The 64,630-nt window shown below is 45.4% G+C and overlaps 1 protein-coding gene across 1 annotated transcript; it reads left to right on the top strand.

Annotated features, from left to right (window-relative positions):
* Positions 1-4,124: 4,124 nt before the first annotated feature.
* Positions 4,125-52,977, top strand: LOC137504860 (calpain-8-like). The gene is made up of 12 exons (XM_068233452.1): positions 4,125-4,875; positions 9,538-9,607; positions 11,898-12,016; positions 15,047-15,180; positions 17,261-17,429; positions 19,062-19,145; positions 26,411-26,496; positions 31,466-31,540; positions 33,721-33,881; positions 37,639-37,814; positions 43,138-43,149; positions 52,774-52,977. The coding sequence occupies exons 1-12, from the start codon at positions 4,672-4,674 to the stop codon at positions 52,975-52,977; spliced, it is 1,494 nt and encodes a 497-aa protein (XP_068089553.1). The 5' UTR covers positions 4,125-4,671.
* Positions 52,978-64,630: the final 11,653 nt, after the last annotated feature.

The raw sequence follows: 64,630 nt of genomic DNA, 5'->3' as shown, positions 1-64,630 counted from the left end.
ATTACCACTATTCAAAGTATCTATAGAAGTGATTATTATGAGCACAGGACCAAAAGAGAGCTAATACTGTGGTTGAGGGAGGGCCCCTCTGACCCAAGGGCCCCGATGCGGTCGCAACCTCTGCAACCCCTATTGCTATGCCCCTGATCATGATCTTCACACCTATAACAAGTGTGGAGTCTAATACTTTGTTATAGCTAAGTAATCTTTTAATCTGTTATAGCTATTAAAGAGAACCCGAGGTGTGTTTAAACAATGTTATCTGCATACAGAGGCTGGATCTGCCTATACAGCCCAGCCTCTGTTGCTATCCCAAACTCCACTAAAGTCCCCCTGCACTCTGCAATCCCTCATAAATCACAGCCATGCTGTGAGGCTGTGTTTACATCTGTAGTGTCAGTCTCAGCTGCTCCCCCGCCTCCTGAATAGCTCCAGTCCCTGCCCCCGTCCCTTCCCTCCAATCAGCAGGAAGGGAAGGGATGCAGGCAGAGACTGGAGTTCTGCAGGAGGCGGGGAGAGCAGCAGACTGACACTATAGAGATAAACACAGCCAGCTCTGACAAGCTGTTTGTCAGCAGCGTGGCTGTGATTTATGAGGTATTGCAGAGTGCAGGGGGACCTTAGGGGGGTTTGGGATAGCAACAGAGGCTGGACTTAGAGATGAGCGTAATGGAGTAATTACGATTTCGCGAAATTTCGCGTAATTAGTGTAATTGCGTTTATGGCCGTAAGTACACAATCGTAATGAAGAAGGATTTCGCGAAATTTCGCGTAAGCGTAATTTTCGCGTAATTTTCGCATTGCAACGGGTATTACGAAATTAATGCGTATGTCATGCTCCCGAAGCGGAAAAGTTGACGCATGTATCAATGTTAGGTAGCCGCCGACTTTAAGGGTTAATAGCAAAGCACCCCTTAAATGCTAAGAGCCTCAAATTTGGAGAATATATTAAGGAGATCAGGAGGAATAAGAGGAAAAAATTTTTTTTTCAAAAAGACCTTATCGTTTTTGAGAAAATCGATGTTAAAGTTTCAAAGGAAAAATGTAAACATTTAAAAACCCACCGACTTTAACGGTTAATAGCAAAGCCTGCTTAAAGTTTAGGAACACCAAATTCCCAGGGTATATTAAGGGGATCAGTGGGAATAAGAGGAAAAAATTTTTTTTCAAAAAGACCTTATAGTTTTTGAGAAAATCGATTTTTAAGTTTCAAGGGCGAAAATGTCTTTTAAATGCAGAAAATGTCAGTTTTTTTTGCACAGGTAACAATAGTGTATTATTTTCATAGATTCCCCCAAGTGGGAAGAGTTTTACTTACTTCATTCTGAGTGTGGGAAATATTTAAAAAAAAAACGACGTGGGGTCCCCCCTCCCAGACCTCTTTAACCCCTTGTCCCCCATGCAGGCTGGGATAGCCAGAATGCGGAGCACCGGCCGCGTGGGGCTCCGCACCCTGACTATACCAGCCCGCATGGTCCATGGATTGGGGGGTCTCGGAAGGGGAGGGGCAGCCAAGCTTTCCCCTCCCCCTCCGAGCCCTTGTCCAATCCAAGGACAAGGGGCTCTTCTCCACCTCTGATGGGCGGTGGAGGTGGAGGCCACGATTTCCTGGGGGGGAGGTTCATGGTGGAATCTGGGAGTCCCCTTTAAAAAGGGGTCCCCCAGATGCCCACCCCCCCTCCCAGGAGAAATGAGTATAGAGGTACTTGTACCCCTTACCCATTTCCTTTAAGAGTTAAAAGTAAATAAACACACAAACACTTAGAAAAAGTATTTTAATTGAACAAAAAACATAACCACGAAAAAAGTCCTTTAATATTCTTAATTAACCATTAATACTTACCTCTCCCTTTAAATAAATGATCCCTCGAAATAGCCTCGGAAATGTTCTATCAGTTACAATGTAACAAAGTTATTACAATGTAACAACTTTGTTACATTGTAACTACGACGCACCCGACGTCACTCGCCGCCGCCGCATACGCGTCTGCGCTGCACACATTCCCGACAGAGCTCTGAGCTATATAGCTCAGAGCTCTGAGAAGCATCTTTGTATTTTGGCTCCAAGGAGCACCATTGGTCCTTAGCAGACCAATGGGGTTCCTTCAAATCAAAAGGAACCCCATTGGTCTGCTAAGGACCAATGGGGCTCCTTGGAGCCCAAATACAAAGATGCTTCTCAGAGCTCTGAGCTATATAGCTCAGAGCTCTGTCGGGTCCGTGCAGGACGCTAAGTCCCCGCTGGCTCCCGCTGTCCACCCCATCCACATCTGTCACCCACATGTCACCCACATGTGGGTGACATGTGGGTGACATGTGGGAGAGGCGGTGAGGGCAGCGGGAGCTGCGGGGACTTAGCGTCCTGCACGGACCCGACAGAGCTCTGAGCTATATAGCTCAGAGCTCTGAGAAGCATCTTTGTATTTGGGCTCCAAGGAGCCCCATTGGTCCTTAGCAGACCAATGGGGTTCCTTTTGATTTGAAGGAACCCCATTGGTCTGCTAAGGACCAATGGGGCTCCTTGGAGCCAAAATACAAAGATGCTTCTCAGAGCTCTGAGCTATATAGCTCAGAGCTCTGTCGGGAATGTGTGCAGCGCAGACGCGTATGCGGCGGCGGCGAGTGACGTCGGGTGCGGCGTAGTTACAATGTAACAAAGTTGTTACATTGTAATAACTTTGTTACATTGTAACTGATAGAACATTTCCGAGGCTATTTCGAGGGATCATTTATTTAAAGGGACAGGTAAGTATTAATGGTTAATTAAGAATATTAAAGGACTTTTTTCGTGGTTATGTTTTTTGTTCAATTAAAATACTTTTTCTAAGTGTTTGTGTGTTTATTTACTTTTAACTCTTAAAGGAAATGGGTAAGGGGTACAAGTACCTCTATACTCATTTCTCCTGGGAGGGGGGGTGGGCATCTGGGGGACCCCTTTTTAAAGGGGACTCCCAGATTCCACCATGAACCTCCCCCCCAGGAAATCGCGGCCTCCACCTCCACCGCCCATCGGAGGAGGAGAAGAGCCCCTTGTCCTTGGATTGGACAAGGGCTCGGAGGGGGAGGGGAAAGCTTGGCTGCCCCTCCCCTTCCGAGACCCCCCAATCCATGGACCATGCGGGCTGGTATAGTCAGGGTGCGGAGCCCCACGCAGCCGGTGCTCCGCATTCTGGCTATCCCAGCCTGCATGAGGGACAAGGGGTTAAAGAGGTCTGGGAGGGGGGACCCCACGTCGTTTTTTTTAATATTTCCCACACTCAGAACGAAGTAAGTAAAACTCTTCCCACTTGGGGGAATCTATGAAAATAATACACTATTGTTACCTGTGCAAAAAAAAACTGACATTTTCTGCATTTAAAAGACATTTTCGCCCTTGAAACTTAAAAATCGATTTTCTCAAAAACTATAAGGTCTTTTTGAAAAATTTTTTTCCTCTTATTCCCACTGATCCCCTTAATATAACCTGGGAATTTGGTGTTCCTAAACTTTAAGCAGGCTTTGCTATTAACCGGTAAAGTCGGCGGGTTTTTAAATGTTTACATTTTTCCTTTGAAACTTTAACATCGATTTTCTCAAAAACTATAAGGTCTTTTTGAAAAAAAAATTTTTCCTCTTATTCCTCCTGATCTCCTTAATATATTCTCCAAATTTGAGGCTCTTAGCATTTAAGGGGGCTTTGCTATTAACCCTTAAAGTCGGCGGCTTTTTTATATTATACGGAGCGTTACGGTTTAACGCGAAATTACGGTAGCGTTTAATGCGAAATTACGGCATGAACGAAACGCGAAATTACGCGTTGAAAATTACGCTTACGGTATTTTCAATTACGATTTTAATGGCAATTACGCTACTGTAATTTCGCATCGTAATCGCAAATTTCACATGCGTAATTTTAGTAATGCGAAATTACGAAAATTTCAGCTCAACTCTAGCTGGGCTGTATAGGCAGATCCAGCCTCTGTATGCAGTTAATATTCTTCAAACCCACCTCGAGTTCTCTTTAAGTAATCTTTTAACTGCCGTCCGAGTTATCTTGTTTTAGATAACTTTCAAGCAGGGCTTCTACTGTCACCTAGTGGTGCTGAAATGTCAACATCCTCCTCTGGGTACCGATCACATGATATGACATGTGATCGGCACCCGAAGGTGGTGGTAGTAGGAGCAGATACTGCAAGGGGATACTGCAAGGGGAAAAGTGAATCCTGCTTCTGGATCAAGTAAATATGAAGTGCTCCCTGCCGCTCTGCATTACTCCGGGGGAGGCAACGAAAATACCGCTTCAGCGCACGTATTAAAAAAAAAAAATGACACGGAAAATGTTAATTAAATTATACTTTTGCAATTAAAGGCATTTATCCTGGCTTTCACCCTTTTCTTCGTTTTCTGAAAGAAAATTAAGGAGTGATTACTGTCTGGCTTTGAATGGCGCTCCCACCTGCGCTGCAGATCCATCCGGACATAGGTAGCTTTCCCTAGAGCACATATTTACATTAATGTGATTCATTGCTCAGATTCCAACTCCACCCAGTACGTCTCCAGCAACGAGTTCCACCTGGCTTTTTAGTTATACCTCTCTCTTGTATGTGAAGAGCAGTCAGTCTACTCAGAAAACCTCCACGTCTCTGAGCTACAGCCGTGATATCTGCAACTGCTGCCAAACTAGCCAAGGACATGGCTTCAGCTGAAGGTTTGGGCACCCACAAGAACCCGGTGATATTCCTGGACCAGAACTATGAGGAGCTGCGGGCTCAGTGCCTGGCATCCAACACTCTCTTCAAAGATGACCGGTTCCCAGCTGACGCTTCTGCTCTGGGCTACAGGGACCTTGGACCAAACTCTATGAGAACGAAAGGCATCCTGTGGAAGAGGCCAACAGTAATAAGAGCATGCTTATATTTTTATTTGTTAATTTACAAGCTTCTTTTTCTTATTATTATTATTATGCATCTATCTACCAAACTGTATGCTAGTGATAATCACAATCAGCTAATTACGATTACGCAAAACTTAGCGTACATTTTCGCAATCACACCAAAAAATAATTACGATTTGTAAATTTAATTGATTTTATATAGTCATTGGTAATTTCGCTTAAACTTTCGTGTAAATTCATGTCGGCTTTGGCAGTAAATAGACCTTGTAGTTTTTAAGAAAATCGATTTTAAAACAGCAAAGAAAAAAAGGCTTTTAAACTCAGAAATATAACATTTTAAAACCATTATTCTTTGCATTTTTAAAATTGATTTCTCAAAAACTGCAAGGCCTTTTTGAAAAATTTGACTTTTTTGACTTCTACCCACTATTCTCTATAACATATGTAGGAATTTTGGTAGCAGAGCATGTATGGGGGCTATGCTTTAACTGCCAAAGTCGGCAGAAAATTGCACATAATAACATGAAAATTACGCAACATTATAAAATTATTACTTTTACATATGAAATGAATTACCATTTTCTCTAAAATTTCACAAAACAATTCCGATGAGTAATTGCAAATTTCGATGCGAAATTTCGGCTTACCACTGATGCCGACATCAAATTAACATTGACTCCGGTAATATCTTTAATGACTAACTATCACCGGCGTAACAATAGGGGGTGCAACCCCTGCCCCCGCGGGGGGGCCCGGGGCCCCCCTAGGGCCTGCTCAGGGACCTTTTGGGGGGCAGGAAGGGTTGCAACATAAGAGGAGAGCGTAGCCGCAGATCGGTGGAGAGGGGGGACATTCCCCCCCTCCCTCATCTTGGGCTCTCCTCTCAGCGTGCCCCCTCTTGGAATGAATAGGGGCAGTGGGCAGGCGGCGGCAGACTGGACACATACCTCCTTAGCGTCAGAGGTCTCCGATCTCTAAGAGCTTCATGTTACATCCTGTTTACACAGGAAGTAGCATAAAGCACTTACTGATGGGAGACCTCCCTTCGCTAAGGAGGTATGTGTCCAGTCTGCCGCCGCCTGCCCACTGCCCCTAATAATTGCAGGAGGGGAGCGCTGAGAGGAGAGCCCGAGGTGAGGGAGGGGGGAGAATGTCCCCCCTCCCCACCGATCCGCGGCTACGTTTTCCTCCTATGTTGCGACCCCTCCTGCTCCCCAAAAAGTCCCTGAGCGGGACCGGGGGGGGTGGTGGATTTTTTTTGCAGGGGGGCCCGGGGATTTCTAGTTACGCCCCTGCTAACTATACATGGTTTCTTGCAAGCTTTTGAAACGTTACGTTTCTTTTTCAGGCATTATACAGAACTGGATCAGCATGGTATATGCCTGAAGAAGAAACTTCATGCTTTGAAAGTTTACAATAAACCATTAGTCATGAAAGGATACACGAGAAATGAGACATGATGAGATAGATGTGTATACACGTTCCCAAGCACACAGATAACTATTCTGTGTTCCTTCTTTTCTTTCTCTGTCTGAAAGAGTTAACAATCAGGTTGGTATGCAAGTGATAGCCCTCTTCAGGGTCCAGGTCACACTACTGCGTAACCCTCATTGATAGGAAGTACAACCATAAAACACTTTCCTGGCAGAAAATGGCTCCAGCAGGAAAGAGATAAAATAGGTTAATAGTTTATAGATGTTAGTTCTGGCATAATTCTATGCATGTGTCATTGAGCAGAGACAATGAAACAGTAAAAACTTAAAAAGTAGATTTAAAAATAAAATAAAACTATGGGATATTTTAAAAAGTCATTTTTAGGAGGAGGAGGATAGATACAATTGTTTATCTCATCAGTTTCTTTTCACCTCGTGTTTCCTTTTAAGATATCACATGAATCAACATTTCTTGGTTTGATGTCAGCATATCTGCTCCACAACTAAAAGTGGCTATATATCTAGTCATTTGGTTGTACGACTGACCAGGGATGCTCACCTGGATTCCGGATACTCAAATTACCTGGATAGCGGAACGTTTTTCTGGCATCCGAACACGGATACGGAATCCGGATAGCTGGATAAATCCAAATGCACAATTCAAGTGAACTCGAATTTGCATTTGGTATTTGAGGTATTCGGCTGGATACCGTTTTTAAAACACCCTGAAATCACTTGTGCAATAAATCCTTATGGGATAGTTCATATCAGCGTGTTGCATCCGCTTTCCATTCAGCAAAGCGCTGCATGTACCATTTTCGGGGCAATTTTGCTACAATGAAAGGTATAGGAAATGCGCAAGACATGAACAAATCGCTTTTTCCGGCGATTTATCCGGCAATTGCGTTCACGCTGTTATGAATAAATACATTGTATTTATTCATTTCCGGGTGAAAGAGTTAACTTCCTGAATGATTTCAGAAAATGAAAAAACGGATTTGCTCTGCAAAAAACGCTTACAAAGCACTTTGTACAAAATCATAGCGCACAGTGGAGCGCCGGGAGGTGCAAAGAAAAAAAAATAATAGTGATGAAAAACGCAAAATGTGGCCATCAGCGATTTCGATTTTAGATGTAAACAAAGCCTCGGATTTCTTGCACAACACACTGCAACAGACAAATGTGAACAGGTTCATAGGAAGGTATTGGCTCATTCTATCTCTATGTCTGCTGTGGTAAAATGTAAGGCCAGGCTGTAGTCAGACAGTACATTTTTTATTGATCTCTGTGTATCTCATGCTGGGAATATACGGGTCAATTCAGACGCTCGATTCTGTGCCCGATCGTTTAGTCGCACGATTCTTTCATCTTCTGCTCGTTTTCTTATCTTTTTTCAATTCACTTCAATGAGCAATCAAGCGGCAAAACGATTGAACGGTGATCAGACATGTCGGAAATTATCTATCGAGCCATCTTATCAGCTCAGAATCGAGCCGTGTATTCCCAGCATAACACATAGGGACAGTTGTGGAACAAAGACAAATTTAAAAGGGACAGTTTTGGTCTTTTTTTTTTTTTTTTTACATTTCTGTTCACTGAAACGTAAGCTGATTTGGTAGACAGATATTAGACTTCTTGTTTTTAGGCGGTTTTACTTTTTATGCAAGAATCTTCTTATCAGTGAAACTTGTTAGTTGTTAGTAATGGAATGAATGTTTCAGGAGAGAATACAAAGAATTTGATGTCTCAGTGGAATTGCTGAGGTTGGGGTGAAACTTGCAAGTTGGAACAAGAGATAAATTCAGACCATTGAACTGTGCGAAGGAATAGTCCGAAGTCTGACTGCTGAATTCATCTTCTAGTCAGACTGGATGACAGTTTAAAGAGGCCCTGTAGCGACATGTAGTAGAATGCAGTAAATTATTCAGGATGCCCACTTTTACAGTAATTTTCCTGATTTTGGCATCAGACACACTTCCTATATTAAAGGATACCCGAGATGACATGTGACATGATGAGATAGACATGTGTATGTACAGCAGGGATGGTCGTAGTCACCCAACTACGCTTCGCAATCTATGGCTATGTAATCAGAAACTTCACTACGTTTGCATTTCGTAGACTACGTGTTAAATTACGCAAGCTTCGCGTCGTGCGAAGCGTAGTTGATGCGACCGCTTATGCCCTTATGCGGAAAAATTTCCACAATAATCTTCAACCTATTTGCAAATATAAACTAATATAAGCGTACATTCCACCTTCCAATGCAGAATTGTATGCGTATAAAAGGGCAATAATATTTCTGCGCATGCGCAATGATCCATATAGATGCAGTTACCGCACTCGTAGTTGACTTCGCAATACATACGTCAACTACGCGTAGCGGGCGAAGCTTCGCATAGCAGGACTACGACTACGCGGAAATGCGTACGTGTAGTTCTTACACTTTGTCTACTAACTACGATGCGTAGTTGCGTACTACGACGCGTAGATTCGCGCTGGTGTAGTTTACGAGCAACCCTGATGTACACTGCCTAGCACACAAATAACTATGCTGTGTTTCTTTTTTTTCTTTCTCTGCCTGAAAGAGTTAAATATCAGGTATGTAAGTGGCTAACTAAGTCCTGACTCAGACAGGAAGTGACTACAGAGTGACCCTCCCTCACTGATATGAAATTCCCCTTTTTATCTCTTTCCTGCTCTCAGAAGCCATTTTCTACTAGGAAAATGTTTTATAGTTGGAATTTCTTATCAGTGAGGGTCACACTGTAGTCACTTCCTGTCTGAGTCAGGACTGAGTCAGCCACTTACATACCTGATATATAACTTTCACTAGTCTCTGGTACTGAAGACCTTGATAGTGATAAGAAGCCATTTAGCCCCCCCACTATCCACCCAGTAATAATAATAATCCCAGTATTTGCATAGCCTTTTTCTCCCGTCAGACTCAAAGTGTTTGAAGGCTGCAGTCACTAAGGGAGTCTTGCTCAAGGGAGTCTTGCCCAAAGACTCCTTACTAAATAGGTACTGCCTTGCTAAATAGGAAAAGCTGAGATTCAAACCCTGGTCTCCTATGTTAGAGGCGGTGCCTAAAACCAGTACACTATCCAGCCAGTAGAGGCACAGCCGTGGTTATCATCATCTCTTGGAGTCACCCAGAAATAGCTTCCTGTCCATCTTTCTTTCATTTTGAGCTATAAAATAATGCCTTGTTTTGTGATGTTCTTGCAGGAAATCTGTGCCAACCCTCAGTTCATTTTGGATGGAGCCACCCGAGGGGACATCTGTCAGGGGACTCTGAGTGAGTTATAACAAGGGCTAGATTTAAGCCATGGTCGCATAGGCCATGGCCTAGGGCACCACAGGATCAAGGGCGGATGGGCAACAGGCTATATTAGGGAGAAGGGGAGTGGGAGGGTTATCTGGCTACCTATACTGGAGGCAGTGGAGGTAAAGGGAAGGGTCATCTGGCTGCCTATACTAGAGGGCTGCCGACAGTGGCTTTGGGCGGAAAAGAGTACAAATCCAGTCCTGGTAATAATTGGGAGGTATAAGTGATGTCTACTCCACCTGTAACTGTTCAAGAGTGGTATAACCTTTTTAAACAAAAACAAGATATGGCCGCTTTTAATAATCACATAAACTTTGGCTTCCACTATAGTTTACATGCAAAGTATAATATACTGGACACTTGCACCACGGTGAGGTAGACCTCCGGACAAGTGGCCTAACCTAAATTAAAAACAACATATGTATAACCTTGGGAGCAGCTAAGCAAAAATGTGTAACTTACATTTTAATGGACAGCGAGGAGAGGGCCAGCGCATACCACAAAGGCTACATCTGAAATGACCAACAGCTCACATGTGCAGCACCTCTAATAAGCTGTGCTATCTGCACACTTCGCATTCAATTCAGATGCAAATCATATGCATAACTACTATTACTTGCCATGCAAACGGGAAACTCAGGAATACGGGCTGGGAGCAGCTAACCTGGCAGTTACATACTAGCAAAATTATGAAAAAGGGGGGGTTGCCCTGCGTCCAAAATAAATGCTACATTTATTTGCATGGTAAGTAATAGTAGTTATGCATATGATTTGCATCTGAATTGAATGCGAAGTGCGCAGTCTGCATCTTTGGGGGGCCACCAGGTGGAGGGGGCCACCATGCTGGAGGGGGTATCAGGCAGGAAGGGGGGCAGCAGGCACAGCGACCGGGAGGGGGTTGACCCCCCACCTGGGTTCCCTCTTCCCCACTTCCCCTCCAGCTAGTTTCTTTTAAAAATCAATTTAAAGTCAATGTATAAGCAAGCGGCGAGTGGGGATTGGGGAATTTACTTACTTGCGTTCCACCGCTCGCCGTCACTTCCTGCAATGCTGCCCTCTGTACTTCATTGGGAGGCATTGCAGGAAGTGATGCAGCGAGCGGTGGAACGCAAGGAAGCAGTGGCGTAGCTAAGGAGCTGTGGGCCCTGATGCAAGTTTTACATGGGGCCCCCCAAGCACTTTATACATAACAATTGATACGGGGCACCAAAATCTGCCAATGGCAACTACAGTGCCAGAGGTAAAAGAAGGGGATGGGGAACAGTTTGTTAATGATTACCAATATTCAAAGTATCTATAGAAGTGATTATGATGAGCACAGGACCAATAGAGAGCTAATACTGCAGTTGAGGGAGGGCCCTTCGGGGCCCCTCTGGCCCAAGGGCCCCGATGCGGTCGCAACCTCTGCAACCCCTATTGCTACGCCCCTGCAAGGAAGTGAGTAAGCTCGCCACTTGCTTATGCATTGATTTTAGCATTATATTTAAATCAAACTAGCTGGAGGGGGAGCGGGAAAGGAGGGACCCAGGTGAGGAAGGGGGGGGCACCGCCCTCCCCGCCAATGTGCCTGCTGCCCCCCTTCCTGCCTGCTACCCCCTCCAGCATGCGGGCCCCCTCCCCACCCACTGACAGGGCTGGGACACAAAAAAGTGATCCGTTTCTGTGTCCAAAGATGCCTGTGTAGAGGGAGGTCCGTTTTTTGCATAGGTTTTCACTACCCCTCCGTATATCCGGGGTGCGTGAAAAACCTGCAAATCTGGACCGTCCGTTCAGTTTTTAAAAACAGATCCCCCGGAACGCACACGGATCCATTTTGAAAGTGAGTGAAGACTGCTGCTATTTTTAGTATCCGTGGCTCTGGTTTTGGTCTGGGCCCCAAAAGGCAGCCATGGATACGTATGAACCTACTCTTAGAGGCCTACAATTTATAGAATTTAAACTGTATCTGAGAATGCACTGCACATGTGCATGTTGGCGCGCAGCACAGTTACGTAGGACAGCAGGAGAAAAAAGGATTCTGCTGCGCATGCAGTAAACACGCTGACGTAGCATCAAAACGTTACATGTAGCAAAACCTGTCATTGCAGGGGAAAAAAACATCTAAAGTTATGTAATTCTTCCTTGACCCTCTAAACTGTAGCTTTAGCCGCAATTGGAATTGAAGTTTAAAAAAAAAAAAATTACTTTTGTAAAAAAAAAAAAAAAAAAAAGGTTTGAAAAAATATAAGGATGTATTTAAACCCCCTTTTCCGTCACACAGGTGACTGCTGGCTTCTGGTTGCCATCTCCTCTTTGACGCTGGAGGAGGATTTGCTGGCCTACGTGGTTCCGCAGAATCAGAGTTTCCAGAAGGATTATGCTGGAATCTTCCACTTCCGGGTAATAACATTGTGTTTTTCATGGTTTTTATTATAAGTTTAACCAGGTCTGGATTTACAACTCAGAGGCCTGTAAGTACAGGTGCTCTGGCACCTTAAAGAGAAACTCCGACCAAGAATTGAACTTTATCCCAATCAGTAGCTGATACCCACTTTTACATGAAAAATATAATGATTTTCACAAACAGACCATCAGGGGGCGCTGTATGACTGATTTTGTGCTGAAACCCCTCCCACAAGAGGCTCTGGTACCGTACGGTACTCTGGGCAAACTGCCACAATGTAACAATGACACACACAGGAAATGGCTGTTTATAGCTGTCTGTTAAAGCCAGAACAGCTACATAATCTGCCCACAGTAACAATGTCACCATGTAATACATGTCAGAATGTGAATCTGGGAGAGGAAAGATTTTACAATGAGCAAACTCTGACTAAATCATGTATACATAATTATTGTAAAAAATTAAGCACCTTTTTATATTAAATTATTTTCACTGGAGTTCCTCTTTAAACTCTGCCTTTCACCACAGGCCACACCCCCAATTAAAATATTCTGAACTCTAATCCCTGCCTTATGTCACTAACTGTCCTTAGAATCTTACACTCTAATCACTGTCTCATATCATCCTTAGTGACGTGAGACAAGGATTAGGGTGTAAGAGGTTAGTGATATAAGGCAGGTATTAGACTGTAAGCTCCTGAGGTCAGTGATCTGAGGAGGGGGGCACCTCTCCTACATAAGGTGTCTGTAGGCACATGCCTACAGTGCCTTATGAAAAATCCGGCCCTGAGTTTAACACATTCCAAACCATATTCAAAATGTGTTTGCCAGTGGCGTAGTTAAGGAGCTATGGGCCCCAGAGCAAGTTTTACATTGGCCCCCCCCCCAAACACTCTATACATAACAATTGATACAGCACTCAAAACCTGCCAAAGTCAACCACCGTGTTAGAGGTGCAAGAAGGTGATGGGGAACCATTTGTTAATGATCACTATTCAAAGCATCTATTGAAGTGATTATTACAACACAGGACCAATATAGAGCTAATAATGTGGCTGAGGTTGGGCCCCCTGCCCAAAGTGCCCCAGTGAAGTCGCAATTTCTGCACCTCCTTGTGAGGAAACGCGGAAAAGCCGCCGCTAGTTCTCAGAGTAAGGCGGCTGATTCCGCGTTCAACATGGCAGCTGGCGCGCAGTCGGAGCGCAGAGAAACCGCCGAATGCCCAGACAACAGGGCGGCGGATTCCGCGTCCGACGCGGCAGGTTGCACGCATAGGCCTACTCCTATCAGTAATGCTCAATGCGGAGAAAACGCCGCACGCACAGACAGCGGTGCGGCGGATTCCGCATCCAACACAGCAGAAACATTACAACACATGTCTGGTGTGGCTGGGACTGATAGTCCACACTGGTTCAGGAGGACGCGCGCGCGTGCAGAGAGGCAGGGCCTTTATGACAGTCAGAAGGGGGTCAGCTCACAATTTCAGCAGCTTTCATTGGTCCAGCACTTAGGGGAGGCGCTGGAGAGCGCTGGTGTATATATACTGGGTGCTGGTCATTTCTCTGGTGTCTGGCGTTGCGATCACTACGTGGTAGCACTCAGACCTTGTCAGTATCTGTGTTTATTAGACCAGTTTCCTAGGTGTTGATGATCATGGAGCTCACACCTTAGTCTAGGAATTCTGTTATTATCTGTGTTATTATCTAGACCAGTTTCCAAGGTGTTGATGATCAAGGAACTCACACCTTAGTCTAGGAATTCTGTACCATCTGTATTATTATTATTATTATCTAGTCTAGTTCCAGGAGTGTTGAGAATCTAGGAGCTCACACTCAAGCCTAGGCATTGTTGATTATCTGTTATGACCTTCTGCTTTCCTGACCATTCTTCTGATCTCTGATTCTGTACCTTTGTCATTCTGATACTCTGTTGCCAAACTCTGCTGGTCTTAGGATTCTGCATCTGTATACTGTCTCTGTACTTTATCTGTCCGTGTGTTTACGACCTGGCCTGTCCGAGCTCGAGAACTCTCTCTCCTGTTAAGAGATAGTTCACAGATCCGTCAGTGACACTTGCTCATTGGTGTCACTCACGTTCTGTCCTTCCCACTCTCAGCATAGCTCCGCCCCTTGGGGAGCATCAGACCTGTGGGAGGAACCTGATCTCTAGCAGTATCTCTCACTACTTAGCACCTTTCCCACGGGTGCTTTCTTCAAAGTATTACTGTTGCACCAAACACTCTTATCACTCAGGTGTCCAGAGGTTAGAGATATATCTGATTATCGGTGATACTGCAGATCATCAATAATCGGGTATATATCTGCATTCTCGGTGATACTGCAGATCACCGGTAATCAGACCCTCTCTGTGTTACACCGACCGTTACACTCCTATTGCTATGCTACTGGTGTTTTCTCCCACCCCGCATGAGAGCTGGGAAGTCTTTTAAGCTCTGTACGTACGTTAGATGATGATATCTGGCTGAGGCAGACACAAAACCATCAAAACAATAACAAACATGAAAAAAAACAGACCAGAATAACTAACAAACAAACAAAAAAAAATCCCTCTCCACCTCAGCCCCACTGCACTTTTGCAAGACAATTTAATCTGTGTGCAGCTTCAAATTTGGCCAAACAGAATCCATAGGAAGTGCACTTTATTGGCCCAGTTACAATTCCAAACCACAATGCAATTTTTTAGAGATTGGTTTGGTACTGGGGGCGGTGCATAGGAAGACTAAGGTGCGTGCGAGGAAACTATGAGTAACTGCACTCTGAAAAACCAACCCCCGTGAGGCCACTGCACCATGACTTATAGAACAGAAGTGATTAAGGAAAAGTTTTGCTATCCAGTATCAGAGGATTAGAAGAACCCCATTGAGGTTTGCTGGATCATATATGCTCTCCACCCTTCCTAAATTAGGGTCTAAGTCCCTAGTCAGGCTCAGGCAGTTAACTCTGTGTCAAGAAACAGCTCCTCCCACAATCATACCACTATGCCAAATGTCTTCTCTCCCTCTCTCAGATCTGGCAGTATGGAGATTGGATGGACGTTGTAGTGGACGACCGTCTTCCTACTAAGAATGGAAACTTGGTTTTTGTACGCTCTGCAGAAGGGACTGAATTCTGGAGTGCGCTACTGGAAAAGGCCTATGCCAAGTAAGTGTTCCTCAATCCTGAGCAGGGACGGATCTAGGGGGAGGGCAGGCGGGTATCTTGCCCCAGGCGCAGTTTGTTGAATTCTTAAAAAGGCAGCAAAATGAATGGCAGTTTAGGCGCCAAAACCTGACCTTTAGGCGCCAAAACCTGACCTTTCCCCAGGCGCAACTTGGTCTTGATCCGTCCCTGATCCTGAGTTGTGTTTTTCCATCTCCTTGGTCAAGCCAGAAGGTAATGCGATCACTGCAGCATCTGGCATTTCATACAGTGATGCTCAGCAAGATTTCGGATATCCGAACTACCCAGATAATGCGAACTTTTTCCACTATTCGAACTTTAAATAGCAATTTGGATATTTTTTTAAATCTGAATTGACTATCCGAGCAAACTTGGATTTCCCATTTGAAATCCGAAATCCGGGCGGATAGTTAGTTCAGATATCCGAGCAGAAGTGTAACGATTGGTGTCAGCTAAACAGATTTTCTGATTATTGGTGATCTGCAGTATCACCAATAATACAGATGCTATACCTGATTATGTGGTGATCTGCAGAATCACCAATAATGCTAGTATAGCCAGACACAGGACTACCAATGTGAGATAGTGTTTGGTGCAACAGTAATGAGGAATATGAAGTCTCCCGAGGAGCGGGTGATTCAGACAATACTGCAGCCTCTGATCACCTGAGGAGCAGGCGAGTCAGGCTGTACTGCAGTCAGTGGACACCTGTGGAGCAGGTATCACCAACTGAGCTACAGAGAATGATCACCTGAGGAGCAGGTGATTAAGACTATACTGCAGCCAGTGGACACCTGAGGAGCAGGTGTGACAGACAGTGCTGCAAAGGATATTCACTTAAGGAGCAGGTGATTAAGACTACACTGCAGCCAAGGGACACCTGAGGAGCAGGTGTTTACAGACAGTACTGCAGTTGAACTTCACCTGAGGAGCAGGTGCTAAGCTACAGATCCCTCGCCAGTGGCTAGGCCCACTGGTGAGGCAAGAGAGGTCAGACAAGCAGAGTAGGCAACGTACGGACATATAAGGTACAAAGACAGAAGACTGATTCAGTGTTGGGTTCAGGCAGGGTAGGCAACATGAATCAGATGAGCAGAGGTACAAAGTCAGTAAGCAGGAGAATAGTCAACGGAAGCAGAAGGTCATAACAGATAATACAGTAAACTAGTACTTTAAGCTATCAACAGAATCTGGCTAAGTGTGGATCCCCAGCTCCGGCTGGTTCTAGCACACTTTGGGATCTGACTAGATCTGAGCGCTCACACGTTAGCATTCGCAATAGCAGACACGGGGCAACTGACAGACTACCACTATATATACATAGCAGCTCCGCAGCGCCGCCCCAGCCACTCACCCAACCTGAGATAGCGTTTGGAGTCAGCTGACCTGGCAGATCAGCTGACTCCCCTTCTATTCGCATAAAGGTCCTGTCGCCTGGCACGCGCGCGCGCGTAGCCCTCAATCTATGTGCAATAGAAGGACCAGGCAGAGCACCAGCATGTAACTGCGCAGCCGAAGCCGCCGGCTGATACGCGGAGATAGCCACCATGCCGCTTGTCTCCGTGGTGGCATCTCCGCTATCCATTACAAGAAGCAAAAATCACCTTCAATGGCAAAAATCCCTTTCGAAGGCATCCAGGCCGAGAGAGAGAGAGAGGGAGAGAGAGAGGTTTTTGCCATTTGAAGAGACTTTTGGAAGCATTTTAAGCCATTTTCACGTAACTTCCGGTTTACTATCCGAATATCCGTATCCGGCCGGATATCCAGGATATTGGGTTTGGATACCAAAAAGTTCGGATTCGGATATCCGATTCGGATCCGGATATCTGGGTATCCGAATCCGAATCAGTTCAGATTTTAAAAAACGGTATCCGAGCACCCCTGATTTCATGTGTTGGTGATAATTTATAGCCTGCAGGTGCCTTCATTGCCTTTGGAAAGCCTTATAGGACTTGCATGCTCAAGATGAGCTGAGTGACAAGTACCTCTAGTGGCAGAAAGTGAATTTTGAATTACAATACTGTGCTTTTTTGTTTCAATTTGTTTTTTGTTATACTGACAGGCTCAATGGATCGTATGAAGCTCTGACAGATGGGTCCACAATTGAGGGGTTTGAAGATTTCACAGGAGGCATATCGGAGGTGTATGAATTGAAAAAGGCACCTCGTGATCTTTTCCAGATCATCCAGAAGGCTGTGAAAGCAGAATCTCTCCTCGGTTGCTCTATCGATGTAAGACTTGATTTCTAAAAAATTTTGGGATAATTCACTAAAATCAGAGTTTTCTGCAATCAGTGGTCCTGAGCCAGTCTAGGCTCCCTAATAGTGCATGATTGTCCAAAACAGGTCTAGGTCAGACTAAGGGTGTAAGGGTTTCCAAACTGTACACGATTTTGCAGGCCGATCGACCTTCCAATCCAATGAGTTCATAGAATCAGAGGAGAATTGGTGCCGCAACATGGGCCTCCAATCGATCTTTCTATAGATTTCCGGCTGTAATGCTCAAAATGATCAGGAATGCTGGGAAATCTCAGTCACAAGGGCTTGATTGGGTGTGCAGTAGTAATGGCATTCGATATCATGATGGCCAACAGACTCCCGGCTGGTCCCTTGCCCCCATGCCTGCGTTGAGTGTTGAAGGCTTACCCATCATGCTGCTGCAAATCCTGGCCTTCCCCGGTGTCTGGCATCACTGTGGGCACTTGTACCACGTGACACCTGCGCATGTATCGACATAACTACACATGCACCTGGTGTCACATGGTACAGGTGCTCACTGCAACGTGGGGGAATGGAGGAGGCCAGGATCTATGCCTGTGTGTAACAGTCAGGCCTTCAACACTGCACATGGCCATGGGGGACACATCCGCATTCGGGGGGCTGCAGTAGAATGCTTTGCAATAGATTTCATGCTACCTCCTCCTTGCTCCCCAACATTAGAATGTCTAAAAGTTCCAGGGGTTACGTTTTACTAAGACTCAAATCCGGGTCTCCAGGTGATCTGGCATATCATTGCACTGGGAGAAACTTCTGGAAGGGGTTGTGGTGCTTGTTGGGTTACCTCCATGCACTGATGATTGGAGAGGAGGCATAGCTGATATCCCCCATCCATATATGAAACAGTGGTTGGCATAGATTTGGCCATGTGACATGTCTACGGTAATGGAACATTGTGTTGTGGGAACAAAGTAAGGATTAAAGGACCATTATTGCAACAAAAAAAATTTAACATTTAAAAAACATACATATAAAATCTACATTTCTTCCACTGTAAAATGCACTATAAATTAAATTTTTCAAATGTCCCTATCACTGATAGTAGGTAGTAGAAAGCTGGCAGATCTGACAGATTTTGAACTAGTTCAACTCCTCATGAGGATTCTCATTATTTTCTTTATAAAAGCATTTCCTGGAAATGATCTATACAAAGATACAGTCAGCCTCTCTACTCGATTCGATTGCACACTATTTTGGCAGTTGGACTGAGCAAATGCAGTTCAGTAAGTGCTTTTGTAAATAAAGAAAATCCTGAGAATCCCCCACGAGGAGATGAACTAGTCCAAAACCTGACAGATCAGTAACATATTCAGTACCTACTGTAAGTAAAAGCAACATAGGAAAAAAAGTAACATTTAGTTTATCTTACTTTGAGAGAAATGTACATATATATATTTAATTTTTTTGTGATAGTTGTATTTTAAAGTGATATGACATATGGAGAGGTGTCTTCTTGGCTATACAGCCATATTGTGGAGTCATGTGACCAAGTGACCATCCATGAAGTCAAAGACCCACGAGGTGAGTATGAAAGAGTTTGAAGTATGAAGGAGTCTTTGCTTTGCTGAATTATTATTTTCCAAACAGATTAGAAATGCTTATGAATTTGAAGGCGTCACAAGCCGGAAGCTGGTGAAGGGACACGGATATTCGGTGACCGGCGCAGAGGAGGTATGGCAGAGATTCATATGTTACATTAAAAACCTTCATTAATAAAACTTGAAATCAAGCTCTTCTTTCACTAAAAATTAGCTATAAAGTAAGTACCAGTTGTTTTGCATTTCTCATCTACTTCAATTTGCAGCCAGTTATCAATTTACAATTGACACCCAAAGCATCTTAGCTTTGGCTGATACAGTAGCTGGCACCACAATTGGCCTGAGGAAGTGGGCTTGGACCCATGAAATGCGTTGCCTGTAACTGTCACTGTTGCCTGTGCAGAATGCAATACCTTTAACTGTCATTTGAGAGGTAATCCACTGCTTTCCTCATTCCATTTTTATTGGATTTAACAGAGTTTTTTTCCTCCTGGGCAGCTCTAAACCCACACCTTCTTAACCTAATAATTTGCAAAATGATACATTTCCACACCTGGTTCCCCGAAAAAATCTTTTAAAGAGGAGCTGTCAGCCATGCTAGCTCAGAAAAAACAACACATATTTAAGTAGATAAATACTTGCTCTACTTACATAACACATGAATTGAACTGTCCACATTTTGATTTTAGTGATTTTTCTATAGTAAAAAAAAGAGAAAATCCTTCTTAGGATTCTCCATTTTAACTGTGTCTAGCTTAAAGAGAATCTGTATTGTTAAAATCGCACAAAAGTAAACATACCAGTGCGTTAGGGGACATCTCCTATTACCCTCTGTCACAATTTCGCCGCTCCTCGCCGCATTAAAAGTGGTTAAAAACAGTTTTAAAAAGTTTGTTTATAAACAAACAAAATGGCCACCAAAACAGGAAGTAGGTTGATGTACAGTATGTCCACACATAGAAAATACATTCATACACAAGCAGGCTGTATACACCCTTCCTTTTGAATCTCAATAGATCATTTGTGTGTTTCTTTCCCCCTGCAGCTATCTTCCACTGAAGTGTCAGGCCGTTTCTTCCTGCAGAGTGCAGACAGCTCTGCCTGTATGTAATTCCTCAGTATGTGAAAGCCCAGCCAGCTCAGAGGAGGATTTATCCAGCTTGTAAAAGATAAGAGAGAAGAGAGAAGCTGCCCTAATCTAAATAATACACAGGCAGTGTGCAGAGAGGGGCCTGGAGGGGGGAGATGCATCACAGAACCACAACACTGAAGAACTTGGCAGCCTTCCAGACACAGGCTGACAAGTCTGACAAGAGAGAGATAAGTTGATTTATTACAGAGATGGTGATAGTAGAACGTGCTGCAGTAAGCCAGAACACATTAGAATAGCTGTTGGAACTTGTAGGATGATAAAAAACAGGATGCAATTTTTGTTACGGAGTCTCTTTAAAGCCAATACTGATGTCATTTCTTCCCTTACCCTCCTCTGCCTGATTGTGTATGCATTGCCCGCCCTCCTCCCAGTCTTCAGGCACTCCCACCCAGCTCTGCAATAGAAAGTGCGTTGTCTCAGCATGAGAAATATTGGCCAATCAGAGAGGAACAGAGGTGTGGGAGGGGAAAACAGGGAGAAAGAGTCTACAGACAATCAGGTTGCATTAGTTAAGTCTGAGAGGAAAGTAAAGAAGCTAAAAAAAGACAAACCAGCATTCCCTGCAACTTCCTATGTGCGGCAATGTACCAAAAAAGAATCCAGAAAACTGGGGAATGATCATTTATTAACAATTATTATTATTATTATTATTTATTGTAATTATAAAGCGCCAACATATTACGCAGCGCTGGACATTAATTTAGGTTACAGACAATATTTAGGGGTGACAAACAGCAATATGACAATACAGTAATACAAGAAAACCAGATCACACAGCACAGTATGAGTACAAGGTAATGCTTAGTCACTGGATGGAAGCATAGAGATTAGGCAAGTTAGGTTCACTCAGATGCATAGCATGGGTTCACAGTAATGGAGGTGCATGATCAGGTAGGACACAAAAGGAGGAGGACCCTGCCCAAAGGCTTACAATCTAGAGGGAACAAGAAAAGTAATAGTGATTTTTAACTTTTGGATTGCCTGGTTAGCATCCATACTACTTGTTTACTAGATAAAAATAAAGCATTGATTTTTTATTTTATGCCCGACAGTTACACTTTAAAACATAAAAGTAGTGTAACTAGTGCCACTTACCTCCAGATAAATTAGAATATGTCATTAACCTCCTTGGCGGTAATGACGAGCTCAGCTCGTCCATTACCGCCGGAGGGCGCCGCGATTTTCTTCATTTTTTTTCTAAACACGCAGCTAGCACTTTGCTAGCTGCGTGTTTAGGACAATCGCCGCCGCTACCCGCCAATGCGCTGCTACCCACCGCGTTACAGGGCCCCCCGAGACCCCGTGCACAGCCTGGCCAATCAGTGCCAGGCAGCACTGAGGAGTGGATCGGGACTCCCGATGACGTCATGACGTCACGATCGTTGCCATGGCGATGGGGAAAGCCCTAAAGGAAATCCCCGTTCAGAATGGGATTTCCTTGTGGGCATATGCGCCGGCGGTGATCGGAGGGGTGGGAGGGACGCCGCAGGGAGGGGGGAATCATGTAGCTAGCACTAGGCTCGCTACATGATTTAAAAAATATATATCAAAAAATACTGCTGCGCCGCCACCCTGGCGCATTTAATAGAACGCCAGGGTGGTTAAAAAACGTAAGTGTAACGATTGGTGTCAGCACACAGAGAGTATCCGATTATTGATGATCTGCAGTATCACCAACAATACAGATGTATACCTGATTATGGATGATCTGCAGAATCACCAATAATACAAGTATGACTAACCTCTGGACACCTAATGAAGTGTAAGTGCTTGGTGCAACTGTAATGCTATCTCCTGTGGAGCGAGAGACACAGATACCACTTCAGCCAGTGACCACCTGAGGAGCAGGTGGCCTCTGGCTGTGCAGGGACTATCTCTTTAAGAGGAGGAGATAGAGATAATCTTGCAGCCAGTGATTCCCTGATGGATTGGAAATCAGACTGTACTGCAGCCAAGGATTCCCAGATGGATTGGGAATCAGACTGTATTGCAGCCAAGGATTCCCAGATAGATTGGGAATCAGACTGTACTGCAGCCAGTGGCCTCCTATGGGGTAGAGGCCACTGGCTGAACTGCAGGAAGGTCTCTCTGAAGAGCAGGAGGTCCTTGCAGCTATCTGACACCTGGTGGATTAGTGTCACGGGTAGTACAGACGGACTGATCACTCGAGGGATGAGTGACAGCCAGAAGGGTCAGACAGGCCAGGTCGGCAACACACGAGCAGATAAGGTACAGAGACAGAAGGCTGATTCAGTGACCGGGTACAGGCAAGGTTGGCAACTGGTAGACAGATAGGCAGAGGTACCGAATCAGAAAGCAAGAGAGAGGTCAACAGAGCCAGAGGTCATAACAGATATCAAGCACAATCCTAGTCTGAGGTGTGAGGTCCTTGGTCTCGACACCCGGGAACTAGTCTAAAGAATAACACAGTATCCTATGCTTGGGTGTGAGGTCCTTGGTCTCAACACCCTGGAACAGGTCTAAAGTATAACACAGTAATGACACAGTAATCCTATGCTTGGGTGTGAGGTCCTTGGTCTCAACACCCTGGGACTGGTCTAAAGTATAACACAGTAATAACACAGTAATCCTATGCTTGGGTGTGAGGTCCTTGGTCTCAACACCCTGGAACTGATCTAAAGTATAACACAGTGATGACAAGGTAAACATCAAGAGCGGAATCTGGTTAAGGGTCAACACACACCATACAATCTAGGTTGTTCAATCTTACCACTTTCATGTAGTATAGGAGCTTTTACAATCAATCATCCAAGGTATTTTCAATCTGTTGGCCCTTATACTACATAGATTTGGTAAATCTGTACAACCAAGATTGTATGGTGTGTGTTGATCTTATGTGTGAATTCCCAGTTCCAACTGGTTCTAACACACTGTAGGATCTGACTGAGGTCTGAGTGCTCACACGTAAGTATTCGCAACGGCAGACAACCAGCAACTGACAAGTAAGATCTATATATACTACAGCGCTCCGCAGCGCCGCCCTCAGCCACTCAGCCAATCAGGAGTTCCGCTGGGATCAGCTGATCGTCCTGATCAGTGGATACCTCTCCTGCTGGCATAAAGGTCCTGTCTTCTAGCTCTCCATCTGTGTGCACTAGAAGACCCAGGCAAACCAGACACATGTTGCTGTGCGGAAACCGCCGGTCTGAACGCGGAGACAGCCGCTCTGCCGCCAGACCGCGCAGCGGCATCTCCGCTATTCATTACAGTAAGCCTATAACAACAAACTGCCAGTTTCATAGGTTTCTGCCTTCTTCCTCAGGTTAAAGTGCTCAAAGTGCCCAGAGACCGCGTATAAGCACTGCTATCCTATATTCTTCTATTGATGCAGAGCCCAATTTCAGAAAGTAATTAGTTCTATGTACTTATACTGCTTTTTTAAAATATTTCATTTATCTGGGTGCCTGGTTCATTACCTGGGTTCTGCTGGTGATGAAAAAAATACAGAGACTGAGCTTGGCCAGTATTCCATTAACTGATTCCTCCCAAAAGAGGAGCAAGAGAGACTCTATAGGGCGGGGCAATGAAAAATGGTGCACAGCACCGATGTGATAAAAATGGCACCCCATTCACTATCATTATCAAACAATATTAATCGTTTTAAATGTTAAAAAATGGTGCAGACCTTGTGAACGTTATTTATCATTTTAAATCCTGCTTTTTTTGTCCTGCCTGAACGCCATTTATAGTTGTGTGCCCTGCTTTGCTGCCGTTTGAAAATATGTCTGCCCGTCGATTTTAATGTTTAATAGTAAAGCCCCCTTAAAGAGACACTGAAGCGAAAAAAAAAATATGATATAGTGAATTGGTTGTGTACTATGAATAATTATTAGAAGATTAGCAGCAAAGAAAATATTCTCATACTTTTATTTTCAGGTATATAGTGTTTTTTCTAACATTGCATCATTCTATAATATGTGCACATTACACAACACTCAGTATTCAAAATGAGTCTTTCAGAGCAGTCTGTGAAGTAATGACCTCTCCTCTAGCAGAGGAAAAGAAAATAGTCCAGGAACAGTTGAGATAATAAAAGTCAGATAACAGCCCTCTCCATGACTAACTTAGTCGGAGAGCTTAATGGCTTGTTTGCATAGAGATAACAACTGGAGTTTCTCAACTCTTCCTGTACTGGAAACAATTACACTGATGTATCTGATCTTAATGTTTTATTTCTTAGCTGTGCTACACATACAAATCATAATATCATCATTTTTTTCCACTTCAGTGTGTCTTTAAAAGCTAAGAAATACCAAATTTGCAGGTTATGTTAAGAGGAACAGTGAGAACAAGAGGAAAATGAACCAATGGGGATTCTCCTGACTCCCATTGGTCTGTTAATAGACCAATGAGGAGACTTAGAGCCAAAATTCAAAGATGCTTTCAGCCCTAGCTATACAGAGTATAGCTAGAGCTCTGTCCTCTGCGGCGGTGAGCGGTGCTGTGTGTCGGCGGGGGCACGTCTTTGATCTTCAATCAAGATGAAGCTCGTAAGATTAGAGGATATTGGCGTGGGACCTTTCCGAGGATATTGGCGTGGGAACTTTTTCTTAAAGGTACAAGTAAGTATAAAGGACTTTTTGTGGTTGCGTTTTTATTTCATTTAACCCTTTGTGGAAATAGGTAAGGGGTACTTTGTACCCCTATACTCATTTCTCCTGGGAGAGAGGTCCCCTGCTTAAAGGGGACTTCAGATGCAACCATGATCCCCCCACCAGGGAGTCGTCGCCCCAACCTCCTCCTGGGGCACCGGAGGTGGGGAAGAGCCCCTTGTCCATGGATTGGACAAGGGCTCCAGGGAGGAGGGGAAGGCTTGGCTGCCCCTTTCCCCCGGAGCCCCCCCTTACCATGGACCATGTGGGCTGGTATAGCTCAGGGTGCGAAGCCCCAGTCGGATGGGGCTCTGCATTCTGGCTATCCCAGCCTGCATGGGAGACAAGGGGTTACAGAGGCTCGGGAGAGGGTACGCCACGCCATTTTAAAAAATGTTTTTCCCACAATCTGAACCAAAAATAAATACAATTTTTAAATGTTTTTTTAAAATATTGTTTCCCACTATCTTTTTAATAAATCCTGCAAATTTGGTGTTGCTAGGATGTAAAGGGGCTTTGCTATTAACTGCTAAAGTCGGCGGGAATTGTTTCCATAAGAACTGTCATTTACGCATTTAAATGTAACTTTTTTCCTTTGAAACTTTGAAATCGATTTTCTCAAAAAGTATAAGGTCTTTTTGAAAAAAAAATGTCCTCTTATTCCCACTGTTCTTCTTAACATACATTTTGAAAATGTGGTATTTCTAGCTTTTAAGGGGGCTTTGTTATTTAACGTTAAATTCGGCGGGCAGACATATTTTTAAACACCAGCAAAGCAGGGCTTAAAATGATAAATAATGGTCAGGCAGGACAAAAAAAGCAGGATTTAAAATGATAAATTACATTCACAAGGTCTGTGCCATTGTAACCTTTAAAACGATAAATATGGTTTTAAACAAATATCAGGAGCAGGGGTGTAACTAGAAATCCCTGGGCCCCCCTGCAAAAAACGAAACCCGCCCCCCCCCCCCCCCCCGCCGCCTGCTCAGGGCCTTTTTGGGGGGCAGGAGGGGTCGCAACAAAGGAGGAGAGCGTGGCCCCACATCGGTGGGGAGGGGGGACATCCCCACCCCCCTCACCTCGGGCTCTCCTCTCAGCGCTCCCCTCCTGCAATCAATAGTGGCAGCGGGCAGTGGCGGCAGGCTGAACACATACCTCCTTCTCCCCGGAGGTCTCCGATCTCTATGGGCTTCTTGCTACTTCCTGTTAGTGATCGGAACCTTCGGCATGAATGAGGTGTGTGTTCAGCCCGCCGCTGCTGCCCGCTGCCACCAATGATTGCAGGAGGGGGAGTGCTGAGAGGAGAGCCCAAAGTGAGGGATAGGGGAATGTCCCCCCTTCCCACCGATGTGCGGCCACGCTCTCCTCTTATGCTGCGGGCCCTCCTGCCCCCCAAAAAGGCCCTGAGCAGGCCCCGGGCCCCCCACGGGGGGCAGGGGTCGCATCCCTTATTGTTACTCCCCTGATCAAATGTGTGCCATTATTTAATCGGCGCCATTTTTCACTGGATGCGTATAGAGTGGGGTCAAATGTAACAATAGCATACATTAGAGATGACATACAGCTGCTTTGTCAGCCACTTCCTGTTATGGAGAGTTCTACAAGACTTCTGTGCCCTTGTTCATCTTCCAGGTTGTCTACAAAGGTCAGAAATTGCCACTCGTCCGATTGAGGAACCCCTGGGGATTCCGGGAATGGACCGGACCCTGGAGTGATGGGTGAGTATAACTTTCTCTATAACCAATAGAAGCACTATCAGACATAAAGCAGTTAATAATCGGTGTGATGTTACAGGTTTTCCAGAGTCAGACAATGGTCGGGACCCTTTCATGTGATTTGTGTTCTGTACCGTTTCCCACAGAGGCGGCCTTACAGTTCGCAGGGCCTGGGGCGAGAATCATATGCGGGGCCTAGAGACACAGATATTCTGTGGATACATACATACATGCTGTATATGCATGCACACACACACTATGTCAAAATACACATCCTGTATTGGTTAGATAGGTGGGTGCCCTGTTGTGGGTGTGGTCACACATTTTATATTTTTTAGGCTACATTCGTGGATGCAACAGGTCATTTCAGACCCCTCTATTAGCAGAAACCCGAATCGACAAATGCAGCCACTGTGTGCCCCCAACAGACAAATGCCTCCACCGTGTGACTACAATAGACAAATGTCACCACCATGTCACCTCCAATAGACAAATGCCACCACCGTGTGACCACAATAGACAAATTCCACCACACCGTCCCCTCCAATAGACAAATGCCACCACCGTGTGACCACAATAGACAAATGCCACCACCGTGTGACCACAATAGACAAATGCCACCACCATGTCCCCTCCAATAGACAAATGCCACCACCGTGTGACCACAATAGACAAATGCCACCACCATGTCCCCTCCAATAGACAAATGCAGTCAACATGTGCAGCCAACGGACAAATGTAGCCACCATATGCCTTCAATAAAGAAATGCAGCAACCATGTGCCCCAAATTGACAAATGCAAAAAGGAAACATTAATTTTTAAAAAAAATTGTACTCCACAAGACAGAAAAAACAAGTCACAATCCCAGCAAAACCCACACCCAGTGCTTTATATACACAAGTCAGTCATACACTGATCTATAAGATGAATGGTCTACAAACATTTTATACTTAACTGGGTCTTCCTCCAGCCCCTGTAGGTTGTAGTATCACTCAATGTGCATCCAGTCCCATCCGTACCTCCGCTGCCCATGCATATTTGCTTGGTCTTGTTCCAATGGCCAGGAGCGTTCATTGCCTTGTAATTGTGCAGGCTCAGAGCACTACCATCCATGGCAACGAGACCAAGCACATGCACAGCCAGGGCCACACATGCACAGTAATCTCCGAGCACCACAGTGGGCAGCAGAGGAATGGTCAGAACTGGACGCACACTGAGGGAGCCCACAGCATACTGGGGGCTGGAGGAAGATCAGGGAAACAGAAATGTAATTATAGTATCAAAGCTTGTGCAACATTCAAGTCCGCACAGTTTAAAAGCATACCAGTTGTACATACAGCAAACCTCTGTACACAACAGGCATTGCAAGGCTATGCTTCAGGGAACTTATATGGAAATATCTATCATACACAGGTTAAAATTCAGGAAATAAGCCTATATAAATAAAACACAAACAAAACACAGAACATTTATATCGCGCTTTTCTCCTGGCGGACTCAAAGTGCCAGAGCTGCAGCCGCTAGGGCGCGTAGGGGCAGTAGCAGTGTTAGGGAGACTTGCCAAAGGTCTCCTTACTGATATAGGTGCTGGCTTACTGAACAGGCAGAGCTGAGATTTGAACCCAGGTCTCCTGTGTCAGAGGCAGAGCCCTTAACCATTACTCCATTCAGCCACTACTACTAAATAAGCTCTGACAGGCATCATGTAGCAGCAGCAGTGTTGAGCAGCTCACTGGTTTTTAGTTTATGTGCTGACTGTGTGTGCTGTTTTCTTATCTGTTGCACTTAATTACCTCTGGCTGCATTTCAGAGCTGAATTAATTACAGGTTTGTCCGAGGTCTGACTCACAGCGTGTGCAGTACGGGGCAGGCTGCAGGGAATTGTGACGTGACTCCTGTGCTGATAGAGTGCCCCTACCTGCCATGTGAGCTGTGGGGACATGTTCTCTCCCAGAAAGCGGGCTGCAGCTGGCACAAAGCTTGTTGTAGGGGCGGGGACAGCTGCCTCAATCCTTTCTATTGGCTCGGGAGAGGAGCTGTGATTACGAGTAGAGATGGGAAGTTCGGATCTTTTCAATGATTCGGATGATTTGAATCGGATCATTGAAAAGATCCGTATCTTTGATCCGAATCTCGGATAATTTTACTAGGGAAGCATTCGGGGTAGAGATGGGAAGTTCGGATCTTTTCAATGATCCGGATGATTCGAATCGGATCATTGAAGAGATCCGGATCTTTGATCCGAATCTCGGATCATTTTACTACCGGAAGCATTCGGGGGGTGAAATGAACAGCAGGACAGGTCTGTGGACAGGAGAAGGGGAGGGAGTGGACACACAGAGAAGGGGAGAAGATGGGCAGGGAGTGGACAGAGATGGGAGGAGGGACGAGCAGAAATGTTTGCACGTAATACCCACATGCTGAAGTCATATGCTTTACATATATTTCACCTATATGCTCATCTGTGTACTTTGAAAGAAAAGGTCGCACAGTGAAAGAAAGCATTCCCAGAAGTGAAGTGCAGCTGTTTAGTGCCGAGTGCAGGAGGATTATTTTGCCTTTCAATCACACTGTCTGCAAAGTTACTGAGCTGTGCTGAGCCAAAAGCTTCCCATGTGTTCACTGTGCAGCACTACGGAACAGACAGCCTATAATGAGCAGCACATTGCAGCCAGTATGTGTGCTCTACACATATCTGGCAGTGGCACCCATGTCCCCTCTCTCTCATCTACCTGTCCCTGCAAGGCTGCCTCCCTTCCAACAGAGCGATCCATCTCTCCTCTGCTTCCAAGACCCCGCTGCCCGCTGAAAGGGGCGTGTCGCTCCTGGCCCCGCCCCTTTTGCGATCCGAATCACTCATTTTGATGATTCGGATGATCGACTCATAAAATAGATTCGGATCAAAGATCCGAATCGTTCATGATCCGGACAACACTAATTCGGGGGTGAAATGACTAGCAGAACAGGACTTTCCCTGCAGTGGATACACAGAGAAGGGGAGATGGTGGAAAGATACGGGCAGGGAGTGGACAGAGAAGGGAGGAGGGACGAGCAGAGAGCAGAAATGTTTGCACACAATACCCACATGCTGCAATCATATGCTTTACATACATTTCACCCATATGTGCATCTGTATACTTTGAATGCAAACGTCGCACAGTGGAAGAAAGCATTCCCAGAAGTGAAGTTCAGCTGTTTAGAGCAGGAGGATCATATTGCCCTGCAATCACAGTGCCTGCCCTGTCCTAGCCCAGCACGCTGTCTTCAGAGATACTGAGCTGTGCTTCTGAGCCAAAAGTTTCCCATTTGTTCACTGAGCACAACTACGGAACAGACAGCCTATAATGAGCAGCACATTATAGCCAGTGTGTGCTCTACACATATCTGGCAGTGGCACCGATGTCCCCTCTCTCTCATCTACCTGCTGTCCCTGCAAGGCTGGCTCCCCTCCAACAGAGCGATCCATCTCTGCTCTGCTTCCAGGACCCCGCTGCCCGCTGAGAGAGGGGGGCGTGCCGCTCCTGGCCCCGCCCCCTTTGTGATCCGAATCACTCATTTTGATGATTCAGATGATTCGACTCACAAGAGAGATTCGGATCAAAGACCCGAATCGTTCATGATCCGGACAACACTAATTACGAGTACTGTACTGGAGAAAAGGTAGTAGAAGGAGGCTAGAGATTTATACTATGTGGCCACTCGGGACCTAACTGCGCTCGTGCAGAGCAGAAAATAGGTCTGCTGGGTGCGGGGCCTCATCATAGAAATCCTACATTACCATGACCACTGCAATCCTACATTATTACCATGACCGCTGTATACGTTGCAGTGCAGTAGACTCTGAAAAGCTTCCAGCATTTAAGGCTACGTAACGTTCACAGTGGGGCGTTGTGTTACGAACCCTGCAAAATCAGGTTCGCAAAGCAATGGAGGGCAAATGCATGGCACGTTATGTGGAATCAAGGGGACAGCCACTTAATTTACATTGTTTAAAAGGGAATAAATATGTCAACCTTCATATCACTCTCACCTTAGGTTCCCATGCACCCTATTTGTACCCATATTTTACTGTATTGTGCATTGCGGGCAGCCCCAGGACCAGGGCCGGCTGTAGACTTTTTCCTGCCTAATGAAAACTTGTGAGAATCCCCCCTCCTGCCCCCGATTTGAAATGATCACGCAGCACCCGACAATGTACTCTGCTTTATTTAATGTTCTCACATGACATGCTGCAGCTCAACACAATAACACACTGGCTGGCTGTGAGTCTGTGACAAACTATCTGCTCACCCTCAGCCTGTCAGCTGTCCTTCATTCCTCCTCAGACAGGACAGCAGTGCCACCTCCTCCCTTCTGCTGTGCAAGTCAAATGAAACTCTGCTGCTCCCCTGTCTCCCCCCTCCTCACTCACTGTCAGACTCCTCACACAGCACAGCAAGCTGCTTTTCCCCAATGATGACCTCCTCACCTCGCTCTCCTCTCGCTTCTCCTCCTACTCTGTCTGCATGCTGTTAGTGCAAACCTATGAGAGAACCAGCCCTGCCCAGGACCTGCTATTTATCAAATAAATGTACTCATTTCAATCTACAATGGTGAATGTTGCCTGTGGCGGCACCCCAGAATTCTCATTTTTACTATGTAGCCGTGTGTATCCCCCCCCCCCCCCCCCCCCAGGAAGGTGTGTGTGTGTGTGTGGGGGGGGAGCTATGTTTAAGCATCTGGGAAAGGGGGATCCTCCCACACAGAGGGAGGGTTCTGTGTGGGAATAGGGTTAGGTTTTGCTGTTATAAGATACGTGTAAATGCTAATAGATTTTCAGATATTCTACGTTTTATAAGTGTAAATTACCGTAGTAAAATATTGGTAAATACTACTAAAACATGCATGCCCTTTGAGACACCTTGGGCTACAGTTATCATATTTAAGCAAGTGGAGCACATTATACAATTACATAATGTTTCCTTTTATACAGCGCCCCTGAGTGGAACTTTGCAGATCCCCAAGTGAAAGCAGCTCTGCTCATACAGAAGGAAGATGGAGAATTCTGGTGAGTAGTACACTCAATGCATCCAAGGGAATGTGCAGAATTCATGAATACTAGTTTTATTTATCCTTTTCTGTGCTGAAAAATATCTTCAAATTTTATATATATATATATATATATATATATATATATATATATATATATATATATATATATATATTAAAATGTATTTGAACTTGCTTTGATATTTTTCTGCCTCTTTTCTATATAGAGAGCATGTGTGAGGAAACGCGGAAAAGCCGCCGCAAGGGCTCAGAGTGAGGCGGCTGTTTCCGCGTCCAGCATGGCGGCACAACGCGGAGAAACCGCCGCATGCCGCATGGACAGAGCGGCGGATTCCGCGTTGGAGGCGGCAGATTGCACAGATAGCAGAGCAACTGACAGTGCAGCCGGACGCGGGGAAACCGCCACTCCCTTGGAGAGCGGGGCGGCGGTCCCCGCGCTTGAATCAGGGATTACATTGCAAGACATGTCTGGTGTGGCTGGGACTGCTAGTCCACACAGATTCAGAAGGACTCGCGCGCACGCTGAGAGGCAGAGCTTATATGACAGCCAGAAAAGGGTCAGCTGACCAGGCTGGTCAGCTGACAATTTCACCACTTGCCATTGGTCCAGCACTTAGAGGAGGCGCCGGAGAACTCCTTACTATATTTACTGGGTGCTGGGCATTCTCTGGTTGTCTGCCGTTGCGATCACATCGTGGTAGCACTCAGACCTTGTTTGTATCTGTGTTCTAGCATAGTTTCCAAAGGTGTTGACATCAAGGCGTTCACACCTTAGCATTAGGAACATTGCATTGTATGATTTGTTCTGACCTTCCGCCTGTCTGACTATCCCTCTGCACTCTGATCTTGTACCTTGCTATTTCTGATATCCTGTTGCCAAACTCTGCTTGTTCCTGACTCTGTATTTGCATCCTGATTCTGTACTTTATCTGTCTGTGTGTTGACGACCTGACTTGCCGACCTCGAGAACTGGCCTTACTGTTAGAGGCAGTTCCCAGACCTGTTAGTGACACCCTCCCTCTTGGGTGTCACTCACGCTCTGACCTTCCTACCCTCAGCCTAGTCCCTCCCTCTTGGAGAGTCTAGGCCATAGGAAGGAACACACTTCCGGAGAATAGAGATGGGAAGTTCGGATCTTTTCAATGATCCGGATGATTCGAATCGGATCATTGAAGAGATCCGGATCTTTGATCCAAATCTCGGATCATTTTACTACCGGAAGCATTCGGGGGTGAAATGAACAGCAGGACAGGTCTGTGGACAGGAGAAGGGGAGGGAGTGGACACACAGAGAAGGGGAGAAGATGGACAGAGGGCAGGGAGTGGACAGAGAAGGGAGGAGGGACGAGCAAAGAGCAGAAATGTTTGCACGTAATACCCACATGCTGCAATCATATGCATTACATGTATTTCACCTATATGTTCATCTGTATACTTTGAAAGAAAAGGTCGCACAGTGAAAGAAAGCATTCCCCCAAAGTATTCCCAGAAGATAAGTGCAGCTGTTTAGTGCCCAGTGCAGGAGGATCATATTGCCTTTCAATCACACTGTCTGCAAAGTTACTGAGCTGTGCTGAGCCAAAAGCTTCCCATGTGTTCACTGTGCAGCACTAAGGAACAGCCAGCCTATAATGAGCAGCACATTATAGCCAGTATGTGTGCTCTACACATATCTGGCAGTGGCACCCATGTCCCCTCTCTCCCATCTACCTGTCTCCCTGCAAGGCTGGCTCCCATCCAACAGAGCGATCCATCTCAGCTCTGCTTCCAGGACCCCGCTGCCCGCTGAGAGGGGGCGTGTCGCTCCTGGCCCCGCCCCTTTTGCGATCCGAATCACTCATTTTGATGATTCGGATGATCGACTCATAAAATAGATTCGGATCAAAGATCCGAATCGTTCATGATCCGGACAACACTACCGGAGAAGTGCTCAAAGTATACTGTTGCATTAACACTCACTTGTTCTCCCTGGTGTCCAGAGGTTAGTAGATATATCTGATTATCGGTGATACTGCAGATCACCAATAATCGGGTATATTCTGTATTCCTGGTGAGACTGCAGTTCACCGGTAATCAGACCCTCTCTGTGTTACACCGATCGTTACAGAATGTTTGTAAATCAGCATAGCCTATCTTTTATGTCATTGGTGCAGTAAATCACTGCTTCCTGTCTGCACAGGATGTCATATTCAGACTTCATCAAAGAATATTCCCGCCTGGAGATCTGTAACCTCAGTCCAGACACTCTGAGCAGTAACGAGCAGCACAAGTGGAATATGACCTTGCTGAACGGGAGCTGGGTGCAAGGATCCAGTGCCGGAGGCTGCAGCAATTACCTAGGTAACACATGTGTTCTATGGACCTGATTTAATGAGCCTTCCCCATGACAAGATGCTGGGCTTGCATGCAGCTCTTTTTGAGATGGACAAAAAGTAGGGAATATTAAAAATTGCACCCTGCAGAAAGAAAACACAGTAACAACAGGAGCCCAAATGGTGCAGTATGTCACTGTACCAGAAGTATGTAAAATATGCGGATGGATTATACTCACAAAGGTGGGGTGCAGAAGGGCAACTGACTACTAGAAGCAGGTGGAGATGTATAACCCCGACTCCACTCGGGTGACCAGACGGAGCTGGTGATGGTCACACTCTTGATAAAAATCAAACCTCAAATGACCTAAATTGGTCAAAGAGGGTTGATCCAACTCCAAAAGGAGGGTGAAGGCCCAGGATAAACGAGAAAGAGGCGCCCAGAGCAGATAAAATAAAAACAGATAAAATGAAAAAAGTGAGGTGGCTTACCTCAATGAAGTCAAATTCACGTGTTAATAAAATTTTATTGCACTGGCGCGTTTTGTGGCCCGGGTGCTAACGCTCATCTCTGATGGGACGCATTGTTTCCCGTCAGCATGAAAAGTAAAATAGGATAGGGTGTAAAGAATTTGAGTTTTTGAACACTCTGCCGGGGGCTAAGTGCAATTGAATCAGACTCACCTGGGTTTAACACTGGCAAGGCTGACGATAGCATCAGGCCCTTTTACTCCTATGTTTTCTCCTAGGAGATATTTTCACACCTATTCAATAAAATGCCCTTTAAAGCGGAATATAACCCAGCATTTCAACTTTGCTCTAAAACATTATTTACAGCATATTATATGCAACCAGCATTTTTTTTTTTACTAGACCAGCATTGGAAGGGTTAAACACAGAGGTTTAAAGTTCCGTGGAGCGATATGCAGAAGTTCAGATAGATACATTTAACTAAATAGAATGTAACAAGTGTTAAATGTTACACACTCTTTGGCTGTCCTCCAGCTCCTTCTCAGTCAGCAGGGGCGTAGCAATAGGGGGTGCAGAGGTAGCGACCGCATCGGGGCCCTTGGGCCAGAGGGGCCCCGAAGGGCCCTCCCTTAACTACACTATTAGCTCTCTATTGGTCCTGTGCTCATAATAATCACTTCTTTAGATACATTGAATAGTGGTAATCATTAACAAACTGGTCCCCATCCCCTTCTTGCACCTCTGACACTGTAGTTGCCATTGGCAGGTTTTGGTGCGCTGTATATCAATTGTTATGTATAGAGTGCTTGGGGGGCCCCATGTAAAACTTGCATCGGGGCCCACAGCTCCTTAACTACGCCACTGTCAGTCAGGGAGACTGAGTCACATTCCACACTTAGATACATTTATGTAAACAAAATGTATCTATGTCAGCTTCGGATGCGTCTGCAGTTCTCTCGAGGAACTTTAAAGCTCTGTGTAACCCTTCCAATGCTGGTCTAGTAAAAAAAAATATGCTGGTTGCATATAATATACTGTAAATAATGTTTTAGAGCAAAGTTGAAATGCAGGGTTATATTCCGCTTTAAGCCACCAGCAGGGCTGGACTTACCATAAGGCACTGTAGGTATGTGCCTACAGGCTCCTGATGATGGAGAGGCGGTCCCCCCCCCCCTTCCCTAGTTGACCTCTTTCCTATGTAGAGTCCCAGGCCAAGGGAAAATGAGAGCTCTTGGCATTCCACGGACGAGATCTACCTTCAGCCAGAGGCACCTCTAGCTACCTAATACATGTGGGAACTTCTAGCTACTTAATACTGAGGGTACCTCCGGCTACCCAATACTTGGGGGCACCTGTAGCTACGTACATCGGGCAGGGGAAGTGAAGAAGTGACAGCTGGGACAGCCAGCACACTTGCTGTGCTGTTTGGTGGGTGTTTGTAGGTTCATGGTTGGGTAAGTCTGGGGTACCAGAACATCTGTGCCTATAGGCTCCTGTGATGTAAATCCAGACCTGGCCACCAGCAAGCAAAAAAATACACAGAATAATTTTGTCAGTACTTTCCCACATACTTTTTCAATTGCAAAGTGCTGAAAAGTTATTTTAAACAGAAGATAAAAATTATCTCCTAGGAGAAAACTTAGGAGAAAAAGTCAATGGAATACGGGTAGTTATCTATAAAATATGCTGTCCCAAAGTAACTTACATTTCACATTACTTACCTCTCTTTCGGTACTTTTTACTTTGTAAGTACTGAAAATTAATTTTGTAAATATGTATAGAAAATATCTCAAGTGAACGCCTAAAGTGGAGCTGACCACTTGCACAAGAGAAGGAAAACAGTAAGAAATGAACCCTGTATGTGTCTAAAGAGTTTAGCCTGTGTAATTCCCCCTCATTTGTGTCTAATCACAAGTTGTAATCCGATCTCCCCCTGTGTCACATGACTGCCTATGGCAGAGATGGCAGATAAGCTCATTTGCAAGCACAGGATGTTAACAATATGTCTGCTCCCATGAATCAGGAAGTAGACACACTGCAGGATTTGTATCAGCTGTAACAAAGAAATGTTTTTCTTTAAAAGTTATTATGCTGTTGTTGTGTATCTTTTAGAGCAGAGAGGACGTTCTGAGTTTAGGTCCGCTTTAACTGAATCAGGGTCATGGAATGTGCCTGGTCTGATATGTGTGTGTAAAGAAGAAAGATGTCTACTTTATATGCATGCTGCTCCAAATTATAAAAGTCTGTTTTCTAGCCTTTCCTAGTGTGCAGAGTTAAAGCAGAGATGAATTAATTTGGAGCCCCTTGTGGTACTTTTGGTAAGCTGAAGTGGAGAGAGGTCAAAGAAGGTGGCAGGTGTGCCCCTTGACATCCACAAGACCTCAAGCACCTGCTTAGGTTACCTGGTGGACAGGGGAGTTGCTAGCCCCAAAGATCAGTGGCACGTGCCCCGGATCAATTCTGCGGTGCCCCAGATGTCCCCCAGGCAGATTCATCTGTGGTGCCTCAATGGGGGCATGCTGGGAGCTGTGGTGTATCAATCAGGGGTATTGTGGGTGCTGTGGTGCCCTGCTGGGCGCTGTGATGCCTTTATGGGGGCATGCAGGGAGCTGTGGTTCTTCTTCTATGGGGGCATGCTGGGAGTTGTGGTGCCTCAATGGAAGGCCAGTGGGAACATGGGACGGGGTCCACTAGATGGTTGGGGAATGCTATGTGGGGACTGGCAGATAACCTGGTAGCAGGCCAGCCTGCCCAGCAAAAAAGCCAGACCAGCCAGCACAGAAGCCGAGTAACTCTGCCTAGTTATGTTTTAATGACACTACCTATTTAGGTGATATGCTGCATTTTTTGATTATTTTTATATTAATGGAGAGGGGGCTTCATCCAACATTTTGCTTGGCAGGCCTACTTAGACTGCTGTAAAGTTTTTGTAAATTTGGCTCCACCCATGACCACACCTACATTCCAGTGCGTGGTCAGACCCATTTTCCAGCTGACGTGCCCAAAAGTGCCCCGGATCTCTTAGAATCCTAACAACACCCCTGCTGGTGGATGATCCTGGATGATCCTGCAGGGGAACCCTGTTGGTCTTTCATGTCATCCATGATATCCAGCTAGCAAAGCGGACAGTTAGTGACATGAACTGCTCAAGGTGCTATGTAAAGAGCTACAAAAACACTATATGATTGCATATAATAATAGTACTGATGGTATGGTCCCTCATTTTTATGGCTCACACAAAATATTTTTGCTCTCCTGAAAAAAAAAAAATCTGTGACTTTCCCTGACACCAGTTTTCTTTCCGTCACACACAGCAACATTCTGGATAAACCCCCAGTTCTACATAAAGCTGGAGGAACCGGATCACGATCATAATGGACCCTCCAATGTCCCCTGCTGCACCATTGTGGTGGGTCTCATGCAGAAGAATCGGAGGAAGCAGCAGAGGATTGGACAGGCATTGCTCACCATTGGTTTCGAGTTGTACAAGGTTGGTGGTCAATTCACTCTTCAGGTACCCAGAATTCATAGGTGCAATAAATGTTGAGACCATCATTAGCATTCATACAAGACAGAGATATGCTCTATGAGTGGAACTAGTTTTCAGAGAGGCACTGTCTCCCCAAACACTTACTGGATTTTTGCCTGGTTTGGTTCTTCAGAGGTTTTTCTAGATCAACTTACATACAAGTATGTGAACCATTTAAAGGAAACCTGAGACCAGTAAAATGAAAAAACATATATATACATAACTAGGGCTTCCTCCACCCCTCTTTATGCTAATAGGTCCCTCACCATCTGCCCCGGCTGCCTGGATTCTCCTCTAGGCAGCCCGGAAACTCTACCAGTCTGGGCATAGTGCGCATGCACAGCAAGGCCGCGCGCAACCCATCACCCATCCATCGCTGGAAGAGTTCTGTGCCTGCGCAGTACTACACTATGGGGGAAGCGCACAAAGCCAGACTGCGCCTGTGCCAACTGCCACAGACTGGTGGAATTACCAGACCATCTACCAGATAATCCAGGCAGCCTGTGAAGACGGCATTAGCTCATTAGCATGAAGGCTGTCTAAAGAAGGGAAGAGAGGCACATCTGGTTATCTAAAGGGGTCACATTTATCTGATTAAAGTGGGACACATCAGGCTATCTGAATGGGGGAAAATGGCACTTTTGGCTATCTAAAAGGGGAAAGGGGGGCACATATGGCTATTTAGAGGGGGGCACATTTGGCTAACTAAAGGAGGGCAAGAGGGGAACATCTGGTTATCTAAAGGGGGGCACATTTAGTTATTTAAAGGGGGCACACCAGGCTATCTGAATGGGGAAGGGGGCACATTTGGCTATCTAAACAGCATTTGTACATTTGACTCCACCCATGACCACGACCACATTCTGATTCGTGGCCATGCCCATTTTGTCCAGAGGGGGGCGCAAAAACTGTTTTTGTCCCCGGGCTCTGAAAACCTCAGCTACGTCTCTGCTTGATCGTTACTAGAGTCATGTACAGGTAGCCCCTGACTTACGAACATCCAATTTACACATGATCCCGTGATACGAATAAGAACAAGTCAAAAACATTTTTCAAAGCAGTGGAACGCAGCCTAGCTGGGCCTTTGCAGAACGTGCTCTGCTGCACCAGATGCCTACACTTGTAAAAGGTGATCCACGTATGACATGTATGCTGTACGGCATTGAATAAATCTCTATTGGATGAACGGGAGAGTGCACATGCTTTTTTTCTATTTGTACAAGAGTTGCAGTTCTCTTCCTTCTTTCTTCTGATGGAACTCATGTCCAGAACAGTCCAGCCAGTGGCGGCTCCAGGAATTTTTTTTAGGGGGTTATGCAGGTGCTGGACCAATTTCTGGGGGAGCCGACGACCTGCGGCGCGCTTCGCGCGCCGCGTCAAAAAATGGGTGTGGCTACAACCTGCGGCGAAAAGATGGGCGTGGTCATGACCGAATGAGGGCGGGACTAACTGTAATTTAAAGTGAACCCAGGGTGAGAGTGATATGGTGGCTGCCATATTTATTTCCTTTTAAACAATTCTAGTTGCCTGGCAGCCCTGCTGATCTATTTGGCTGTAGTAGTGAACTGAATTACACCAGAAACAAGCATGCAGCTAATCTTGTCAGTTCTGACAATATTGTCAGAAACCCCTGACCTGCTGCATGCTTGTTCAGGGTCTATGGTTGAAAGAATTAGAGGCAGAGGACCAACACGGCAGCCAGGCAGCTGGTATTACTTAAAAGGAGATAAATATGGCAGCCTCAATATTATTCTCACCTCGGGTTCCCTTTAAAAGTGCAACGCAAAGACAGAGGGCCCAAGTTTTGGTGACCCTTTTCCCAGAAAATTCACATAATTGTGCAGGTTTTCTCAAGAAAATACACGTAATGTGAGCAGATTTTAACAAAAAACACGTCCAATGACCCCAATATGCACAATCGTTATCAGATATGGCTCCAATATGCACAATCGGTAGCAGATATGGTCCCAATATGCACAATCGGTAGCAGATATGGTCCCAATATGCACAATCGGTAGCAGATATGGTCCCAATATGCACAATCGGTAGCAGATATGGCCCCAATATGCACAATCGGTAGCAGATATGGCCCCAATATGCACAATCGTTAGCAGATATGGCCCCAATATGCACAATCGTTATCAGATTTGGCCCCAATATGCACAATCGTTATCAGATATGGCCCCAATATGCACAATCGTTATCAGATATGGCCCCAATATGCACAATCGGTGGCAGATATGGTCCCAATATGCACAATCGGTAGCAGATATGGTCCCAATATGCACAATCGGTAGCAGATATGACCCCAATATGCACAATCCGTAGCAGATATGACCCCAATATGCACAATCGGTAGCAGATATGACCCCAATATGCACAATCGGTAGCAGATATGACCCCAATATGCACAATCGGTAGCAGATATGACCCCAATATGCACAATCCGTAGCAGATATGACCCCAATATGCACAATCGGTAGCAGAAATGACCCCAATATGCACAATCGGTAGCAGAAATGACCCCAATATGCACAATCGGTAGCAGAAATGACCCCAATATGCACAATCGGTAGCAGATATGGCCCCAATATGCACAATCGTTAGCAGATATGGCCCCAATATGCACAATCGTTATCAGATTTGGCCCCAATATGCACAATCGTTATCAGATATGGCCCCAATATGCACAATCGGTGGCAGATATGGTCCCAATATGCACAATCGGTAGCAGATATGGTCCCAATATGCACAATCGGTAGCAGATATGACCCCAATATGCACAATCCGTAGCAGATATGACCCCAATATGCACAATCGGTAGCAGATATGACCCCAATATGCACAATCGGTAGCAGATATGACCCCAATATGCACAATCGGTAGCAGATATGACCCCAATATGCACAATCCGTATCAGATATGACCCCAATATGCACAATCGGTAGCAGAAATGACCCCAATATGCACAATCGGTAGCAGAAATGACCCCAATATGCACAATCGGTAGCAGAAATGACCCCAATATGCACAATCGGTAGCAGAAATGACCCCAATATGCACAATCCGTAGCAGAAATGACCCCAATATGCACAATCCGTAGCAGACATGACCCCAATATGCACAATCCGTAGCAGATATGACCCCAATATGCACAATCCGTAGCAGACATGACCCCAATATGCACAATCCGTAGCAGATATGACCCCAATATGCACAATCCGTAGCAGATATGACCCCAATATGCACAATCCGTAGCAGATATGACCCCAATATGCACAATCCGTAGCAGATATGACCCCAATATGCACAATCCGTAGCAGATATGGCCCCAATATGCACAATCCGTAGCAGATATGGCCCCAATATGCACAATCAGCATCACCTGAAAAAGAAAAGAAAACCCATTTACTCACCTACAGCCAGAAGACCTTCTTTCCCGACCTCCTGTCCCGACCTCCTTGTGGCGCGCAGCGCCCGCGCGCCCACGATCCTCTTCCTTCCCGACGTCACGACGAGACTTCCTGCCTGCATGCAGAGAGCAGGGCTACGGGAAAATGGCCGCCCGAAGCCATGCACTGCAGACTCGAAGTCTGCAGAACAGGGCTCCGGGCGGCCATCTTACCGTAGCCCTGCCTGCTGCTCCGTGCTGCCGCTGTGTGAACTGACTTGGCGTCTTTTAGACGCCTGAAGTCAGTTCACTCCAGGGGGTGCTTTGGGGGTGCTTGGACAATTCTAGGGGGTGCTCGAGCACCCCCAAGCACCCCCCTGGCGCCGCCCCTGAGTCCAGCAGACAAAGGGCGCTGGCAACAGTGTATAGAGTCCCGTTTTAGATATACTCTTTCGCTATACTATATTATCCCATAGGGTGTGCCTAACTATTCACTTTTTCTACTGAGTATTTTTTCAAAAGACCTTGTGCAGACATCCTGTGCAGACCTTTTTTGAGAAAATCGATTTATTTTTTTTTAACTCTGTAAAATGACATTTTGCTTTGGCACACTGTACTATTTATATAGTTCTGGGTTCTGCATACACATTTAATACATTTTAAAGCAAACTGTGATCTAGCGTTGGGACCCTCTGGAAATTTGTGTGGATTACGCAAAGTCAATTCAATTACAAAATCCTCATTATGTATAATTGTGATGGTCAAATGTGAAGTGAAATTTTGTGTAAGCAAAATTAGTATATTTTGATCATCACTACATCAGAAGTAGGGACAAAGAGGGATGAAAGGGGAAGAGGGGTACAGAGGGACACAGTGGAGGCAGGGGTGGCACAGAGGGGATGCTGAGGGAACAGGGGGACAGAGGTGACACAGAGTGGGACAGAGGTGGTGCGGTGGTGGTGAGAGGTGGCACAGAGGGGGTCACTGAAGGCACAGGGGAACAGGTGACATAGGGGGACATTGGAGGCACAGGAGGACATAGAGGAGGTACAGGGGACAGAGATGGCAAAGTGTTCCACTGGATTCAGGTAAAAAGGGAACTTGAAGTGAGAAGTATATGGAGACTGCCATATTTATTTCCTTTTAAACAATACCAGTTGCCTGGCAGCCCTGCTGATCTATTTGGATGCAATGGTGTCTGAATCACCCCAGAAACAAGCATGCAGATAATCTTGTCAGATTTGACAAACATTTCAGAGACACCGAATCTGCTGCATGCATGTTCAGGATCTATGGCTAAAAGTACTAGAGGCAAAAGTTTAGCAGGGCTGCCAGGAAATTTGTATTTCTTAAAAGGAAATAAATATGACAGCTTCCATAAGCCTTTCACTTCAGGTGTCCTTTAAGAACAAAACTACAGTCCGACTCAGTCTTGTTCATTAACTGGGGACTAGCTGTAATTGAACGTTATGTATTTTCGTGTATCTCTTTTTATTGTTTATTACAAAATACTAAAATAAAAAAATGTATTGCAAAAAAATACAGGAAAAAAATACAGGAAAATTCCAGTTTTACTAAATGGTGCCAAGGAAAGCCCTATTTGTCTATTCCCTGTTAATGACAATAGATATGGGAGTGTCTATAATGCGTATAATTATGTAGTTCAGCCAGAAATGCATTAAGATGAAATGGGGTCCTTGGCAAGACAGCAGTTTTTGCCCACCAGTGCTGGTCCCCTGTTGTTTTTTAGTAAGATTTGATAGAGGGCTGGGGGGGCTAGCATCTACCAGGCCTCTAGACTCTCTCCAGTCCCTAGGCAACTGCCTAGAATTGCCTTGTGGATGACCCAGCACTGAGTTCAGCACTAAAATAATCTCTCCTTTCTTTCTGCAGGTTCCACAAGAGGTATGCTGAATTATACCCGTGCCAGGGATGCTGCCAGACCCAGTGTTTGTGTGCCATAGAGATGTGTTGGTGATGGTGGCTTGTGGTATCATTCTTTCATTTCTGCTCACAGCAGTTGTTTCATACTCTGTGTTTATTTCAGGTGAGGCATTTAACAAACAGATCTGCACTTATTACACAAGGGAGGTAAATGGGCTGAATTAAGGGTCTTTTTACACAACGGTGCCAAAAAGTCACACGGCGTTGCCATGATGGAACGCAACAGACACGGTATGAAAGGACACTAAGGGGAGAGCTAAATGGGTGGGGTTCAGTGACACAATATACAGGGGTTGGACAAAATAATGGAAACACCGAACATTTTTGCATCATAATCTTTGAACATGTTTTAAGCAATCAAAACTTGACATATGTTAAATTTTTTTTGTTTATTATTTTTGTTATTTGATATGTTTAATTTAAATAATTTGGTTTTTTTTTACAGATATTTAAGCCAAAGTTGGTTATAATTTATAAAAATGGCAGATCTCTCAGACTTTCAAAGAGGCCAAATTGTTGGTGCTCGACTGCTCGTATGGCAGGCGCTACTGTCACAGAAACTGCCCAAATGCTTGGCATTTCAAGAGGTGCTGTCTCAAAAGTAATGACTGCCTTTGAAAGAGAAAGAAAAACGTCCTCAGCAAAGCACAGTTGTGGCTGAAAGTCAAAGTTGTCTGAGAGAGACTGTCAGACTCTAAGGGCTTGATTCACAAAGCCGTGCTAAGTTAGCATGTGAAGTGCCGTTGGTGGACTTTTGCGCGCGCGAACGGCACTTCACGTGCTAACTGTTTAGCAGTTAGCACAGCTTTGTGAATCAAGCCCTAAATCGGATTGTTAGAAAAGCTTGCAAGACCACGGCTCCTAAAATCACGGCAGAGCTGAACGAGCACCTACATAACCCAGTTTCCACAAAAACTGTTCGTCGGGAGCTGTACAAATCTGAATTCCACGGAAGAACTGCAATTAGAAAACCTCTGCTCTCAAAGACAAATGTTTTAAAGCATTTAGAGTGGTGTAGAAACCACTAGAATTGGTCCCTCGAGCAGTGGAAAAATGTAATTTTCTCTGACAAATCATCATTTACCTTATTTCTGACCTCCGGCCGAGTGTACGTTTAGAGACAGCTGAAAGAAGCATTTCATCCAGACTGCCTCCTCCCAACTGTAAAACATGGCAGGGGTTCTGTGATGATCTGGGGTGCTATTTCTTGGAAATTCGCCGGGCCAATGATTTCCCTTCATGGAATGATTAACAGCCAAGACTATTTCAGAGTTTTGGGTGACCAAGTTCATCCTATGGTTCAAGAACTGTTTTCAGAGGGGAAGGCCATCTTTCAAGATGATAATGCCCCAATCCATACAGCTAGAATTGTTAAAGAACGGCACGAGGAACCAGGGCCGAGGTAGAGGCTGAAGAGGCTCCAGCCTCAGGGCGCAGTGTAGGAGGGGGCGCACAATTCATTCTGCTGTCATTCCCAATTGTGTTTGAAGCACAAATAAATAAGAAAAGGGCAGACATAGCAGTGACTGCAAGCCAGATAACTAGAGACTAAGGTGTTGGGGATTTTGGGGGCCCTGGTGTGCCTCTTAGTCTAATAGCAATCAGTGTGTGATGGCTGGGGAGGGAGGGATGGAGGGGCGCACTTTGCTGTCTCAGCCTTGGGTGCTGAAGGACCTTGTCCCGGCTCTGCGAGGAACATTCTAATGAAGTTGAGCATCTCATCTGGCCACCACAATCCCCAGACCTCAACATTATTGAGCATTTATGGTCGTTATTAGAGATTCAACTAAGAAGTCGATTTCCGCTGCCATTGTCTCTAAAATAACTGGAGGGTGTTTTAACTGAAGAATGAGCTAAAATTCCTTTGGAAACAATTCACAATTTGTATGAATCCATACCTCGGAGAATTGAGCCTGTAATTGCCACAAAGGTGGATCTACACCATATTAAATATATTTTGTTGATTTTCAAGGTGTTTAGATTATTTTGTCCAACCCCTGTATATTCATATTATCTAGCTGCATGCTCACACACACATTGCTACAGCAATTTTCTTAAAAATCATAGATTTTTCCAAAACGCTATTCATTCTTTTTCTTTCTTGTTACTGTGGTGAGTAGCACCCGCAGTCAGTCAGACAGGGGTCCAAGGCCACAGGGGCACAAACTACTTAACATACGCATCCAGTTTCAGCCTCACTAACACAATCAGGACGTACCGATACATCCTGCCAATCAGCGATGGGTGTGCGCACGTACTCCCGCTGCTCATTCATGGCGGGACTTACACTTGTGAAAATTGGCAAATGGGAACATGTGTTTCCTGAGTCAATTAAAGTGCTTGTACATGAATCAACATGACTTCAATCAGAAGCCATGTTTATTCATAAAAATAAAGGTAAAAAAGAGAGTAAAAAAAAAATATTGAGCATTTCCTGGTAATCTAGGACAATGTGTAGTGCCAGCTTGTGGACATAAAGTAAAATTAAAATAAACACATTCAAAAATAAATTAAATATAGTTATTAACCACTTCTAACCCACTTCCCCATAGTTACATAGATAGTTACATAGATACAAAAAAGTGACAGCATTTATGTAATATATAAATAGTTACCTTAGGGTAAATATGTCTTAATAAATATGTCATAAGGGTATATTAGTATTATTTTATCAAATAAGGGCTTGTAATTATTGATATGGTTCAAAAAACAAAAACAGAAAAAATACCTTTATTTCCAAATAATATATTGTCGCCATACATTGTACTAGAAACATAATTTAAATGTTGAAATAGCTGGGACACATTGGGTAAATAATATATGTGAGTTTTTCTTTTCCCCCCTTATTTTTCCCTATAAAATGCATAGAAAATAATGTAATTATTGAAACCAACTATGGCCCTCAAAAATAATAATCTGTGGTGAAAACACAAGAAATAGATCATCCAGGTGTGATAAGAAGTGATAAGGTTATAGCCAAAGAAATGTGAGGAGCACTGAAAGGTGAAACTGGCTCTTAGTTAAAAAGACTGTGGGATGAAGAGGTTAAAGAGACCACTGGTGCTCGGATACACCCAATCACGTATTCGAGTAAATCCGATCACGGCAGTATCAAAAATCCGGATACGCCGTGATCGTGATCCGTACTTTATTCCCAATTCCGATTTCGACTCGGATTTTACCCGTGATAAAAAGTGATATCCGTCATCACGGCCGTGATCATGATTTGAATTTAACGGTTAATAGCAAAGCCCCCTTACATGCTAGAAACACCAAATTTGCCAGTTATGTTAAGAAGAACAGTGGGAACAAAAGGAAAAAAAAAATTCAAAAAGACCTTATAGTTTTTGAGAAAATCAATTTTCAAAGAAAAAAGTATACATTTAAATGCGGTAAATACATTAACGGTCCTTTACTGCATTTAAATGTATACTTTTTTCTTTGAAACTTTAAAATCGATTTTCTCAAAAACTATAAGGTCTTTTTTATTTTAAAAATCCTCTTGTTCCCGTTGTTCTTCTTAACATATCTGGCAAATTTGGTGTTTCTAGCATGTAAGGGAGATTTGCTATTAACCACTTGAGGACCTAGGGCTTTCTACCCCTTAAGGACCGGCCACTTTTTTTCCATTCAGACCACTGCAGCTTTCACGGTTTATTGCTCGCTCATACAACCTACCACGTAAATGAATTTTGGCTCCTTTTCTTGTCACTAATAAAGCTTTCTTTTGGTGCTATTTGATTGCTCCTGCGATTTTTACTTTTTATTATATTCATCAAAAAAGACATGAATTTTGGCAAAAAAATGATTTTTTTAACTTTCTGTGCTGACATTTTTCAAATAAAGTAAAATTTCTGTATACATGCAGCGCGAAAAATGTGGACAAACATGTTTTTGATAAAAAAAACCCCATTCAGTGTATATTTATTGGTTTGGGTAAAAGTTATAGCGTTTACAAACTATGGTGCAAAAAGTGAATTTTCCCATTTTCAAGCATCTCTGACTTTTCTGACCCCCTGTCATGTTTCATGAGGGGCTAGAATTCCAGGATAGTATAAATACCCCCCAAATGACCCCATTTTGGAAAGAAGACATCCCAAAGTATTCACTGAGAGGCATAGTGAGTTCATAGAAGATATTATTTTTTGTCACAAGTAAGCGGAAAATGACACTTTGTGAGAAAAAAAAAAAAAAAGTTTCCATTTCTTCTAACTTGCGACAAAAAAAAATGAAATCTGCCACGGACTCACCATGCCCCTCTCTGAATACCTTGAAGGGTCTACTTTCCAAAATGGGTCATTTGTGGGGTGTGTTTACTGTCCTGACATTTGGGGGGTGCTAAATTGTAAGCACCCCTGTAAAGCCTAAAGGTGCTCATTGGACTTTGGACCCCTTAGCGCAGTTAGGATGCAAAAAAGTGCCACACATGTGGTATTGCCGTACTCAGGAAAAGTAGTATAATGTGTTTTGGGGTGTATTTTTACACATACCCATGCTGGGTGGGAGAAATATCTCTGTAAATGACAATTTGTTAATTTTTTTTACACACAATTGTCCATTTACAGAGATCTTTCTCCCACTCAGCATGGGTATGTGTAAAAATACACCACAAAACACATTATACTACTTCTCCTGAGTACGGCGCTACCACATGTGTGGCACTTTTTTGCACCCTAACTGCGCTAAAGGGTCCAAAGTCCAATGAGTACCTTTAGGATTTCACAGGTCATTTTGAGAAATTTCGTTTCAAGACTACTCCTCACGGTTTAGGGCCCCTAAAATGCCAGGGCAGTATAGGAACCCCACAAATGACCCTATTTTAGAAAGAAGACACCCCAAGGTATTCCGTTAGGAGTATGGTGAGTTCATAGAAGATTTTATTTTTTGTCAAAAGTTAGCGGAAAATGACACTTTGTGAAAAAACACAATTAAAATCAATTTCCGCTAACTTGTGACAAAAAATAAAATCTTCTATGAACTCGCCATACTACTAACGGAATACCTTGGGGTGTCTTCTTTCTAAAATGGGGTCATTTGTGGGGTTCCTATACTGCCCTGGCATTTTAGGGGCCCTAAACCGTGAGGAGTAGTCTTGAAACGAAATTTCTCAAAATGACCTGTAAAATCCTAAAGGTACTCATTGGACTTTGGGCCCTTTAGCGCAGTTAGGGTGCAAAAAAGTGCCACACATGTGGTATCGCCATACTCGGGAGAAGTAGTACAATGTGTTTTGGGGTGTATTTTTACACATACCCATGCTGGGTGGGAGAAATACCTCTGTAAATGGACAATTGTGTGTAAAAAAATCAAAAGATTGTCATTTACAGAGGTATTTCTCCCACCCAGCATGGGTATGTGTAAAAATACACCCCAAAACACATTATACTACTTCTCCCGAGTACGGTGATACCACATGTGTGGCACTTTTTTGCACCCTAACTGCACTAAGGGGCCCAAAGTCCAATGAGTACCTTTAGGATTTCACAGGTCATTTTTGTTTCAAGACTACTCCTCGCGGTTTAGGGCCCCTAAAATGCCAGGGCAGTATAGGAACCCCACTAATGACCCCATTTTAGAAAGAAGACACCCCAAGGTATTCCGTTAGGAGTATGGTGAGTTCATAGAAGTTTTTATTTTTTTGTCGCAAGTTAGCGGAAATTGATTTTAATAGTTTTTTTTCACAAAGTGTCATTTTCCGCTAACTTGTGACAAAAAATAAAACCTTCTATGAACTCACCATACTCCGTACGGAATACCTTGGGGTGTCTTCTTTCTAGAATGGGGTCATTTGTGGGGTTCCTATACTGCCCTGGCATTTTAGGGGCCCTAAACCGTGAGGAGTAGTCTTGAAACCAAATGTCGCAAAATGACCTGTGAAATCCTAAAGGTACTCATTGGACTTTGGGCCCCTTAGCGTACTTAGGGTGTAAAAAAGTGCCACACATGTGGTACCGCCGTACTCAGGAGAAGTAGTATAATGCGTTTTGGGGTGTATTTTTACACATACCCATGCTAAGTGGGAGAAATATCTCTGTAAATGACAATTGTTTGATTTTTTTACACACAATTGTCCATTTACATAGAAATTTCTCCCACCCAGCATGGGTATGTGTAAAAATACACCCCAAAACACATTATACTACTTTTCCTGAGTACGGCGGTACCACATGTGTGACACTTTTTTGCAGCCTAGGTGCGCTAAGGGGCCCAACGTCCTATTCACAGGTCATTTTGAGGCATTTGTTTTCTAGACTACTCCTCGCGGTTTAGGGCCCCTAAAATGCCAGGGCAGTATAGGAACCCCACAAGTGACCCCATTTTAGAAAGAAGACACCCCAAGGTATTCTGTTAGGAGTATGGTGAGTTCATAGAAGATTTTATTTTTGTCAAAAGTTAGCGGAAAGTGACACTTTGTGGAAAAAAACCAATAAAAATCAATTTCCGCTAACTTTTGACAAAAAATAAAATCTTCTATGAACTCGTCATACACCTAACAGAATACCTTGGGGTGTCTTTTTTTCTAAAATGGGGACACTTGTGGGGTTCCTATACCGCCCTGGCATTTTACGGGCCCAAAACCGTGAGTAGTCTGGAAACCAAATGTCTCAAAATGACTGTTCAGGGGTATAAGCATCTGCAAATTTTGATGACAGGTGGTCTATGAGGGGGCGAATTTTGTGGAACCGGTCATAAGCAGGGTGGCCTTTTAGATGATAGGTTGTATTGGGCCTGATCTGATGGATAGGAGTGCTAGGGGGGTGACAGGAGGTGATTGATGGGTGTCTCAGGGGGTGGTTAGAGGGGAAAATAGATGCAATCAATGCACTGGGGAGGTGATCGGAAGGGGGTCTGAGGGGGATCTGAGGGTTTGGCCGAGTGATCAGGAGCCCACACGGGGCAAATTAGGGCCTGATCTGATGGGTAGGTGTGCTAGGGGGGTGACAGGAGGTGATTGATGGGTGTCTCAAGGTGTGATTAGAGGGGGGAATAGATGCAAGCAATGCACTGGCGAGGTGATCAGGGCTGGGGTCTGAGGGCATTCTGAGGGTGTGGGCGGGTGATTGAGTGCCCTAGGGGCAGATAGGGGTCTAATCTGATAGGTAGCAGTGACGGGGTGATTGATGGGTAATTAGTGGGTGTTTAGGGTAGAGAACAGATGTAAACACTGCACTTGGGAGGTGATCGGACGTCGGATCTGCGAGCGATCTATTGGTGTGGGTGGGTGATCAGATTGCCCACAAGGGGCAGGTTAGGGGCTGATTGATGGGTGGCAGTGACAGCGGGTGATTGATGGGTGGCAGTGACAGGGGGTGATTGATGGGTGGCAGTGACAGGGGGTGATTGATGGGTGATTGATAGGTGATTGACAGGTGATTGACAGGTAATCAGTGGGTTATTACAGGGGAGAACAGATGTAAATATTGCACTGGCGAATTGATAAGGGGGGGTCTGAGGGTAATCTGAGCGAGTAGGCGGGTGATTGGGTGCCCGCAAGGGGCAGATTAGGGTCTGATCTGATGGGTAACAGTGACAGGTGGTGATAGGGGGTGATTTATGGGTGATTGATGGGTAATTAGTGAGTGTTTAGAGGAGAGTAAACGCTGCGCTTGGGTGGTGATCTGATGTCGGATCTGCGGGCGATCTATTGGTGTGGGTGGGTAATCAGATTGCCCGCAAGGGGCAGGTTAGGGGCTGATTGTTGGGTGGCAGTGACAGGGGGTGACAGGGGGTGATTGATGGGTGATAGGTGATTGGCAGGTGATTGACAGGTGATCAGTGGGTTATTACAGGGAAGGATAGATGTAAATAATGCCCTGGCGAATTGATAAGGGGGAGGTCTGAGGGTAATCTGAGCGTGTAGGCGGGTGATTGGGTGCCCGCAAGGGGCAGATTAGGGTCTGATCTGATAGGTAACAGTGATAGGGGGTGATTGATGGGTGATTGATGGGTAATTAGTGGGTGTTTAGAGAAGATAACAGATGTAAACAATACATTTGGGAGGTAATCTGACGGCGGGTTTGCGGGCGATCTAATGGTGTGGGTGGGTGATCAGATTGCCCGCAAGGGGCAGGTTAGGGGCTGATTGATGGGTGGCAGTGACAGGGGGTGACAGGGGGTGATTGATGGGTGATAGGTGATTGGCAGGTGATTGACAGGTGATCAGTGGGTTATTACAGGGAAGAACAGATGTAATGAATGCACTGGTGAATTGATAAGGGGGGGTCTGAGGGCAATCTGAGCGTGTGGGCGGGTGATTGGGTGCCCGCAAGGGGCAGATTAGGGTCTGATCTGATAGGTAAAAGTGACAGGTGGTGATAGGGGGTGATTGATGGGTGATTGATGGGTAATTAGTGTGTGTTTAGAGGAGAGAATAGATGTAAACAATGGATTTGGGAGGTGATCTGATGTCGGATCTGCGGGCGATCTATTGGTGTGGGGGGGTGATCAGATTGCCCGCAAGGGGCAGGTTAGGGGCTGATTGATGGGTGGCAGTGACAGGGGGTGATTGATGGGTGATTGACGGGTGATTGACGGGTGATTGACGGGTGATTGACAGGTGATTGACAGGTGATCAGGGGGGATAGATGCATACAGTACATTGGGGGGGGGGGGGTCTGGGGGGGGGGGGTCTGGGGAGAATCTGGGGGGTTGGGGGGTGATCAGGAGGGAGCAGGGGGCAGGGGGGGGGGGTATAAAAAAAATAGCGTTGACAGATAGTGACAGGGAGTGATTGATGAGTGATTAGGGGAGTGATTGGGTGCAAACAGTGGTCTGGGGGGTGGGCAGGGGGGGGTCTGATGGGTGCTGTGGGCGATCTGGGGCGGGGGGGGGAGAAAATCAGTGTGCTTGGTGCAGACTAGGGTGGCTGCAGCCTGCCCTGGTGGTCCCTCGGACACTGGGACCACCAGGGCAGGAGGCAGCCTGTATAATACACTTTGTAAACATTACAAAGTGTATTATACACTTTGTATGCGGCGATCGTCGGGTTAACATCCCGCCGGCGCTTCCGTATGGCCGGCGGGATGTTGCGGCGAGTGAGCGGCGACAGGCGGAGGCGGAGGATCGCGTCACGGATGACGCGATCGCTCCGCCCATGCCCAAACAAGGACCGCCGCATTTTGTCAATACGGCGGTCCTTGCGGCGTCTGCTTCCCGGCCGCCATTTGTCTATACGGCGGTTGGCAAGTTTTTAATCACATATACCGACTAGTGTTCATGGGTAACTCGTTCACGAGTCGAATAACGAGTGCAATCATCAATGCATTCGTGATTGGCATTCGTGATCGAGAGCCGATCACGGTTGCCGAATGCCAATTACGACCTCATGATCGTCAAAAATGACTCGTGATCACGAGTTATTCGTGATCATGAGGTCGTGACGAGCACCACTAAAAGAGACATGGTAGTGAGAGGAAAGTGAAAGTTGTTGTGTTAAATTGCAGCAAGAAGTGAATTTGGCCTAAATTCCAAGTTGCATACAAATTGGATTAAAAATCTGCAGACAAGCTAGAATAATTAGCAAATTCAATTTTCTTTGCTTGCCCTCCATCTTCTTCCTCTTAATTTTGTCCTAATAATTTTTAGGCTCGCAACCAAACAGACGTTCGCCTCGGCAGGGACTTTTTCCTGAAAAACGTTGCTGTGGATCGCTCTGAGTATGTGGACCAGAGAGAGGTGTCGAAGCGCATGAAACTACCAGTTGGGAATTATGTTATTGTCCTGACCACTTTTGAACCTTTTAAGAATGGAGATTTCTGCTTGCGTATCTTCTCAGAGAAAGCTCTGTAAGTATTTGTAATAGAACTCCGAGTGTATCAGTGGTGGGGATTCCACTTCTAACTTCGCCAAGTAACACCAAAAAGTGATGTAGCGAACATCAAATTTTCAGTTTGCGAATACAAATTTACTGCAAATGTCCGTGAAGTCTCCATAGACTTTAAATGGTAGGCGAACAGCGGCCGACTTTAGCGGTTAATAGCAAAGCCCCCTTACATGCTAGAAAGATCAAATTGGCAGTGTATGTGAAGGAGGACAGTGGGTATAAGAGGAAAAATAGTCAAAATGACTTTATAGTTTTTAAGAAAATCGATTTTAAAGTTCTGGTGCAGAGTGTGGGAAATGTTAAATGACGTGGGGTACCCCCTCCCAAGCCTCTTTAACCCCTTGTCTGAACAGCCGTCTAGGATAGCCTGTGTACCCACTGTCCTCCTCCACTAACCCTGCATATTTGGTGTTTCTAGCACATAAGGGGGCTAGAGATGGCCCGAATGGTTCGCCCGCGAACTTATTAGCGCGAACTTCGGTGATTTGCGTTCACGATCGAAGGCGAACCTTATGGCGGTTCGGCCTGCCTCCTATACTACATCATTAGGGTCAACTTTGACCCTATACATCACAGTCAGCAGGCACAGGGTAGCCAATCAGGCTACACTCCCTCCTGGAGCCCCACCCCCCTTATAAAAAGCTGTGGCTGCAGTAATTAGAGAAGGGAGAGATGCTGCAGACACATTAGGGAAAGCTTAGTTAGGCTAAAGTTAGGCTTGTTAGGTTGCTTTTTCTTGCTGATACTTATTGTTAAAAAGCACTCTTCATCCTCAACAGCTCTTTTGAGAGCTAATGCTGTTCTTGCGATCTTTTTTGTGTGTGTGTGTGTGTCCCACAGACACTTGTGTTGCATATACAGCCCTGTCAGTCAGTCTTAGCTGCTGGAACTTGGCCCCTTGGTAATATCTACTGTGCCATTGCCAGGCCCAGCACATTCAGTGACTACATGTGTGTGTGTGTGACAGCTGCACATTTGTAATATCCATCACTGCATATACCTACCTGTTGTTCAGTGCACCCACCCACCTATGTGAGCGTATGCAGTATGATATTTAATACTACCAGTCACTGTACCTGTTCACGGTACCTGTGTGTGTGTGTGTGAGACAACTGCACATTTGTAATACCCATCACTGCATATACCTACCTGTTGTTCAGTGCACCCACCTACCTCTGTGAGCGCACGCAGTGTGATATTTAATACCACCAGTCACTGTACCTGTTCACGGTACCTATGTGTGTGTGTGTGTGTGACAGCTGCACATTTGTAATACCCATCACTGCATATACCTACCTGTTGTTCAGTGCACCAGCCTACCTACGTGAGTGCACGCAGTGTGATATTTAATACCACCAGTCACTGTACCTGTTCACGGTACCTGTGTGTGTGTGTGTGAGACAGCTGCACATTTGTAATACCCATCACAGCATACCTACCTGTTATTCCAGTGCACCCACCTAACTATGTGAGCGCACGCAGTGTGATATGTAATACCACCAGTCACTGTACCTGTTTACGGTACCTGTGTGTGTGAGAGCTGCACATTTGTAATAACAATCACTGCATACCTACCTCTTCAGTGCACCTACCTACGTGAGCGCACGCAGTGTTATATACCACCAGTCACTGCACCTGTTCACGGTACCTGTGTGTGTGACAGCTGCACATTGTATTGATACCAGTCACTGCATACCTGTTCACTGAACCTGTGTGACTGCACATTGTATTAGTCAAGTCAGTGCATACCTTTCACTTCATTCCCCCCCCCCTCCAATATGGGCAAAACAGGCAGAGGCAGGCAACCCGGCAGGTCTGTTCGAGGTCGTTCTGTCGTGGCACACCATCCGACATCAAATTCTCAGGGTTCTTGGGAAGTGGTATAGGCAGTACCACACTTCGAATAACTCCACAAGATCTGAACCAAAGTATGGTGTTCAGAAGGCGTGTGCCATCAACCCCCAAGATTGTCAGGACGTAGTTGACTATTTAACACAGAACACCTCATCTTCCTCAGCTTCTGCACGGAAGCGTGACATATCTTCCTCCTCCTGCTCTGATTCTGGCACCCCACTTAACACTCAGTCGGCCGCCACCACCAAAGTGCCATTACCCCAGGGCTCAGCGGTGTGGAAAATTTTTTGTGTGTCTGCCTCAGATAAGAGCAATGCCATCTGTACTCTCCGCCACCAAAAATTGCTGAATTTTTAAGGCCGCTGCTAGCAGCGGCCGCTATAATAATTTTTCTGGTGTGTGTACATGCCTGCCTAATTTTTCTGGCTGCACTGCAGCTGCAACAACAAAACAAAAGGCATGTACATGTGCCAATTCCCCTTCGTGATCGCTACCTTGCTGCGGTGAAGGGGCTTGCGTATCACAATGAAGCAATGACCGACGGCTATATGAGTGTCTTGGGGGGCACACCCACGATAATAAGGTTGTTGGTTCATTGTGGACAGACCAGATTCGATCAGCTGGACAGTCACTGTTCTTTCATTCAGCTACCTCAGCCCGGCGACCATATGGGCTTGAAAGCCGCCATCACCTGCACTTTCGTCATGGTGCGCACCAGTCCAGCACGGCCGTCACTACGCAAACAGCTGTTTGCAGTCACTACATACCTTTCACTGCATCTGTGACTGCACATTGTATTATACCTGGCAGTCAGTGCATACCTTTCACTTGAATGGATGGCAGACTTGCCCTCCATAACAGATTCTCATTAAAGGATTTAAAGTTGATTTGTCTCATATACAGCAGGGCCTCGAAAGTCCTCCTGTATTGTTATTTTTTGTCACTACCTCGGGACTTGCATGCCATGCCTGCTGCCTTCCTTGGATGTGTGGTGGTAGCCGTTTCTCAGGCTCCAACTCCGGACCGGAATCGAACCCTGACTACCCGGCCATTACCCCTGGTCACCATGGTACTGAGAAAGTAATATGGAAACTTGTTTATCAGTCACACATTTGAATGGATGGCAGCAGGGGCGTAGCAATAAGTAAGCCTGCATCCAATCTGCATTCAAATTTTAGATTAGGGACTAGCACATACATTTGCACTAAATTTGCATAATTTTGCATCTGATTTGGATTCAAGGCGTGTATTTAGCCCGTGGGGGTCTGTACACGCCCCTGATGGTTTATAAGCCAGTTGCAGCCTGTGAGCGCTGTCATTTTTGTTTGTCTGTCTTGAAGAAATGTGTATACCATTGTATGATAAGTCGCACCAGGTAAGTTATGCTTTTAATGTAAGGTTAGTGGTTAGGTCTTCCCCGAGGGGGCACGTCACCGCCGTGGGGAAGTCTAGTAGGAAATGATTTGTGCACACATTATTGCTGAAGCTAACGCCCTCCATTGCTGTACCTGTTTTAATGCATGTTGTGTAATATAGTCCATTGGAGCTCTGCACTTCTTTGCAGCTAAATCAACTCAGGTGCAGCCTTCTGTATTTGGAAGCGCTGCCTACACTCTCTTCTCTATGTAAAATGTTCTAAGTATACCTGTGGTAGCCTGCATCCAATCTGCATTCAAATTTTAGATTAGGGACTAGCACATAAATTTGCACTTAATTTGCATAATTTTGCATCTTATTTGGATTCAAGGCGTGTATGTAGCCCCTGGGGGTCTGTACATGCCCCTAATGGTTTATATGCCAGTTGCAGCCTGTGAGCGCTGTCATTTTTGTTTGTCTGTAGCAATAAGTATAGCAACCATAGCGGTTGCTATGGGGTCCCTACGCCACACGCACATCAGAAGAGGACTTTTTTTTATTTTATTTTTTTATTTGATGCCGGTCCGGGCCCTCCCCCCGATAAGCGGCGGCGTGGTGGGCGGCGCATTGATACTCCCTGGCAGCCGGGACCCGATAGTTAATCTATAGTTCCGGCTTCCGGGCCCGGCCAGCCAGGGAGGAGTGACGCATCGTGCCATTCAGGCTACACTAAGTCCTGGAGCCCCACCCCCCCCCCCTTATATAAGGCAGGCTCGCTGGCCATGACACTCACTGGTGTGCCTGCTGCAAATAGACAGACTAGGGAGAGCTGCTGCAGATTTTTTCTCCTAGGAAAGATTAGTTAGGCTCTTGGCTTGCTCCTGGCTGATTGTTATTGCTTTTATAGCACCCCTCAACAGCTCTTTTGAGAGCTAATGTTCTCCTGATGTGTTTTTTTTTTGTGTGTGTGTTGCTCACTGACATTATACAACCCTATCTGTTGCAGCTGGACCTTGGTAATTGCTATTACTGTGCCAGCCAGGCCCTGCCTAACTATCTATACTGGGACACCTACCTATGCCTACCTAACTACTGGGGCACCTACTTACCTATACGGGACACCTACCTACCTACCTATACTAGGGGACCTACCTATGCCTACCTACCTATACTGGGACTCCTACCTATGTCTACCTACCTATACTGGGTCTCCTACCTATGCCTAGCTAACTACTGAGGCACCTACCTATGCCTACCTACCTATACTGGGACTCCTACCTATGCCTACCTAACTACTGGGGCACCTACTTACCTATACTGGGACACCTACCTACCTACCTATACAAGGGGACCTACCTATGCCTACCTACCTATACTGGGACTCCTACCTATGCCTACCTACCTATACTGGGACTCCTACCTATGCCTACCTACATACAAGAAGATAATAAGGTCGTTGCTTCATTGTGGTCAGACCAAATTTAATCAGCTGGACAGTCACTGTTGTTCTATCATTGAGCTACCACAGCCCGGCGACCATATGGGCTTGAAAACCGCCACGGCCTACACTCTCGCCACGGTCTCGCACGGCCGTCACTACGCAAACAGCTGTTTGCGGTGCGTTACACAGTGAGTTTGGTGTGTCAGTGTGAAGCAGAACTCTAATTACACTCCCTGATTGATGTATACACATGCAAGATGTTTTAAAGCACTTTAGGCCTGCAATTTAGCATTCAATGTGATTTCTACCCTTAAAACGCTTCTTTGCGTCAGATCCAGATTTTTCCCCAGGACTTTGGGCATGTATCCCACTCCGCCATGCCCCCCTCCAGGTGTAGGACCCCTTGAAATATCTTTTCCATAACTTTTGTGGCCAGCATAATTTTTTCTATTTTTCAAAGTTCGCATCCCCATTGAAGTCTATTGTGGTTCGCGAACTTTTCCGCGAACCGAACCTTCCGCGAAGATCCGAGAACCGAAAATCGGAGGTTTGCGACATCTCTACTGGGGAAACGCTCTGTCATTATGTGCATTTACTTCATATTTTTTTTATGTAACTACATTAGCTAGTATAACTACATTACAGTTAGCCCCACCCACATGACATCATGGCCATGCCCATTTTTTTGAAATTTCCTCGAACATGTTGCCCCCTACCCATTTTTGACTGCCCCCTCATATGTGCCAGTCTAGAACTGGCCATGTACCCCTGCCTACATGTACTGGGCACATATACCCCTGGCTACCTGTTCTGGGGACATCTCTACCCCTGGCTACCTGTTCTGAGCACATCTCTCCCCTTGGCTACCTGTTCTGGGGACATCTATACCCCTGGCCACCTATTCTGCGGAGACCTATAGACCGGGCCACTTATACTGTACTTAGAGGGGTGTGGGAATGTTGGGGTAGAGAGTCCTGGAGAAATGTTTGGGTGGGAGGTCCGAGGTCCGTGGGGTTGGAAGGTCGTGGGGGGATGGGGGCATAAACATTTTTTGCTGTGGGGCCCAGTCATTTCTAGCTACGCCCCTGGATGGCAGACTTGCCCTCCATAACAGATTCTCATTAAAGGATTTAAAGTTGATTCGTCTCATATACAGCAGGGCCTCGGAAGTCCTCCTGTATTTTTTGTCACTACCTCAGGACTTGCATGCAATGCCTGCTGCCTTTCTTGAATGTGTGGTGGTAGCCGTTCCAGCTCCTTTGCCCGCAGCGTGCCTGCTGCCTTCCTTGAATGTGTGGTCGTAGCCATTTCTCAGGCTCCCACTCCGGACCGGAATCGAACCCTGATTCCCCAGCCATTACCCGTGGTCACCATGGTACTGAGAAAGTAGTATGGAAACTTTTTTATCAGTTGAATGAATGGCAGACTTATCCTCCATAACAGATTCTCGTTAAAGGCTATTGGGGTGTCATCTCTGGCACACAGCGTTGGGTCAAGGGTCCATCTGACCACAGATGCCTAGTCTGCAATGCACGGTCAGGGCGGGTACATTACTTATACAGCACAATGGGTCCTTCCTTGGATGTGTGGTGGTAGCCGTTTCTCAGGCTCCCACTCCAGACCAGAATCGAACCCTGATTCCCCGGCCATTACCCATGGTCACCATGGTACCGAGAAAGTACCATCGAAAGTTTCACACAGTTGAATGAATGACAGAATTGCCCTCCATAACAGATTCTCGTTGAAGGTACTGAACAGTAAGCAGAAAAAGTAATTTTAAAAAAATAGACGTAAGCTTTAACAATGGTAGAGAAAGAACCATCGGAGGATGATAAGGCAGTCAGAAATTACCTGATATCACTGAGGAAGTGCAATCTCGCCATGGTGCGCACCAGTCCAGCACGCCCGTCACTACGCAAACCGCTGTGTGCGGTGCGTTACACAGTGAGTTTGGTCTGTCAGTGTGAAGCAGTACTCTAATTACACTCCCTGATTGATGTATACACATGCAAGATGTTAGGCCTCCAATTTAGCATGCAATCTGATTTCTGCCCTTAAAACGCTGCTGTGCGTCAAATCCAGATTTTTCCCCAGGACTTTTGGTGTGTATTCCACTCATCCATGCAAAAACTTAGATGTTAGACCCCTTGAAACATCTTTTCCACCACTTTTCTGGCCAACATAAATGTTTCTAGTTTTCAAAGTTTGCCTCCCCATTGAAGTCTATTGCGGTTCGCAAAAGTTCGATCGGAAGTCCAACAGCCATGTTTGCCAGCGAACTGTTCAGGCCATCTCTAACACCAAACTGAATTAGATGTCACTCATCATTACACAAGTAGGCTGAGTGACCAAGGGGATGGAAGGTGACCCAATTATTTACAGAAACTGTTCAATGTCAACTGAGGGAAGTACACTTGAAACAATGATTAGGCTCTGAGATCTGTGATCTGTAGATCAAGTCTGATCATTGCACAAGCAGGAAGGAATATGCAATGATCAAGACCTGACTACAGACCATGGATATGTGAATCAAGTGTTGAAATGGACAGCAGTGAGGGAACTGCATGGAGAGGCTTGGGGTAGCTGACAGAGTTCACAGACAATTAATGGGAATAGAGGCACCCAGGTGTATTTAAAATGGATTAAAATCACAATAAAGTTAGAAGATGAGGTAGCTTACCTCAATGACGAAATCTTTGCGTGAACAAAGAATAATTTTTTAAGCACAGGCAACGCATTTCGCGGGTAACGGCCCGCTTCTTCAGGCCAATACTAGTGCCGATTAGTCAGGGCCGGGCCGAGGCATAGGCTGGAGAGGCTCCAGCCTCAGGGCGCAGTGTAGGAGGGGGCGCAGAATTCATTCAGCTGTCATTCCTAATTGTGTTTGAAGCAGAAATAAATAGGAAAAGGGGATACATAGCAGTGACTGCAAGCCAGATAACTAGATATTAAGGTGTTGGGGAGGTTGTGGGCCCTGTGGCGCCTCTTAGTGTAATAGCATTCAGTGTGTGACGGCTGGGGTGGGAGGGATGAAGGGGCGCACTTTGGTGTCTCAGCCTTGGGTGCTGGAGGACCTTGTCCCGGCTCTGCGATTAGTAGGAGCTGATCAGCATAAGTTGCCCCTCTGTAACACACGTAGCTTTTCATACCTATTGAATTTTTCATTTGACCTTACATCCTGCACTACTGGGCTCCTGTTCTCTGTTTCCTGTTGTCTTTGAAGTGGTGGGGGTGTCTTGGCACTCTAAAGACAGAGTACAGAGACAGCAGGGCTAATGTATAGTATGAATAGCATCCTCTTCTATTTTCTCAACTAGCATCCTACAGATCTCCCCAGAGATGGATTAATATGTAATGGGGCCCTAGGCAAGGTGGTATATTTGGGGGCCCCCTTGTGATTCTTTTGGTAAGTTGAAGTGGAGAGAGGTCAAAAGTAGCAGGTGGGCCCCGTGACACCCACTAGGCCCCAAGCACCTGCCTAAGTTGCCTGGTGGATGATCCTGCTCTGACCCTCCCCATTAATAAAATGATCTGGACTGTGCCCCCCTCCATCCTGTGCACCCCATACTTCCTCTTTCCCTTATTGTATCTTGCAGCTGCTTGCTCCATCTTCTGCTCCACATACACCCACCTGAACGACGCCATCTTGTGCATACTCTGCTGTTCCCATTTCCCCCCAATTCCAGCATTATGAGCAATCTGTGCATTCTTTCCCTTGCCTAAAATGCAGGTCTCTGGTGGCCCAGTCCACCGAAAGCTACTATGCAGCCATACACCAGACCTAACCCTGATATTTACTTTTTTTGTCATGTTCACCCCTACCCTGAATCATCTAATAATGGAGCACCATGATATTGTTGCCGGAAGGCCCCATGAGTTCCAATGACTCCCTGTAGGTCAGGGCCGGATTTACCAATAGGCACTGTAGGCACGTGCCTACAAGCGCCATTATGGGGCAAAAGCGGCGTTCAAAATGTCCCTCTTCACTATTAAAAACCGCCGCTCACCCCGCCCACTCACGTCATGATCCAGGGGCCGCCTTATGCTCCCCGAATCTGGCCGCATGCAGTGACAGCCAGGCTAGTGACTCCCATCAGTCCCATGCTCTCCGCCTGCTGCCGTATTTGTTCTTGCCTGCATGCAGTGCTGCAACTGGCAGGTCTTCCACAGCAGCTGCGTGCATAGGCATCGGGGGTGACGCGCTGCTCAGTCTCTGCTGCCTGGGAATGAGGAGGAGAGAGATGGGGTAGAACAGAGTTGGGCAAAAAGCTCCGTTCTGCCCCCTCTCCTGTTCAAATACAGTGGCGCTGGCAGCATGGACAGACCTAACAGCGGCGCCCTCCGTTTCAAACACTGCAGCACGCGCAGTCATAAAATAGATGACACGGGGCGCCTGTGGGGTTATTAGCGTTGCTAGGCAACGCTAAAGGAAGCCCCTAGCCAGTGCCGCATTGGTGAGAAAACCCGGCTTTCTGCTGTGGGACTGTGGGAGGAACTCAGCTGAGGACGGGGCTGAGCCTGAGAGGATGGGACTAGAGCAGGCTCGCTCTCTTAAAATGCAGGTAGCTTGCAAGGATTTGCAAAAATGAAGTCTTTTTTTTGGGGGGGGGGGGGGGGGGGGGGAATGTTGTTGTGTTAATAGTGCAGCTGCAGCATCTGTGTGTGTATATAGTGTGTGTCTGTATAGTGTATGTGTGTGTGTTTATTAGCCTGCCTGTATATGTGTATAGTGTATGTGTCTGTGAGTGCATACTTGTTGTGAGTCTCCCCACCCCCTCAATCACATGGCGGTCCAGTAGATTATCCGTCTTCTCAGTATTGTAGTGCCCTCAACCTCCCCCCCTTCCCCCCTTCTGTGTGAAGGGCACACTGAGTGTGAGCCTGTTGCCTGCCATATACTGGCACAGTTTATTTCCACATGCCCAAAAGATCGTTCCCTCTCTGATCGACATCTGATCAGAGAGGGATCTATCATTGGCACACATTTCACATCGATTTTTAATAGATTTCAGCATGAAATCTATTAAAGATCAATTACTGCCACTCCTCCAGTTGTCCCACCTGCTCTACTGCTTTCCCCAAGGTCCTGCAGAGTACTTGCACAGTGAAGCAGTCTGCCCAGCTCTCCAACCTGTGTGCTCCTTCTTCTGCGCTGCTATCTTCTCCCGCTGCCCGTAGTGACCCGGCAACATGTATGCACTCACATACACTGCCAGTTCATAGGCTCACTCCATGTACCAGGAGATGACAGCAGCACAGAGGAAGGAGCACACCAGCTGTAGAGGTGAGAGCAAGCTGCTTCATTAATACTCGGCATATGGAGGGTGTCTGTGTTTGTTTTGAAGGGGTGTGGCCTGTGTTAAGGGGCGGGGCTTAGGGCACCATTCTTTATGTGCCTAGAGGCTCCCGAGCTGTAAATCCGGCCTGCTGTAGGTATGACTTAGGAATGCTTGGTCTGAATTGAATTTCCTGATTTGTGATGCACAATAAACATTTCTGAATGGATGTGAGGCGGGCTGTGGTCTTGCTAGTGATGAGCACAAATTTTGCAGAAATGTAATTTTGCATCGTAATCCGTAATTAGGATGTTAAATTGTAATGCAAAATTCTGTAAAAAATTGGAATTAATCTTATGTGTTAACATAACCAGGAAACATAATTTTGCAATTTTGCGTAATTTTCACGTAATTTTGTGCCGAATTTAGCGGTTAATATCAAGCCCCCATATATGCCATCATCAGCACGCCAAAATGACTACGTATGTTAAGGGGAATAGTGGAAATAATTTTTCAAAAAATACGTTGTAGTTTTTGAGAACTGATTTTGAAAAGGCAAAGGAAAAATGTTTTTTAAACTGTAATTTTTCTGAGTTTAAAAACTTGATTTGTTCCCAATATTGAGTCCTGAACATATGTATCCGTGTTTCCCCGAAAATAAGAAAGTGTCTTATATTCATTTCTGCACCAAAAGATGTGCTAGGGCTTATTTTCAGGGGATGTCATATTTCTATGAAGACACAAGCTCCTGTGCTGTATGTCGTCCTGCCTTCCCCACTGTGCCGCCTCTTCCTCTGCTGGATCCACCTCTTGTGTGCCTCTGCGTCCCCCTTGTAACTTTAATGTCCTCCTCGTGTCCCCCTCTGTATCTGTGTTGCCCTTGTACCTTTTAGTGGGCCAATCACTGCACTCACTGAGTAGCAGCGAGTCCAATGATTGGCCCAATGCTGGAGCCATGGTCCTGCCTGCGAGACCATTGGCTCCAGTAGACACACAAGTTCCCATACTTTTACCCCTTACTGCCGCTAAGGCTCACTTTCGGGGTAGGGCTTATATTTTGCTCAAGCTCAAAACTCCTGTTAGGGCTTACTTTTAGGGGATGTCTTAATTTCAGAGAAAGAGGGTAGCAATTTTGGTGACAATAGCATTTATGGGGACTTTGCTATTGACTGCAAAATTTTGCAGAAATTACGTGGTAATTAGGCAAAATTACAAATGGATTACACAAAATCAAATGTCTTTACAAATCATAAGTACGTATGGCCATAATTATAAAAAAAAATATGTGAAATTTCACATAAATAGGAGGTTACAATCATCACTATTTCTTACCTCCCTGTGTGGTGTGACACGAGACCTTTCTTTAGAGAAACTAATTATCCTAACTCTATATCCTTGGCATATGGGAGGAAATTGGAGCGCCCGGAGAAAACCCACACAAACATAGGGAGATCATACAAACTCCATGCAGATGGCAATGCTTCCTTAGGGTAATTGTTTATGTACCAGGCTGCATTCTTGTGGAACATTTGCTTGGATAAAGTGACTCACAGGAAAGGTAATACAGAATAGGAGGGGCCCAAAAACTTACAATGTATAAAAAACAATTGAGAGATAAGCTTACCTCTCCAATGAAAAACACCAATTTGATAAACGGAATTTTAGATAATGACTGTGTTTTAAAACGTGTAT

This window comes from Hyperolius riggenbachi, chromosome 4 (genome assembly GCF_040937935.1).
Source record: "Hyperolius riggenbachi isolate aHypRig1 chromosome 4, aHypRig1.pri, whole genome shotgun sequence".
Taxonomy (NCBI): domain Eukaryota; kingdom Metazoa; phylum Chordata; class Amphibia; order Anura; family Hyperoliidae; genus Hyperolius; species Hyperolius riggenbachi.
The sequence above is the reverse complement of the archived record's forward strand: the minus strand, read 5'-3'. Positions and strand labels throughout refer to the sequence as shown.

Coding starts and splice junctions, on each gene's coding strand:
- LOC137504860 (XM_068233452.1), top strand. CDS start 4,672: ATGGCTTCAGCTGAAGGTTTGGGCACCCACAAGAACCCGGTGATATTC. Junction 12,017..15,046: donor CTGGAATCTTCCACTTCCGG/GTAATAACATTG, acceptor TCCCTCTCTCAG/ATCTGGCAGTATGGAGATTG. Junction 17,430..19,061: donor TCCTCGGTTGCTCTATCGAT/GTAAGACTTGAT, acceptor TTTTCCAAACAG/ATTAGAAATGCTTATGAATT.